The sequence below is a fragment of the Sciurus carolinensis genome, chromosome X, assembly GCF_902686445.1.
Source record: "Sciurus carolinensis chromosome X, mSciCar1.2, whole genome shotgun sequence".
In the NCBI taxonomy this organism is placed as follows: domain Eukaryota; kingdom Metazoa; phylum Chordata; class Mammalia; order Rodentia; family Sciuridae; genus Sciurus; species Sciurus carolinensis.
The window spans coordinates 99104706-99176794 of record NC_062232.1 but is presented as its reverse complement, the minus strand read 5'-3'; the positions used below and the strand labels follow the sequence as shown (position 1 = coordinate 99176794).

The following is a 72089-nucleotide window of genomic DNA, read 5'->3' as shown; positions in this document are numbered from 1 at the left end:
GAAATAGATTTCGGTTAATGCAATTATCTTCTCAGGATAAAAATAAAGAAATATACATGGAATTATGATGTTATGTTACATAGATTCTGGTCAGTGTAACTAGGTTTGGTCTGAGAAGTCTTCTTAAAATTGGATTGGTTAGCTTACTGAATTAAATATTAAAACAGTTGTGTGGTAAAATGTGCAAACTTGGTTCAGTTATTTGCCCTCTCTAAGCCTCTGTCTCCTCATCTATAAGGTGGGAAATATAAAAGTTCCTACCTCTCAGCAGTTTTTGTGGACTAACTATGATGGGTTTAAATGCTTAGTATAATTCCTGGCATATAGACAGTGATCAATAAGTATTACCTATTATTATTTAAGATAAAACAAATGCCTTTACAGTGAAGAGTATCATGCTGTCCTGGAATGAGCATTGAATTGGGTGTCAGGAGTTCTGTATTCTAATTCTTCTTCTACCAGTAAATAAAATAATGACCTTGGATGGTCTGGCATTGTGGTGCATGTCTGTAAACCCAGTGACTCCAGAGACTGAGGCAGGAGAATTGCAAATTCTAAGCCAGCCTCAGCAGCTTAGCAAGGCCCTAAACAACTTAGCAAGGCCCTAAATAACTTAACAATACCCTGTCTCCAAATTAAAACAAAAAGAGGTGGGGATGTGGCTCAATGGTTGAGCTCCCCTGGGTGCAATCCCTGATTAAAATAAATGACGAAAATCTCCCTGGACCTTAGTTTATTTGCTTGCAAAAGATGTAGACATCAGACTAGATTGTTTCTAAGGTCCCTTCCAATTTTAAATATCATTCCACAACAATTCCATAACTCCCTTATTGTAGATGAATCCTCTCTGCCTCCTACTATGGAATAGGTGAGAAAATTGAAATGTTTTCTATTATCAGATTAAAAAAGAAATTACACTCCATTTATGTATGATCTATTAAAATGTATAAATGTATTCTACTGTCATGTACAACTAATTGGAACAAATAGAAAAATTTTTTAAAAAGAAGCCCCTGAGCCCTGAGGTTAGCAGAGGAAACCCAGTGTGTACACCAGTGCTGCAGCCCACTTCTCCCCACCGCTATAGTCTGCTGTGAGGGGTGGAGTACAGCAGGAGCTCTGCAGTCACCTGTAGGAGATGGTGGCACAGACAATGGGTAAGTCATTAGCATGCCCAATGAGGTCGCCCAGTTCACACCTTGTCATCAATGTTTATATGCTTTTACTCTTTGCAATTGCAGCACACAAGGATGCTTCAGAGGTGCCCACCCCTTAAGAGTTCATGGATGAGTGTGTCTGAAACAATTAAAACATCCGCACTGATCTTGCCTTTGACTTTATGTGTATGGACCATTACCAAAGCTTTGTTCTAGAAAAAGCCAGCCTATGGTGCCTGGCAGCCTGGTGATTTCCTATGACTGCAATCTAGGACTGAAAGGTTATGTGATAAATTAGTCCTTGCCGATTTCAAGGGATATTAACAGCACACTCCACCTTGAAATTGACTCTCTGAATCTGTTGTAGAAAAGACTTGTAACACATCATAGAAGCTCCCTTATAGGCATTCTTTTCTCTGAGAGATAAAAATGAATAATTAGACATAAAGAAATAAAGAAACAAATGTGCCGTTCCCAGAGAAAGAAACTAGCAAAGTAGCCTTTAATTTGAGATCTACAAGGTCAAGTGTGTGGGGAACACAGGCGGCACTCAGACAGCCAAAGGATAGGGTCTACTGACTGTGAGAAACAATCTTGTCTTTCCATACCAGTTGGACAAACCGTTCTATTAGTATTGACAGACAGAACCCTGAGATACCTCCAGCCCCCAGCAGAAGCCTAATAAGCAGAAAGTAATTAATTCATTCACCTACTCCTTACCAAGTGCTTCAGAAGCTCAGAGAGAAGCCCCATGCTGTTTCACAAATGGATTTGGGGATATGTGTCCTTCGATATTCACATATGCTTAGGATTGATTCTTTGCTTTCAGAATGCCGAAATTAGACTGAATTATTGCCTCCTCTAATGAGGTAATGAGGTTCTGGGGAAAAGATTCTCACTAATCAAACTCATAATAAAAGAATTTTAAAACTCAAAGGCCAATTTAGTAATTTACAGTGAGGCATAACCTTCTATTGACCTCTATATAGCAATGATTTCCAGATGTTGGGATTTCATCAAGCAATTAAATTTACAGAATAATTTAGGAATGATTCACACTTTTTGAGCTGCTACTATATAACAGAGACTCTGTGATATTCTTTACATGATTTATCTCATTCAAACATCACATCATCCTATTGTATACCATGAAATACTATTTTAACCCCCACCCTGTCACCATTGTCGATGAGGAAATTAAGCCTCAGACAGAAGAAATAACCTAAAGATGGTAAATGACAAATTATATGATTCTAAAGACATAGAATGTCATACTAATAGAAGGTATGGCTCCTTCCTCAATTAATTAAGAAGAATGGGAGGGGAGGGAAGGAGGAAGGAATCCTATAAGCAGAAAACCCAGCCACTTTCCTGTGACTCAGCTGAAGCTGTGACTCAGAGAGGACTGAAGGTCACTCAGCTAGCTGGAAATGACCCTGGACTTTATATTAGATCCAACGCATGAGCGCTGTAGTTCTGGTTGTTATCCCCACCTGACCTTTCACACCACCACTCCCCCAAAGTTATACATTCCTCAGTCCTTCACTCCCAGCTTCTTTCTCACGAATGTGATCAAAGGTGACAAACTGCCTGGGTGTACTGTTTAGGGAATGGGGAGGGCAGGGATGGGTTCTGAGGCACCAGGGAGGTTGCCGAAGAAGTAATTTCCAGGGTCCAGGAATCAGGCAGCATCCTAAACCTATCATTTGGCATCTGCACAGTTGGCGAGGATGGGGATTCTGATCCCTGTGATGGTGCTGGTGTTGATCAGGCAGAAGATGTTCTACCACAGGATGCTGAGAAAACAGACTGCATCTCCTCTTCCTTCTTCTCCTCTCTTTCTTTCTTTCTTTCTTTCTTTCTTTCTTTCTTTCTTTCTTTCTTTCTTTCTTTCCTTCCTTCCTTCCTTCCTTCCTTCCTTCCTCCTCCTCCTCCTCCTCCTCCTCCTCTTCCTCCTCCTCCTTCTCTCCTCTATCTCTATCTCTTTCATGGTATGACCCAGGAAGGATACAGTTTTTTCTAAGTCAAATCCCATTCTTGCAAAATAAAATAGTTGCTTTATGTAATGTTCTGCAATTCTCACATTGGATGAAACTGGGTTGATGAGTCCACTTACATCTGGTTTGCAGAGGTGTCATTGAGATAAAAGAACCTAATGGTGGGTATTTATTTCCTGCAGTCCTTGTATTAATCACCAATTTTCTGCCTGTGGGCATAATGAGAATTTAGGGTTACTGTAATAGTTTGTAGGATGAAGAAGAATGAGACTAGAAGGGATGGGTCTCCTAAGAGTTCAGTCTCTTAACCTGGGTAAACGTTCAGGTACTCGAGCCTAGGATTTTTTGTACCTGCCAGACTTCCCATCCTGGTCTTTCTGATTTTTTTTCTTTCACTTTACTCCCAAATCTCTTCCTTCCTTTCCTCTCCCTGCAAAAGAGGCCTGCCCGCTTTTACCAGGGTAGCAGGACAGCAGGGATCACCTACTCTGGGTAGCACCAGACTTTTCTAACTAGGGCCTTAAGCGTTCTGTTTTCTTCTGTTCTGTCCTTCCACTCCAGGTGCATCTTGCCATCTGCCATCCTAAAAACACAGACACAGCATATACATCTGCACCCTTCACCCCGGGTGACAGCCTCCCTAACAGTAGGGCAATATGACGCAGTCTCAGGCCTTTGTCAATACCTTCCATCTCCTGGATTAGTGGGCTGTGACTTTCATTTATCCCAATTATATAACCCTTGGTCAACCAATTCCCATAAATCATTTCTTTGACCTAGTTACACTTCTCAATTTAATGATTTCATAGGTTACAAGAGGTGTGACTGCCAGATTGCTATAGAAACTTTTGCCATGCTGACCTTTCCCCCCTAATAAAAAGTTAAATAAAAAAAGTAAAAGTAACTATTCAACAAGGAATGGGGTATATTTTATGTATAATATGCTTTTTCACACCCGGGAATGCTTGAAAGCCTTCTACCTCAAATTCAATTTGTTTTCTAGGATTTTTGTTTTGTTTTGTATTTTTACATTTCCAACCAAATGTCCTATGGAGTTCTCTGAAAAAAAAACAGCAACCTAGTAATTATTCCTCAGTTATACATGCAATTGCTAAAGGACGATTGTCCTGCCTGGATTCTAAAGGCTGGAATGGAATGGGCAAGAACTGACAACACACAGCAGAGGAAAATTGGAAGTACTAGAAGTCTGGCAAGCCTGAGGTCACTTTAAAAAAAGATCAGCTAAGAACTATGCTCTAGACCCAAGGATGAGGACACAAAAGCCCTAAATCCTGTGCTTGAGAGAATAGTGAGCAAAGAGTTAGGTCTCTGGGCAACCAAATGTCAAGCTCCAGGCAGATGGCTGAAGAACAGCATAAATCCCTAACAGCAAAAATTGAACTGGAGATTGAACAATTGCCTTCTGAGGTAAGGCTGGGAACCCTAGATGCCCCCTGTCCAGGAGTGGTAGTATCAGAAAATTATATGGGGGAGCTATAGACACTCTTTTATCTCTACCTATCTCCCAAGTTCATCCTCAAATAAATGTAAAAATCATTCCCTGGTGAGGATAATATGGATTTTTAAACCTTAGGTAAAGGGTGAGAAAAAGGGGAATCATAAGAGAAGTTTTTAAATGTCTGCTCCTCAACTACATACTATCTAAACAGAAGGACTATGTAAACTCAGTTTCAAGACAGTCCCCTGGTCACCCTGGTGCCTCCCTCTCCTTGGCCTACCTCCTTATCTCCCACTGGTAATCATTTGTTGCCCATGCCAGGCCGACCCTTCATTTTCAAGTAAGAGAATCACAGTTTAGGCAGAATAATGTGGTGTTCTTATTTTTCAGTCTTCATGGCTGAGTGTAAGAAGAGCCAGGTCAAGAGGGGACCCATTCTAAGGCAAATTTCATTCCCAAAGGAGCTCAGAATGAGTAAGATTCACAGTTTTTTTATTCTCAAGGCCCCCATGTAAGGCTGAACAATGTTTGTGGCACATACTTACCTAGCCAAAAGAAGAGCAAAAGAAGAGGACAAAAAGGAAATAGGGAAGGAAAAAGAAAAAAAGCCACCTCAGACTGGGTCAGGTACCTCCCTAGCCAGCATTTCTAATGACTGGGGCGCTACTCAAATTACTTGACTACTGAGAACCCTGGGGCCATCACCCATCCAATTCTGAATTCCCTGACACCCAGGAATATTGTTACAGGGACTCCCTTGAAGTTGTCCTTTGCTCCCCCTTCCATTTTGCCCTTTCATCCCTCGCTAATCTTTTGGCTGTAGAGAAGTCCCTCACCCCCAGATGTTAGATGCTAAAATTTTCTTTAGGTTCTCAGGGCCCAGATAGGCCTCTCTAACACCTTTCCTTGGTAAGTAGTCTGTAAGAGGTCGGAACCCACTAAGATGTCCTTGAGAAGACACACCCACTCCACACTTGCTGATCAAGACCCTGCCCCACCTGCAGCCTCACTGCCTCCTCCCTCCCCATAAAAATCCTTCACACCCCTGAGCCTGGGAGGAAGAGAGCTAGCCCCTCTATCTTCTTTAGGGCTGACCTTGAATAAACCTGATTCCTTCTTACCAACATTTGTCTCCCTAATATTAGTACTTGAGTCAGGACAGCCCAAACAATTAACTTTGGTAACAATGTTTGCAGTTGAGTTATTTCCAAGTTTTAGATGAAGATGTGCAGTATAACATTCAGGATTTTTTCATCATAAGCCCCAGAAACCATCACTGATGGATTGAGGAGAAAAACGAACTTATTGAGAGCTTCTTGGTAGCTCAGAGTCTCTGGGAGAGCTGGGGAGCCAAGACCAGGCCTATTCAAGAACAATGACCATCACACTGCAGAACTAACCCACTCAGGACACTACTGCCATCTTTGCCAATGGCATTAAACATGGTAACCTGCCCCATTAGCACTCTCAGCATTGAACCAGGAACTCCATCTGAATCCAACCATTGCTGCTGCTAGTGAGGCTCTGCCTCCCACCACCACTTATCAGTGAGGACTTCCCCCAAATACTGGAGGAGGTTTTGGAGTCTGGGAAGTCAAAAGAGGGAATGGATTAGTGTGCCACGTTATCATAATAAAGTACCACATACTGAATAGCTTAAACAACAAAATTTATTTTCTCATAATTCTAGAAGTCCAAGAGGAGATGTTGGTATTTCTGGTTTCTTTTGAGGCTTCTCTGGCTTGTAGAAGGCTGACTTCTTACTGTGCCTTCACATGGCCCTTTCTCTTCTTATAAGGACACAAATCAGGTTGGATTAAGGCCCATTCTGATGACTTCTTTTAACTTGTAACATTTTTAAAGGTTTTATCTCCAAATACAGTCACATTACAAGGTACTGTGGTTAGGGTTTCAACCTATAAATTGGGGGAGGGGCACACAATTCAGCATAGAACTAGAGCAAATATTTACTTCCTTTAGTTTGCCATACTGCCTTGGGCACTGCTGGCCCACTACTCTGTTACCTCCACTCCTTCAAAAGGCAAACCAGGTTATTCCCTCTCCCACAATCTCATCAAATACCAGATACTTTTTATTCTCTATTAATGTCTCAGCATACTTTGTGGTTGCACTTACCTAAATTAAAACATCTGGAGTCCTTAAACCTCCTGATATGATATTCTTCTTGATGATCTATTGGACTTCAAATTGGTCCACCTAATGGCAGCTAGTTCCTGTATAAGTATCAGCTCATGACATGAGGACCAGATGGGTGGAAATACCCAGGAACATTTGACTATCATGTTCCTCAACACAAACTCTGGAGAAAATGATTCAGAATGTGACCTCATTGTCCTTGTATATGTACCACTGTTAATCTAAAAAGGCTAGGTACAGATGTCATGTATTCATTATCAGAAATACATTATTTTCTTTTTTTCAATGTACTTCTAGGTCACTGAGGACATTTGTCTATCTGGTTTTCATTTTGCAAATTTTCATAATCCTGTTTTGTAAATTGATAGTCATTAATTTCCCCCCAATAGATATGGCTGTTAGTAGAAGTGACCTAGCTAAAAAAATCTGTTTGAATAGAGGGAAATGAGGTTGTTTTGTTTATGAGCCCATACATATACATCTTCAGTGCTCAATCTGATGACCCCTTTATTTTAGCCAAATAGAATGTTCTATCCTTTAGCCCAACAACTAAGGGATGGGAGAGGTAGGGAAGGTATAATGCTACTCCTGTCAAGAAGGGCTGTAATTGGTTGGAGCAAATGCAGGATAGCAGAATAATCAGAACTAGACTTCTAAGAAAAAATATGAATGTAGTTTCCTATGTCATAGGGAAATTGCAAATGTATATTGTGAAGCCATATGAAACTCTTGAGAATAAGACACAGCTCACTTGAAGGAGATTCTAGCAGCAATCAGTTGGACCAGGCAAAGGATAAGTGGGTGTGCAGTGCTCAGAGATTACTGTGAGGAAAAGGGAACTGAGACTGAAAGGGCAGACAGTATAATTCAAGTTTCAAGAAAATAAGAGCTGAAGGAATAATGGAGAGAAATCAGGTATAAATATGATTACGATCAATAAATGGGCTAAGGAACTGAACAGACACTTCAGAGAAGAAGAAATAAAATTGATCAACAAACATGAAAAAATGTTCAATGTCTCTAGCAATTAGAGAAATGCAAATCAAAACTACACTGAGATTTCATCTCACTCCAGTCAGAATGGCAATTAACAAGAATACAGGTAACAATAAATATTGGCAAGGATGTGAGGAAAAAGGTAACTTATACATTGATGGTGGGAATGCAAAATGGTGCAACCACTTTGAAAAACAATACAGAGATTCCTCAGAAAACTTGGAATGGAACCACGATTTGACCCAGCTATCCCACTCCTCGGCCTATACTCAAAGGACTTAAAATCAGCATACTACAGAGATACAACCACATAAATGTTCATAGCTGCTCAATTCACAATAGCTGAACTATGGAAACAACCTAGGTGCCCTTCAACAGATGAATGGATAAAGAAAATGTTGCTTATATACATAATAGAATATTACTCAGTCTTAAGGAAGAATGAAATTCTGGCATTTGCCAGTAAATGGGTGGAACTAGAGATTATCATGCTAAGTGAAATAAGCAAATACCAAAGAACCAAAGACTTAATGTTTTCTCTGATATGCAGATGATAATTCACAATAAGGGGGGCCAAGGAAGAATATAGAGGTACTTTGGATTAGGCAGAGGGGAGTGAAGGAAGGGGAGGGGTATGGAGTTAGGAATGATAATAAAATGAATTGAACATTATTACCATATGTGCATATATGATTACATGACCTGTGTAACTCTTGTTTTTTTTTTGTGGGGGGGAACCAGGGATTAAATTCAGGGACACTCGACTACCCTATTTCGTATTTTATCTAGAGACAGGGTCTCACTAAGTTGCTTAGCACCTTGCTTTTACCAAGGTTGGCTTTGAACTCACGATCCTCCTGCCTCAGCCTCCCAAGGCACTGGGATTACAGGCACATGCCAACCTATCAGGCTTCAACCTGTGTAACTACAGCATGTACAACCAGAAGAATGAGAAGTTATACTCATTCTTGAATGATGTGTTAAAATGCATTCTACTGTCATGTATAACTAATTAGAACAAATAAAAATTTTAAAAAGAAATATGATTATGAATCGAAGATGAGAGAGCCAAAATGTGGAGAAGCAAGGACAGAAACAGAAACAGAAGGGGAAAAGATAGGAAATGAATGTCCAATCAACTTCATTCTAGTCTTATGTCTTAGAACCTCTTATTAAGGATCATGGACTTCAGTGTGTAGAAAGTCTTATACAGGGAGTATATATATGGACTTATTATTTCAGAGGAGCTCTGTAATCTGCATGAAAACTTGTGTATGTGTATGTCCCCTTTCTTGGAGAGCAGATGCACATGCTCCACATCTGTGTGATGATATTCACTTAGATACAACAATACAAAGGGTGATGAATGAAGGTTAAACTGTCTGCTCAGATGACCAAAAAGGACTAGAAGGATACTAAAATGATAATGACTGTTTTTGCTTGGAAAGACTTTTTCTAAATTTTTTTTCAGTCCTAGTTGTGGAACCCAGGGCCTCATACATTGCTAGGCAAGTGCTCTACCACTGAGCTACATTCCCAGCCCCCTTTCACTTGTGTAGAAGGACTCTGAAGCTCTTGCTGCCCCTCTGCAAGCTATAGTGACAGAACTGTGAATCTGAGTTGGAGAGACAGTCTTGAGAATCCCTCTACTTTAAGAAACCTTGTGAGGGTGAAACATGAAGGTGATGTCTAGAAAAGTCATTTGGTCCAGGTCTCACATTCATGAAGGGCCTCAATGTTTGAGGTAATTTGTCATACATTCACAAAGATTCATGGATGAAATTAGACAGAAACACATTCATCATACAACTTCAAGCTAGTGTTCCCTTTCCAGAACACAGTGCCCAGATTGCATCAGAAGTTAATTTCATATAAACCCTGGATTTATCTTACAAGTAGCAAAATCATAATGTCTTACACTGTAATTATATGTGCAAATGTGTTACCACAAATTTTATAACCTTATCTTTGGTATTTCCTTTTGTTTTTTCTCCATATACTCAAAATGCAATTTTAAAAATTGTGCTTAAAAACATTACACAAAATTTGCCATCTGAGCCATCCTTAAGTGCACAGTTGAGTTAGCAGTAACTGCATTTAAACTGGTATAGAACAAATCTCCAGAACTTTTTCATCTTGTAAAACTGAAATTGTCCCCATTGAACAACTCCCCACTTAGCTTGTGAATAGAAAAATCAGATTGCATTAAGCTGCTCTGTATTAAATGTGTGAATGTGTTACCACAAATTTTGTGGCCTTTTCTTTGACAGTTCCTTGGTTTTTGTTTATTTCAATATATTAGAAGGATCATAAACTAAAAATGATCTGAAAAAGAATAAAATAAAATAAAAATGATCTGAAACTTCCCTTGCTTTTGCAATTTCCTCACTCACCAGGCAAATTCAACCATTCACATAAGCTGCCAGGTATACTGTCACGCAATGGAAAGGGAGAGGGAATGGACTGGTTAGAGAGAGTAGTGATTTTGCTCAGCTGAGCTATGGGGAGAGCCAGGAGGATGGTTTTGATGGGAGAAAGATCTCTTATCATGGTGAACACTCTGGGAGAGGGCTGCCTATGTCCGGGTCCTTTTCCACTCTTTGATCTGTGACATTGAGCAAATTCCTCAACCTCTCTGAGCCTCATTTTCCTCTTGTATAAACTGGAGATGATAATTGTATTTACCTTAAAGGACTATTGTGTTGAAGAGCACTTCACCTGGTATATAATGACCCTCAATATATATTATATGCTTCTCAGAACCATTATTATTATTATTATTATTATTATTATTATTTATCCCTGTGTAATGGTAACCAAAGAAATCCTCTCTAGCTGGAAGTTCCTGAACTGGGAACCTGCAACTCCATTGTGTTATGTCCTTAATGGGAAGAATGATGAGGGATTCAGCCACTTAATTCCACTGAAATCCTAGGCAGGGAGAATAGTTTCAGTCTTACGGTTGGAAGTGGGAGGGTTGGAGACTGACCTTAAGCAAAAGCATAGGAGAATATTGTCTTTTATGCACATTCCAATAGCCTCTGAAAAGGCTCTTCTTAAAATATCTCTCAATTACCACATCGTGATGTCTCCAAAAAATTCTCTGTTATAATGCAAAAACATTATATCTGAAGATATCGCTCAATTACCCCATGATGATGTCTCCAAAAGATCTCTGTTCAAATGCAAAAACATTATATAAGAACCAAACCCAGAAATCTGGACTTGTAACACCTCACATGTCCATGTGAATTAGTTTTCAGGATTATTTTCTCCTGAAAAATGGTCATTAAAGGCAAGCTAGAGGCAGAAAAAGGAAACAGGCCCAGAGTCAGTGGTGTGCTGGTAAAAGTAAAAAATACGGTTCTCTGTTGGGGGTGCCCTAATTTCTAGTGTGGACTAAATACTCCCACCATGGCTGATTTCAGCTACCAACCTAACCTCACTGAATATGGACCTGGGAAGAGACGCTCCATAAAACACGATGCGTAGTATTCCCATCACAGAGATCCAATGGACCTAAATAACTTCAAGAGAATAGGTAACATTAAAAGTAGTAAAATCATTAGAAAGTGATAAGTTTAGAGTATTTATTACTATTTTGAATGTAATTTACTAGTTATGAGTTTTTTAACTTAATTTTTAAAATAATGGCTCTTTTGAACAGCAGGCTTGCAAAATTTCTGAAATCTTAAAAATTGCCTATCATAAGCCAATATGAGCCAGGTCCAGCACACTGCAGCCAGATCCCTGTTGTGTTTGGTTGATCAAGGTAGGGAGATTCATCTGGGTTTATGGTCCCAAAGCTTTCAGATTGTATAAATCACAACTCTCTACTCCATTTATGGCAACTCCTTTCTTTCCCCACTCCACAACCAGTCTCCCTGTTTCAGAACAATCTTCAGAAAATGTCCATATCCCCAATACTACAAAAAAAATGTCCACATCACCACTCCACCAACCCCATTTCTCTTCCTCTGGTCCAAGTCCTTGGGTCCAGCAACAGGCACCCAGCTGTGCTGAGAGGAATCCCATGGTGGTTACCCAGTGACTTGACCAGCAAGTTCGGTTCTCACAGACTGGCCCTTTTCCCCTCACCCAGAGATCTGCTTCACAAACCTCTCTGGAGCCAAGCTGATTGAGAAACTGGGCCCTGCTTCTCTGTCAGGAACTGCCATGTCTTTAACCCAGTGTTCTACCAGGCTAACTGCTTATAGTGTTCCACATGATTGGTGAGTACTCTTTCTATGGAACAGTAGACTCTTCTCATGTGTTGCTCCTTCTGCCTGGAAAGTTCCTCATACTTTCTCTACTCTTTCATCTGGAAAATGTCTCATTCTTTTGGATTCAGTTCCTGCACTGCTTCATCCTTGGGATCTTCCCTGTACACCTCCCCATGCAGGATTAGGTGCCTTTCTGCTAAGCTTCCACCATGTTCTCTGTGGAAGATGAATCTGTGTTTTCTTCCCTAGGTTGTGATCCTCTCAAGGGCAAGCACAGTGGTGTATTCCTCTCTGTGGCCCAGTGCCTAACTTATGATCTGGGTCCTATGAACACATGTTCTACTAATAAAGGAATGCATGGGAGGCATTAATGCCTTTGTGGAGTCTGGACTAAGACCACTGTGGCTGAGCCTCTATTTTCCTGGCAGTTCCTATAGGTGGAAACACCTCTGGCGAGCATCTTCACATTTATACCTTGAGGTAATCATGAACACTAGAATTCCTCTTTCCCATCTTAAAAAAATGCCTTCAGGGCTGGGGAGATAGCTCAGTTGGTAGAGTGCTTGCCTTGCAAGCACAAGGCCCTGGGTTCAATCCCCAGCACCGCAAAAAAAAAAAAAAATGCCTTCATCTATGGATTCATAGCCTTGTAGATCTTGTGACCCATGAAACTTCTCCCTTTCAGGCATCTGGCATCCTAAAGGGAAGACTGGGTTACCTGCCTTTTCTTTATGATGCTATTTCATTATGGGGCTTTAAACGCATTAAGGAAAGATAGAAACAGAATAGCTCCTTGATAGGTCTATGAACTAGCCTTGACATTTCTTGCTTCTTGGCTTCTATTTAAAAGATTGTGCATGCCTATCTGGGGGAGGGAGATTATAGTTAGCATCCGTATGATCTCGCATTTGAAAATCAAATCCCAAAATGTTTTGATGAAGTGCCAATAAGAGCCAAGTTTGGTAAAATCAAAATGATGAGAAGAAAACTGTGATCTACTAGGTAATTAATGACTATATGTAGGCTAATGTTTGTTGAGTTCTGTGAGCTGGAACTTGATAAGCACCATATCATTTAATCCTTGCAACAACCCTATGAGATAGATGCTATTATTGCCATCGTTTTGTAGATGTGGAAACTGAAACACAGAGATGTTAAGTGACTTAAGATCACACAGGCCAGGTGCAGTGACACATGCCTATAATCCCAGCAGCTCAGGAGGCTAAGGCAGGAAGATCACTAGTTCAAAGTCAGCCTCAGCAAAAGTGATGTGCTAAGCAACTCAGAGAGACCCTGTCTCTAAATAAAATACAAAATAGGGTTGGTGATGTGGCTCAATGGTCAAATGTCCCTGAGTTCAATCCCTAGTACCATACACACACACACACAATGATCACACAGGTAGAAAGCAATGGAGGCAAGATTCTAACCTATATAGTCTAACTCTAGAGTCTGTGTTCTGTACCTCTACACTTTACTTGCTGATATTTGATAAATTTGTGAATGAATTAATGTAGTTGAAAGCATTGTGGGTTGCAGGGCCATCCATGTTGGATCAGGGTCCCCAAATCTAATTTTATTCCTAGCTGGGATGGTGATCCCAACTCCTTCCATGATGACATGACTGGGGGTGATGGTTATCTGAGTTGGCAGAGATGGTGATTAAGGGCTCCTTTGCCCAGCTAAAGCAGCCTGCCACAGATCCATCAACTGAGACTTCTACGTGTAGTGGTACAGGTTTCCCCCAAGCAGCAGGTTTTGGGGAAGAAAAGCTCCCAGAATAGAAAAGTGATCTAAAGGGAAGTGGGTAGGGAGGTGTTAGAAGGAATACTCCCCATTTCAGCCTTTCCAGCTATGCTATAGCTGCTTTAAAACAATTCTGTGGGAGATGGGAACCCCCAGAACTTCAAATCCTTTGTTCTTCCCAATTGCTATGGTTTAGATATCAGGTGGCCCCCAAAGCATATGTGAAACAATGTGAGAAAGTTTAGAGGTGGAATGATTGGGTTATGAGAGCCTTAACCTTATCAGTGCACTAATCCCCTGATAGGGATTAACTGGGTGGTAACTGTAAGCAGGTAGAGTGTAGCAGGAAGTAGTGGGTCTCTGGCAGTGTGCCTTTGGGTTTTATAGTTGGTCTGTGTCAAAGGAAGTCTGTTTTCTGGTGGCATGTTCCCAGCTGTTTTTCTCCACCACACACCTTTGTGATCATGTCTTGCCTTATCTCTGGGCCAGAGGAGTGGGGTCAGTTATCTATAAACTGAGACCTCTTAAACCACAAGCCCCATATAAACTTTTGCTCCTCTAAAATTGTTCTTGTCAGGTCTTGTGGTCACAGTGGCAAAAAAAAGCTGAATAAAACACTAATGAAAAGTTCCATCTCCAAGAAGGCCCATTTGACCTCTGATGGAATGAAAAGAGGTATCTGAGCTCTTCCTGTAGTGTGTTGAGCACCCATCAGATTTGAGGCTCTTGTCTCATTTTGGCTACTAACTCATGGAATGACCTTGAACACTGTGTTATGCAACCACAGTTCTCTTATCCACAAAATGGGCAAAACTACTGGTTGTAAACAGGAAGCCAGGCTAAATAATTTGTTACAACCTCTTCCAGCTCTGGGGTGTATGACTCCAGAAAAAAATTAGGTTGTAGCTTTTGACCTTTTTCCCTTATTTTGCCTTTTTAAAATTTCATTTTATTTTTAAAATTTTTTTTATTTTTACAGACTGCATTTTGATTCATTGTACACAAATGGGGTACATCTTTTCATTTCTATGGTTGTGGCGCTTAATCGTGTCAGGGTACAATGTGATGTTTCAATATATGTATACATTATATAATTCAAATCAGGGTCACTAGCACATCTATTACCTCAAACATTTCTTTTGAATCTCCAAAGCTATATTACATTTTTTTCTATAACAAAGAATCAAAGCAACCATAGAGGTGTGTAGGGAGAAGAGTAAGCTGGGAAAACTGTATTGTCTATCATGGGGCCCTGCATTTGTAGTCATTAGGTAGAGAGGCCCTCATGGAGAAAGGCCCCAATGACACAAGAGGTATCAAGTCTTTGGAGAACTAGAATTAGAAAGAATACGCTAGGAGTCAGTCTGCGTAGTGAGGAGAATGGCAGCCTTCATGGGAGGCAGCCTAACTTGTAGTCAAAATAATGGCTGTGAGGTCATACAGCCTGGATTCCAAGCTAGCCTCCCTGCTTCCTAGCTACAACCTTGAAAAAGTTACTTTATTTTTCTGAGCCACAGTGTCCTTCTGTGTCAAACATGGATAATAGCACCTTCCTCAGGACTAAATAAAATAATGTGTAGCAGAGTGGCCAACACATACTTAGCATTCAGTACATGGTTGCTACTGTTTTTCTGTCATCATGACTTGAAGTTCTCCACAGGTATCTATGAGCTGGTTTGTTCTCCTGGGTCTGTGGCACTGGGATGTATAGCTCTGCTTTTGAATATAAAATGCTTCCATTCCTAGATTGTGGATGTGACTCAGTGTTAGAGCACTTTCCAAGCATGTGCAAGGCACTGGGTTCAATCCCTAGCACCACAAAAAAGAAAGAAAAGTGATGGGTGGGCTCTGGAATCCACGCAGGATTCAGCCCAGGTTTTAATCAGTAGACTGTAGCCAAGTAACATAAGAACCCTGAGCTAGAGTTCACTCACTTATAATATGGGAATAGAGACCTACTCCACACATTATGTCCATTGAGTGTTTACTACATGGGAAGAAGACATGAAGTTTTGCCCAGGAGATGAAGATATAGCCACTTCATTTATCACAATTGGCAGTTTCCATAACCCTTTTCTCTATTTCTCCTTCTTTTCTTCCTTTCCTTCCTCTTTCCCTCCATCCATCCGTCTCCCTCTCCAATGGGAGTTCAACATGATAGACAATTTAAGCAGACATGTGCAACTCCACTTGTGGACACAACACTCTTCCAACCCTAAACACTGACCCTTTATGAAATTGTTCATTTGATCTTATAGAAGGAATACATGGTCCTGAGAAGTGAGTTGTCTGCTGGGAGTAGCAATAGATATCCAGATGGGACAAAAGGATTGTAGACTCCTCTGTTCCCATGGCTGTCTTGAATGTCCCCGTAATGTACTTCTAAAGTCCAAGATAACAAAGGTATTTATAGTGAAAATGGATTTAGGGCAAATGGGCTATTTCAGGACTCAATTATACTGTACTCAAGTGATCCAGAAATTGTTGATGTTGACTTCATGGAAGATAAATAGTGTTGTGGAAGGAGGTATAATTTGTGGAGCTTGAATAAATAAAAGAAAATTGAATAAATAGAAGAAAATGTTTTTCAGGATTTTCTAAAGCACCAATGACATTTGGTAATAGATGTGTACAAGTGGACAGGTAACAATAACGGCCAGTCAATGTGCATGTAGGTTGAAATGCGAACATCAACATCAAAAATTGGAAAGGATGGGGACGGGGAGCTAAGCTATATGGAGGCAGTTGCTTGATTAGGCCATAGTTGTACATTTAGCTGCCCACAGACAATTCTGGCTAAGAAGTTTCAGCATTACCCAGAAGTCAATATGAGGAGTATTGACACTAGTCCCTTCCCATCTTACCTCAGCCCCACCCAGGAGTGAAGAAATCATTTAAGTTAAGAAGGGGAAGTTTTGATTTAGGGCATTTTCCCTCTCCTTCTATTGCTCAAATCTCATTTTGTGACTAAAAGTACCTCCTAGAGAAGCATCTTTGACCCTGGAGAACTCAAAGGAACCAGAGTGGATCCCAGAGGACAGGAAGCAGAAAGCACTAGGTTTGGCTTTCTCAAGGCCTCAGGAATAACGCAAATAGAACCTTCTTAGATGGCCCAATCCAGAAAGAAAGTTATGCAGCCATTCTAGAAGGAAGATTTGTCTTGAATGGAAGCTCGTGCCTTTGGATTGAGTGTATTGTATCTCATGAGAACCAGGAATGGCAGCCCAGGCACAGAAGGGGAAAGTTCAACAGCAAAGCATTCCCCTTGGGGCCTAGTTGGGCTGGAGTTCTGATTTTTCTTGATAACCCCAGAGATCCTGTTGTATAGAACAAGTTCTAGTCCAAGTGAAATTTTGGATCATTTCTTTTTTATTTTTTTGAGATTGTGTTTTGCCATGTTGCCCAGGCTGACCTCCCACTTGCAATCCTCCTGCCTTGGCCTCCTGAATAACTGGGATTATAGGCACGCACCACTGTACCTGGCTTATCACTTAATTTTTATTTGCCTCATTCCCATATCCTTTTTTCTTTAATCATAAAAGAGAACTTGTATAAGCCATCAAAGACATGAGACAAAAATCAGTACTGTAAAGAAGAGCGGATGTCACCGACTCTCTCTTGCTGCGGTCAGCTGGGTCAGTATTTCTCATTGTTCCAGTAAATTTTACCATTTTCCTGTCAAGAGGTTCATGCTGGGTTGGGGATATAGCTCAGTGGCAGGGTGCTTGCCTAGCATGTGAGGCCCTGGATTTATCCCCAGCATATGGTGGGGGGACACTTGACTTTAAAACATTTAATTAAAATAAAAACAGGTAGTTTGCATTCATGAACATTTTATAATGCTAAAGAAAATGGTGGGTGGTATGCTCTGCTTTAAGTGAACGCAATATGTTTGGTTTCACAAATAAACCAAGGGCAAATTATTGAAAAAAATACTTCAACATAATTCTTCAAATAACAAGGTTTTCTAGTGGTTTTTAAATAATTTGGCCAATGTTTCATAATACATATCACATTAATCTGTTCATATCTGATTCGCTGCCATATACGTAAGAGCTTGTTGTCTGAATGCCAGGTCTGTTTCCTTAAAGGCTCTTTTTTTATTGAAGTGCTGGGGCTAGAACCCAGGGGCTCATGCAGGCTAAGCAGTATACCACAAAGCTATACCCACAGTTCTTTAAAGGATTTTCCAATGAAATGTATTACACTCAAGAGGAACAAGAACAAAATGGACATTCCCATAGCTTTCCTCTCTATCAGCCTCCAAGAAAATGATAGTGAAGCTAGTTGGGTAATTCTTTTCCTAAGGTGTGAGCACAATTTTGTTAGATACAAAGTGAGACAATAGGAAACCTTTTTTAATGAATAAACAACTTTCACAGAGACTGTCTATGTCACATTGCTCTTACAACACAAATGAGCTGAAACTTTTTTGTACAGATTTGGAAGAAGGGAACCCCTAAAAAGAAATCAAGCATATAGAGGTAGTTGAATAGCAATAGGGGGGAGCATTATCTTAATTTCCCTTCAATTTATTACAGTGCAAGAGTAAAATGGCTGCTTCACAAACAAATGGAAATCAAACACACATACACATTCGCCACTAAGTGGCTTGCTTGATATTTGAAACTGCGTACAATGATGGAACTAATTGATCTAAGATAAGCCAACTGTGCCACACTGAACTTTTTGCTCTCCTTTTATTTCATTGTGGTTTATTGTCATTGTGACAATAGATGAATGTTAATTGACTTTTAAAACAATTCACAAGCTACAGTGTTGCTTTGTAAACTTCTGTTCATCACATTTGCTGCAAAAAGTTTTTAAAGGGCTACAGAGTCATAAAGCAAAAGCTTTAAAGTGACACCAGGAACAGAGATCACAGGCACTTCTCTCTGGAGGTTAATTTATCATGTTTGGAAAAACCCACTTGTAAGTGAAAATTTCTTCATTTTACCTCTGGATGTGCATAATCCAGATTATTAGCTAGTTAAACAGTGTAATAAATGGAGCTATCATTCTAAAATGAATTGAATATGTGCATTTTACATGGCTCCTTTTCCTTCCTTCCCTTCTGCACTCAGGAAGGGGCACAAAGTGAAGTCCATGCAGCTGGCTGCTTTTCACAACTGTTTTCAATCATGAATCAAAACCTCATTCCTCAGGCCCAAGGATGGGCCAAAAACCTGCCCTTTTTCCAGTACTCAGGCTATCTTTCATGCCTATCTTTGTCACACACCTCTGCTATGATTCTGCCGTGGTGAGTGGAAATGGATGTGAAGTCAAGGTCAACAAGTTTGGAACTCAAGGAAGGAGTCCCTGAATAAAACTCTCACCTTGGAAATGGAGGTGGCACGAGGAACACAGTCCCGGTGGATTGTAGTCCATCAACAGTCTGCAATCTGTTGATGGCAAGAGACCTCTGTGTACTGTGAACCAACCTCAGGAGCTCTACCACTCCAATGGCCAGTCACAGGGGATTATCTGAGCCTAGGCCAGCTCCACTGTTGGAGCTAGAAGCGCCACATACGCAGTGACTTGACTTGACCCTGCTGCTAAAGCAGAACTGGCCTAGAGCAGTCGGCTGTCAGAAAAGGCAAGCTGTTGAAATAGTCAATTCTCCGCCCCCCTAAGTCAGGGGCAAGCACTCTTCTCTAAGTTGTTTACAAAAAATTAGTTTCTTCCTTTTTCATTTTCTACATTTTGCTGGTTATTAGCTAGCAGCAATAGTATGGTACAAAGCAGAAAGGCATGATGTCTGCTTGCTACCTAGTATACATATATGTATGTGTGTAGATGTACACATACAGACAGACAGACATAAAATAACCTACTAGGAAAAGACTAGGTCAGTCATGATAGACAGAAATACTAACCCAACAAGTGGCACTATCTACCAAGGGGGAAGTCTTATCCTTCAGGCCTAGATTTTTCTATATATACTCCTCATTTCCTAGCTGGACAGCAAAACCAATTTACAAGGAATAAAATGGCCAAGTCCAGCTAATTACCTTGTTCAAGTACGTCTCAAAGAAAGCCAAGGATTAGCCTTGTGCAACAGAAGCTTACTGTGGGACAACCTAAATGTATATCTAGGCTACTGAAAGTAAAGTGCAATTCTACCTAGCCAAGATCTTCATTTGCTGGAGCTGGGTATTTCCCTTATCAAGAGGCATTCTAAGATATGGAATTCTATGTTCTGTGATATGGAATTGTATGAAGAAATCTACTTCCTTCTTGACTTAGATTAAGCAGAGATTCTTTGGGTAACTTCATTTAACCTTACTGGCAACTTCCATTGTGAGCTTTTGGGGTGCTTTTGTGATGCATTGCTATGCCTGTCAAATAAAATTGTGTATAACACAAACTATTTAAAATGTTTGTCTGCAAAGCAATGTTGGATGACCATGTTATCTGGGCAAATTATTTAATATTGCTGAGCCTCAGTTTTGTCATCCATAATATAGAGATAATAACTGCTCTCTGAGAAACAAAAGATTTAATGAGCTCAAATAAGTGACATCACCTCAGTTAGTACCTGGAACACAATAGGTTTTCAATGCCTTTTTTATTGAATCTGTTGTTTTGGACGGCATAAATAAATACCATGAACTAAGTCATGGATTGTAAAATCCAATCACCCTGGCATGGGTGAGCTTCTCAATATGTCCTAGAGAACAGGGAATTCTCATGGAGCTAGAACTTAAGGCTTCCATCCCATCAGAAATTCTAGACCTCCAGCAACATTACTCTTTAGCTCTTATGGAAACAAGAAAATGTTTGCTGGCCTGTGTTAGTCCCTACCTCTGACCCTCATTTATTCTCCAGTCTTTTCACTTTCCCAAACAGACTTAACACCAAAAGAAATTAGCTGCACATCATCAAGTTATAGTGCAAAAACCAGTAGTGCAAATTCTACCAGTTTAAAGGTGATGCGAGTGCATGTAAAGGCAAATGTAGGTCTTCAATGTCATTTTGTAACTATCAATGATCTAATAAAAGCTACAATTTGTTGAATGTCTTCCATAATCAAGGCACTACACTATGTGACTTTTGAAGTATCTCATTTAATGTTCATAACAACCCACAGCAGTATTTATCATCACCATCTCATAGATGAGGAAACTGAGGCTCAGTTAAAGGTAAATCACTTGCCAAAGTAACATATCTAGCATGTAGTGAACCATATGACCTTCTTTATTGTGTTCACACTAGATAACAGGAAACTAATGTACTAGGACCATGTTATGACCACCTGGTTGGGCATTAGGTGGGAGGGAGGAGCCTCTAATATGTTGCTGAGACTTACAGAGTCTGTTTGAGCCATTTACTACATGTATACTTCCATTCCATATATATATTCTTCACCAGCCCAGTCTACTCCAAACATCAAACCTGGTAACGTAATGCTCTTGACAATATAGCATCCATTAAACAAGTGCAGAAGAACATTTGGTCTCTGCCTACATGAATCTCTTTTATAATATCTGGATCATTTCATTCTCCCTTTCCCATTTCTGGCCATAGGTGGTGATGGAAGTCATAGTGACTTTACCCTCTCATTACCTGAGAGAGGGTAAGATGAGAGCATTACCCTCTCATCTTAATCCAGTGGGCAGACCGAGTGAATAATGCACCACAGTTGTTCAAAATTACATAGAGGGGACAACTTGCTTGAAGGTATGAATGCGACAACTCACTTCTTTCCAGCCCTAATCTTTCACTCCATCATAATAGTCCCATACTCATGGTATTTTTTTAAGTTCTTCTGACACCAAGGAATCAAACTAGTGTTAAGCAAGCTGAACAATGCTTACTCCTAACCTCCTCATCCCTTTTTCTCCCCCTAGCTTGAAAACTGTGGCCCATTGTAACTAGGAAGAAAGGCAGTGTTTAGATAACAAAGTCATGAATTGCTAGGCTCTTTAAAAAAGTTTTTTAAAGGTTCTACTCTATCTGGTTTCTTTACATTTTAAATAATTAATAGTCCTTCATCAAGTATTTTAGCACATGCTAGCCCAGGTCTTGAACCTCAGAGCCTTAAAAAAGAGGTGGGATATGTAGGCTAGTTGGGAAAGGCTATGATATGCCAAACTGAAAGTCATATCCTCTGACAGGTTAAATATTATCCTGCCTAAAATCCCATTCCTGACTGCACAGGGGAGAAATACACTTCTAATCAGATTGCTGAAATAAATGCCCATAATAGATTATCATAAAAGACAATCCTCTGATTCATCTCTCCAATTCTAGAGCAATAACTCTTTCAGCCCTGTTCTGTGTGACACCCAGAAATTGAATTTTTAACTACACCCTGTCATCTACCATAATCTTTGCTAAATCACTCAACTATTTCATGTTGTTTATTTCAAAGTAAAAGAGGTGGATTCTATGAAGATACATGACCCTAGCATCATTTGGAAATTCTTTTAAACATCCACCAGGATAGATACATAGACAGTCCCAAAATTGGGATTACTGTAGTAAAAACTGATTAAAGCAAAAAATTGTGCATTGCTAGTATTGTTATTCCCCCAAGGTACATGGTAAACCACATCAATAAATAAAGCAATGGACTTTTCAGTAATGTACACTTAAATAGTTACAAACATACATGTAGAAAAAAGGATACAGTAGTGCGAAAAATAAATTATTAAAACAGATAGAAGTATGAACATTATTTTACACAATGCTCTATAAAACCTGAACCATTTGGAATGAGACCTCAAGTCAGTGAGATAATGCAGCAACGTGATTCATTATTAGTATCTTTGCTTCACATTTCAACCACATAGTTATTCGTCTATGAAAGAAAGAAAAATTAAAGCAAACCTTCAGAAAAAAATTTTTGTTAAAATAAATTTTTTCCTGGGTTCTTAAACACCTCTGCTGTTTATGTAGTTGTGCAGCATGTCAAGAAGCATCTTAAGACAGAAAGTTCCAAACGAGTCACATTCTTTTGGTCTTTCTACTTGATTTTTTTCTGTGTAATCAAAAGCAGAGTAATGTCTCTGTTTGATAACCCCTTCTGTTAAGATGTTATTGCAATTAGAAGTATTTACAAGAAGACTCCCCGAGGGCAATAGGGAGGGTGGGAGCTCCTCTTCAACAATCCACTCTTACTAGTTTTGGTTTCGGGATATGAAGGCCAGGACTCGCCGAATACCATTGAGTCTATCCTTTAAAGATCTCATTGCTAGGAACGGGAGTTGAGCGCGACTTTCCAAAGGAAGAACGGCCAATGTCCACCAGCACCAGGCTGGACCATTTGGATTAATCTGTAACAGAGAAACACAATGGGTTCATCTTATTCCCTGTCAGTCATATAGGTCTACAGATTTCCAAATACCCAAAGTAAACAATCCAGGTAGAACTGCTTCTGTGTGTGGTAGACACTGCTAACTGCCTCCATATTTATTTCTCCTTTATTTTAGCTGAGCACATAGCTGCCGAGGGGGTAGTGGAGAGGTATGCCCTTCTAAGCCTCCCTTGCAGCTAGGTGAGGCCATAAGACAAAGTTCTGACTTATGAAGTATAAAGGCAAGTGATATGTATAGTGTCTGGGTCATGCTCTAGGAAAGAGGCATGTGCCTTCTGCTTCCCTCTTTCTCTCCCTTTCTTCTAGCTACTCAGTGAATCTGATGATGATTATCCTTCCTCAATCAAAAAGATAAAGGCAACATCCTAAGGATGGTAGAGCTTTGTGGTGGAGTCTGGACCCTGAATGGTCTCATGGAATAGAGCTGCCCTAGCCCTCCAGGACTTAGACCCTCTATCCCATTGGAGCTACATTTATTTGGAGTACTTGTTAGAGCAGACAAACCAACACCCCCATGCCTTCTAGCCAGTGTGATGTCATGAGCTGAAATATCACTATTCAGGCCCTTCCACTTCTAAGATCCTGTTTAGGTCCTTTGAACTTTGCAGGTCTTTAATTCTCATGACTCCATAGGCTTTGCAGGTTTCTTAACTCCCTTTTCTTGTTCTGGCTGAAGGCAGTAGTCTAGCTATGCCACATCACTATCTTCAGCCATAGCTCTCCTCTCCCCTGAAACCAAGGGCATGATTTACAGTTTCAAAAAATAGCAACTCCACTTTCCAAAAATTCCTAGTAGAAACACATCCACATTCTCTTTAATGAAGAGCTTTCTTGTCCCATCTAAATTCTTCACTGAAATTCTGTTTGTAGTCAGTTTCTCTAGTACATTTTAGACATTGGAAACTTGCTCCTTGTGAAACTCAAAATGAGTTTTCTTCCAAGAACTTACAGGAAATTGGTTTTAGTACTGTGGAGAACCACATTCTAGTCCCCTTACACCTGGGATTATTTGGAACCAAATTGGATCATCTGATGCTTCCCAAATCTCACTGCCCTCTTTGCTTCTCTATGCCTCTAGCTTCATCTGGATTCTTTTTTGTCCCTCACTGCAGTCTGCAACATGATCTCCCTCCTGTGATCAGTTTTGCATATTAGATTGACATTCCCAGGATCATCAACAAAGATATTTAAACTGATGTTAATCCTTGTGGCGGTTTCTAGGAACCCCCCCACCCCCGGGGCTCAGAATACTCATTTGTGGGACTGCTGGGCTGCGGTATTGGCCATAGCAAACCTGATGGCCTTTTGGTTTTTGCTGGTGCTGCCCCTCACATAGCAACATGATAATAAAACTAATAAGAAAGGAAACAAAACCCAAGATTTCAGCTTTTTGTGTCAGTAAGTCCTTATGAACAATACTGTGGCATCTCTGTTTTTTCCTGTGGAAGATGCTGTAAGCACTGCTGATCTCTAGCTTCTGCCTGAGTGGGGGAGAATGCTTCCCAGAAGATGAAGGGGAGCGTCAAGATTGATCACGGAGCTTGCTCAGAGCTCTGCTGTAGTCCTGAGTCACCATGGCCCAGAGCCAGGAACTGGGTCACTGGGAAGCACTTGCTGGCCTTTCTTCCTTTGAAGCTCAAAATGTCTTTGCATGGAGGAAAGGAGCCACGTTTGTGGTCTGGAGAAAGCAAGATATTCCAACCCATAAGGGAACATACAGGTGTCTTAGAGCCTCAGAATGCAAGAGGAAGAGGAGACTTTAGAGACCTCCTCACATGCCTCTCTCACTTCAGAGAAAAGTTGAGAAAGGGGACAGAATTTACCCAAGGTCACACTGCTAGAAAGGTAAACAAGATCAGTCATTTAGCAGAGAGACCTGCATGTAGATAGTCAAAATATTCAGATCTTTCTGTTGTGTCAAGAATGAACCTAAGTTGCAAATCAAAGAAGTTCTTAAGAGTGAAAAGATGGTAGTAAGAAAATATTTGGTGAGGATATCTCCATCCTTGTCCTAGGAAGGAAATATTCCCTGAACTAGAATCCTCTTGATTTATACTAGGCAAGCAAAGAAGCTTTACTTTCTCCACTTTCCTGTAGAGCTTTCAATCTTCAACTTGATCTTGTAAATGAACCTGTCCCTCAAGGTAGAAGACTGATGCAGTAGAACCTAATCTACTATTTTCTGGTAGAACTCAAACAAGGGTAATTTTAAAGATGGGATCAGTTTTCTTAGGACTTGTTTGCTCTGATGAGTTCAACAGTGAGTGTCTAGATTTGCAGGATTAAGTATGGATCAGCCAGGGCATGAAAAGTTCTTGTGACCTTGAAATTAGAACCTTGTAGGGTAGCTGGCCCTATGTCCAAGCTCCTGCCACAATGGAAAAGAGGTTCCCTGGAAGTGGCAGCCTTTGGTTTCAGCTCCCATGATACTTTTCTCTTAAAGTCCTAGCATTTACATATATCTTGTTACCCTAAACTTACCATGGTATAAATCTGGGTTCCATTGAACATTCCTTTGTTGATTATATCTATACCACCATTCTTTCACCTCACTTATCTCTCAATGCCTATCTTAGATTCAAGTTCCAACTCTTTACTTCAGTGACCCCACTTCTAACTTGGCATCCTTTTGGTTTTACCCATGATGCACACTGCCTAGCCAAATAATACCAAATTGTATCCATCTTCCCCTTTATACTTGGAATTTGCTGGATGACCACTATGCATTTATCTAATCACAAGTCTCAGGCACTCCCATCTAGTGGGGCAATCCATTATATGGAGATATTTTTATATACCTGGGGATCAGCATCTTTCTCTGGCATTGGACCAAAGTGACTGAGTATCCGATTCTTCAGTGATGATTTGAGTGAGTGAAACCATGATGCCGCTTGCTCATAGACACAGTTATGTAATCCCATGAGTTCAGCACAATCCTCTCCATGAACCTGAAAGTATCAAGGTGGAAGTCAGACATTCTGTACCTTCTCCATTCCTCCCAGAGTTGCTTTTGACACTGACCCTCTTTGAGCATGCCTCTGCTTTCCTCTGGTGAAGCTTGCCCATCCATCTTTCTCCTTTATGTAATGTGACACACTCCACAGCCAGGTGCTAAACTGTGTAAATATGGCTGGGGGTGGGAAGGAGGAAGGTTCAGCTGGGGAGAGTAGCCAAAAGAGCAAAACACAGAGAAAGCCAAATAGTGGAAAAGGCCTGGGCGGAGACATGTGGTTATAGCAGGTTATGCTAGTCTAGGCCTCTGCCCTTTTTGTTTTTACATCTATTTTCCCACTGCTCTCTGGAAAGGGAGACATAAATGTATCTGTGTCTCAGTGTGTAACTATCTTCAAAATCAAATACATTTATTTGCTGATCAAATATTCATTAATCTACTACATAGTGAATGTAAATATAAATGAACATGGGATAATCGACTTCTTCTTCCACCCCTTTGCTCAGAAAATCAAGGATTAACTGGACAGGTCATCTTTCTGCTTTAGGGGATGATGAATGATTCTGCTTTAGGAGAAGGGCTCTTAGCCAGGTTATACATTAAAAAATACAAACACGTGTGAATTTACAGTGATCACAAAAGAAATAGGTTTAAGACAATGAAAAAAAAAGTGATAGATAAATACATATGTATAGGCCCCACTCCAGATCTATCCTTTGCTTTCCCTGGCAGAGACCTAACTGGTAGGTTGAAAGGGCCCCAGGGTCAGTCTGAGGTAGCATTTCTTATGCATAGCTGCAACTTAGCAGCTCAATGGGGAAAGTCAGGACAATGAGTTCTCCCACTGCAAATCTGCAATTGGACAGCAATCCAGCAGCGTTCAACATTGTTGCAGCAATTTGGTGAGGAATCACAAGGCCCCAAGACAGTTCTGAGAAATCCTTTTGCAATCATATTTGTATGCCAAGTTTCAAGGATTCTTGGCACTGGCCACCCTCACCTTTTGATCTTCAATGTATTCAATGTCAGCTGTGTTGTAGCCATCCCGCTGGCCCTGATGGAGCACCTTGAAGCGCCTCTTGCCTATGCTGTCAACCACTGAGCGACCATCGGCAAAGAATTGAACATTTCTGATCTCTAGGATGCAGCCATATTCTGCAAACCTGTTTATTAAGAATGAAGTCAAGAAGGTAGATCCTTGATGAGTTCTATTTCACTGGCCTGGACCCCAGTCATTTCTGTAACCCTGTGCTATGCCTCAAGGAATATCTGCCTATTTACCTGCCCCTGGGTCTTCAACTGCAATTGTACAACAGTTGGATGGACCTGAAATATGAACCTGGACAGTTTAACTCCAGAGCCCACACTTTTATAAAACAAGTTTTATAATAAATACCACCTGATTAAAAAAAGACTGATTCTGGGGTTCTTTTAAATAGGTAGCCTCTCACACAGTAACAGTGCCTGCATGAAAAAAAAAGCCTTAATGTAGTAGTATAACTACTACCATTTTTTGAGCTCATACTATGTGCCAATGCTATGGTTTGAATGTTTGCCCTCTTTAAAACTCATGTTGAAACTTAAGATGTGGAACCAACTGGGTGTGGTGGCCCATGCCTGTAATCCCAGCAGCTCAGGACGCTGAGGCAGGAGGATCACAAGTTCAGAGCCAGCCTCAGCTATTAAGCAAGGTCCTGAACAACTCAGTGAGACCCTGTCTCTAAATAAAATACAAAATGGGGTTGGGGATGTGGCTCAGTGGTCAAGTGCCCCTGAGCTCAATCCCTGGTACCAAAAAAAAAAAAAAAACAGTGGAACCTTTAAGAGGTGATTAGGCCCATGGGGATTCTGTCCTCATGAAGGGATTAATGGGGTTATTACAGGAACTGATTCATTATAAAAGAATAGCTTAATACTCTCTCTCTCTCTCTCTCTCTCTCTCTCCTCTCCCTCCATAAGCCTCTCTTTGCCCTTCTGCCATGTTATGATGTAGCAAGAAGGCCCTTGCCAGACATTGGCACCTTAATTTTGGATCCCAGCCTCCAGAATCGTGAGAAATAAATTTCTATTATTTATAAATGACTCAGTATATGGTATTATGTCATAGCATCCCAAAATGGACTCACACAGCTGGGAACTGTACTCAGTGCTTTATGTGCATTATTAACTATCAATCCTCCCAACAAACTTAGTGAGGTAGGCACTATCATCTTACCCACTTAACAAACAAGGGAACTGGATATAGAGAGGTTTGAATAACTTGCCCCAAATCAAACTTGCTCCAAGGATGGAGTTAGAATATAAATCTAGGGAGTTTGACTCCTGGGACCACATTTTTCTTTCTTTGCAGTGCTCATGCATGCCAGGCAAGTGCTCTACCACTGAGCCAAACTCCCAGCCCAGGCCCACACTCTTATAAAACAAGTTTTACAATATATACTACCTACTTAACAAAAGACTGACCCTGGAATTCTATTAAATAGGCAGCCTCTCACTCAGTAAACAGGGCAACAGGGGGATCATCATCCTTACAAATGTTCCTGTTCTTGAGCTGGCTAAACCTCATGAGATAGGCCTCCCCACCACTGGGAACACCCCGGAGTAAAACAAAAATCCCTCCCTACCCAACCTCCCTTTACTCCCAGGGCTTCTCACTTACCCTTTGACAGGATCTCCAAGGCACATGCCAAACTGTCTTGTGCCTGTTTCGATACATCTACGAATCATCAGGCGGTAACAAGGCTCAAAGATGTGCAGGGGACAAGGTACGGTGGGATAGGCCATGGTACACACGAAAATAGGCACGTTCTTATTTAAGCTGTCAGGAAGAGCAAATTAGATAGATCTCAAAGCAATGGGGCAGAACACAAAAAGGTTGGACAAATATCACCATGTAATTCCCCAGAGGGAAGGCAAGGAGCCATCAAATGTTGATGGCTGATTGAAAATACTGAAATGCAGCTGATGCTGTGAGCTAAGTCCCACAATGTGATGCAGAGGTTAGCATAAGGTCTAAGAGATTAAAATCAGCATTGCACATGTTCTAATTTGCCTTCAGAAGTTCTCTAGTACCTTAAGATTGTGAGTTATGGCTATGCTGTGTATTTTTTCTTTCTTTCTTTCATCTCTTCACTCAAAATGATCTCTTTAGGTATTTTGCTGGCAGATGCTGAAGGTACAAGTGTACCCAGCTCTCCAGAGATGGGAAATTCTTTGCAAGGTCCTTAAGGCATCTCAGATTTGCAAAGCCCCTCCCCACATCAGAAATGTACATGGAAGGATCAAGTAGGAAGAGGAACAAGCAAGAGACAGGGAAGGGTAATTTAACCCAGTGATGCTCAATACTCTGTACATGAGAGTTACCAAGGATCCTTAAATCCAGATGACTAGGCCACCACACCCCCCAAAATACTGATGGATTAGCTCTGGAACTGGGACCCAGGGGTTTATCTTTCAACAAGTGCCCCCAAAGATTCAGACACATAACCCTCTGTGGAATCCCCAACTGGGCCAGCTCCTCCTGAATTCTTTTTTTAAATTATTTTTTATTTTTTATTTTTTTGCTGTACTGGGGATCGAACTCAGGACCTTGTGATTACGAGGCAAGCACTCTACCAGCTGAGCTATCTCCCCAGCCCTCCTCCTGAATTCTTGTCCTCTTATTTTATTAGCAATTCATTGCAGGAACATTGAATCTAAACTTACAGAGATATAAAACTATCTGCACAAATCCCCAAAGGGTTAGGTTTAGAATTCCTTTAAATAGAAAGCCCCATGGTATGTTCCCATATTTATTAATAAGACCTTAAGTGATATTTGAGAAGAAGGCTCAGAGAGACTCAAGGTTAGCTTTAGAATAAGGGAAAAAAGATGAAGATGTCCTGAGTAGTTCCAGTATATGTCAATATCAAAAAACATTTCTAGTTTCAGAGGAAACATTATTCAAAGTGAGAGGCACATACAGATAAACTGGTGGCAGAGTTTAGAAATAGTCTCTACAGGGTGGACATAAAACCAGAACAGTTTTTCTTGTTCGTTTGTTTTTTGCTTTTTGCTATCAGAAACCTTGCCTCTAGAATACTGTGAAAATTGCACTATAGATGGGGGGCAGTGGTAAAAGGGGTAGAAATTAGTGATGGGCCCTTAATTTTTCTGCTAAATGAGCAGGCAGAGAGCTTGGAGCCTCAGTTAGCAGAAGTTCTCCTGGTTATGCTATTCTAATTTACTACTGCCAGCAACATCCTGTTACAAGTGCCAAGATGCATCCTAGTTAGTGGATTTGGCTTATGCTTCTTTAGTGGTGTGCTGGTAAATGCTTAACGACTGCTTCTGGGGTAGAGGGAATCCTAGTGTAGACCATTTGCTGATTTCCATGGTATGAATATTTTCACCATAGCCAGTTTAAAGTTGCCACCATGAGATCTCTGAATAAAATGCTGGGAAAAATGTGCACATTCAGCTCTCATGAGCTGGTATGAATGAAACTGAAAATAGAAACATGCATATACATACTTGGAAAGTTCTTCCATTTCTTCTTCATAAAGCCTCCTTCGTTCCTTGAGTTCTTCTGGAAGGAATTTAGCTATTAGCTCTTCCATTATTACATTTTTGCTGTATTTTCTTGATGCCAAGCACTATATGGGGAACAAAGCAATTTGATATTATTCAGTCATCAGAAAAACACAAAGGACTTCTGATACAATCAGCAGAATAGCCAAGTGACTCACATATTGGAGGAATTTGGACCCACATTTTAGCAGCTGACACTCTCATAATATATATATATATATTCTCTGGATATCAGAATTTATTTTAAAAATATGCAAATGATTACCTTTATAATTAGAAAAAACAGGAAAAAGCCTGCAATAAAGTTTTAAAAATCTCATAGCTTTCCCAAAACAGGAACACTAGGATTATGCTCTTGCCAAAAAAAAAAAAAGGAAAACTCTTCCTCTTTTGTTTTTCTGATTATTGTGCTTATAACCTCACAGAAATGGTCTCCATCTGGGATGTGCTAAAAGTCAGTAGTCAAAAGCAATGTTCACTGAACCTTTCCTTCCCTTCCCTGACCTGTCCCTATTCCAACCCAATGCTTGGCTTCTGGATATTGACAATTCTGTACATGTTGTTCTAACTTTAGTTAAGAAACACATACACAGATGGCTAATTACTGGTGATTTTATTCATCTATTTGCCTTTTTAATATAAAATCTAGGTATCACTGAAATTATAAGCCATAATTTCAGAACCAAACTCAAGCTCAATTGTCACTATTATTCTCCTTCAAAATAACCCTTACCACATGCATATCTAGGGATCTGAAAGCAGTGGGTATTTAATGCTGTGACCCAAACAATAGATGTTAAAACACCTAAATTGCTTGCTGTGGAAGCTACCCCTACAGACCCAGCAGGGGGAGCTACTTAGTATACAACTGTCCGCTTAAAGGACAGTTTGCTTCTTTCCCTGTATGGGCAGTATCTTTTCTGCATTGAAAATGATTGGGATATTTATCCCTGTGTAAATTGGTATAAGCGTAATTCTGTGTGACTATACAGAGAAAGATGAGAATATCTCATAGCCCTTGAGTCTGAGACTACACAGCATCTGCCTCCTGGGTGCCTTATCAGTCACCAACATTGCACGGCTATAGGAGAACCAACTGTGTTGTCCAGTCCTAGTGTGTGGGGAAAAGCAGAGACTCAGGAGGTAGCCAATCCAAGAAGGAGATAACCGCTCTGCTGCTGCCAAAACAAAAACCCAGGAAGAGCACATCCTAAAATGTTTACAGTGGTTTTATTTAGGTGCTGAGCATATGGGTAGATTTTTCTTCTTTCTGCTTACCTGAATTTTGTAGTGTTATCACAACACAGATGTATTGTTTAAGGACCATGGATTTATCATCGCCTACAATCAGGCCAGCAAATCCCATTCCATTATCTAGGGAACAGCATGACTTTGACCCTCCCCTGACCCCCAATACATGTCCTCGAGGCTGCCCTTGATGATTATTTCACTCTGTTCCTTTAGTGTAAATTTTGGAGTTTGGAAAAAGCACAACATGGACTTACATTAACCTAGAGATAATCTTCCATCTCTAGTTTCAACTCAGGAATGACAGGGGTCAAGGAACATTAATACTGATTATAAAATGTACCCATAATCCCTGATGGAAGGAAAACAAAACAGATTCCTGGATCTTCTTTTGCTAAAGGAAAATTCCATCAGGTCCACTTGAAAAATAAAAGTAGAAGTTTGTGTAGTTAATTTTAGAGAACTTGGAAGCCCAGGACTTTTCAAGGAGCAAGATGTCTGCTAATAAGTATAGTGAGTCCTGAGAGGTTAGATAAGGACCACAATGAAGGTTTAGAGGTTTTTTCCAGTGACCTGGGAGCTGATCTCTTCAAAGAACAGAAGAAAAATTGATGCTAAGAGGACATCAGAGCTATCTGGTGCAAGCCCAGAGAAGACAAAAGATTCACCAAAGATTACAGTGTATCAGGTACCATGATGGGATTAGAACCAGGATCCATGTTCATCATCTATTTAATACTTTTGTTTCCAGTACAAATTAATTTAATTTCCTGAAGAACTTTGTGAAGAGGGGAGGGGTGGCTAGAAGACAGCAGAAACAGATAGATGGTCTGAAAGGGTATTTTGCTCTAGCACAGTGCAGTAGCTGGGGATCCAATGGAACACCAAGTATACCCAATTACAAATAAGCTAATCCACCCAAGAAAGAAATATTGGTTTACCTGTGAAAGACCATCTTTGCACAATGGACACTTTGCGTTGTGATCTAGGCATCTTTCAAGGCATTTTAAACAGAAGGTGTGCCCACAAGGTGTTGTGACTGGCTCATAGAATAATCTGAAATTTAAGAATCAAAATTTAAGAAAATCAACATGTGATAAAAGACAGGGCACTCATGGTTCAGGTTTAATTGGCAAAGTATATGTGAGTAGGATACCTTTTGCTTTTAATCACTGCTATTGTTGCACTTCAGGAAAGCATTTGCTTCTAATTTCTGAGACAGATTTAAAACAATGCATATATTAAAGTTTAGAGTATAGCTAGATTGTTTTGGAACATTGGTTTTAGTCTATCTCTTCAGGATAGACTAGATTGAACTAGATTTTTTTCCTCTGTCTGGTTCAAGAAAAATAGAGATTAGTGCCTAGAGTGTCTGAATAGATTCCATTCTAAAGATGTTAGCCAACTTGTTCATCTGAGTATACGTAAACATACATACAGACACACACACACTTAAAAACTTTACTCCATATTACCATGGAGAAAACTTGATTTGTTTGCTCACACTGATTCCTTTTTTTCACCTAAGCAACCTTTATTGCCTGAAGGATCTTGAAATTGCATCTCTAACAAACATAACAGTCTTTCAGATGGATGGATAATTTTCCAAGGGTTAATACAGTAATACGTAATATTATTGTGCATACTGATATAGATAAATATGGATATACATTGACATATACACACATATATGCATATTTGTAGGTACATAAATTATTCTTCAATTAGATTCATAAATTATACTTCAATTATATTCTATTTCAATTGCTTTGGGAGGGCAAAATATTTTCAAAGCAATCTGGGGATCCTTTATTAAAGCTATCCTGTACCTCCAGAGATTCATGGATTTACTTTGTATAAAGAAAGGCTCACCTGCAGCAGGACCAGTAGGTGGGAGCCGCTGATGATGACGATTAAGAAGTGGGGCTCACACTCATCAAGAGGATGAGCACAGAAAGAAGGGAGAGCCGATTACAGCCTATTTTGACCTCTCAAGAGTGTTCAGTAGAGAGGAGGAGACTGGTGGCTGCACAGCTCCCTCGTGTGGCCAGGAGGTGCATCAGTGTGGCCTGCACTGCCAGGCTGAGCACAAGAATCAAAATATCAGAGGTAAAAAGTACTTGAGAAGAAATGGAACCCACCAACTTGAATGAAACGCAGGTCCAGTGGGGATAGAGTCACTTGTCTAAGTATACACAGTGGACTGCTGACAGATGAAAAGTCTCTCCAACTTCCATTTCCTTCCATGTGCCTTTTCTATTAGACAATGATTCTCAACCACTGATGTGCATCAGAATCACCTGGGGAACTTTTTCTTTAAATAACCTTACTGATGCATAATTAAAATATAATAAACTGAACAGACTTTAAGCATATGATCTGATAAGTTTTGATGTATGCACACATTTATGAATACATCACCACAAACAAGACAATGAATATACCCATTACTTCCAAATGTTTCGTACTGGCCCTTCCCACACCAACACCCCCATCATCTGAGGAGCTTTTAAAGAGTCCAGAAGCCCAGTACTATATCTAAGAAATACAGATTGGTAGGCCCAAAGTCCAGGTCAGGTGTCAGGACTCTTTTAAAGCCCCCTGGGTGGTTTTAATGTGCAACCAAGGTTGAGAATCACTGTACTATACAATCCTACTAAGCTCTGTAGAGGTGAACTTTCTGTATTGGTCTTTGAGCATAATTATCAGAGTCAACTGTGGAGCTTTAAATACATACATGTGGCAAAGCTTCACTGGTAAAGTTCCAGATTCAGCAGCTCAAGGGGAGGGAGCAATTTGATATTTTTAACAAGCCCATGAAGGTCTGAAGTAGGAGAGAGACTTTTCACATATTCACTTTTTGTACATTTTGAATTTTACCATTCTGTTTCAAAAGTAGTTAATTTGTCTAACGGAATTAATATTTTATTAAATTGGCCAAAAAAGTAACATTAAATATCAAAAATGCCTTTATAGTAAGAGTTTCTAACTGGCACACTAAGGTAAGAAGAAAAAGTATGCAAATTAGAGAGGAAGAAAATAAATCTGTCATTACTCACCAATGGTATGATGATGAATAACAAATTTAGAACACATAAAAACATCTACAGAATGATTGTTGGAATGAATAGAATTAGTGATGTTGCTGGGTAAGTATACTTACACCCAGTTGTATTTATATATATTCACAATAAACATTAGAAAATAATTTCTCAGCAAAAGTGAGGCACTAAGCAATTCAGTGAAACCCTGTCTCTAAATAAAACACAAAACAGGGCTGGGGATGTGGCTCAGTGGTTGAGTGCCCCTAAGTTCAATCCCCTGTACCCACCCCCAAAAAAGAAAGAAAATAATTTCTTCAAAGATGACATTTACAACTGCTTTAAAAAAACAAGTACCCAGGAATAAATCTGATAAAAGTTGTGCGTCCTCTATTGGAAAATGCTATAAATACCTCATTGAAAGAAAGGAAAGAAGACCTAAAAAGTTCCAATAAAAATCCCAATGGGTGATTTCATTTGTTTGTTTTGTGGAACTTGATGAGTTGATTTCTAAACTTAATGAGGAAATGCAAAGGGCCAAGAGCCAATACACATCTGAAGAGCAACAATGTGGGAGGACTTGCTCTACCAGACATCAGAAATTATAAAGCCGTGGTGATTAAAACAGTATATGACTAGTACAAGGGGAAACAGACCCATGGAATAGAATAGAAAGCCCAGGAATAGACCCAGACATGGATTCTTGACTTATGACAAATGTGGCACTTCAAAGCAGGGGAAGGAGTAGGAGTGGGGGCAGGATTTTAAATATATAAATAGCATTCTCAATAAATATTCTAAATTGGCTATACACACATGCATATACATGTGAAAATGAAATTGGACCACCTCTCACATCATATGCAAAAATCAATTCCATGTAGGCTGTAAAAATAAATGTGGAAAGCAAAACAATACATCTTTCAGAAGACAAGAGAATATGAACCAAGGTAAACATGTCTTAAGACATGAAGAAACACTAACTATAATGAAAAGATTGATAATTTTGAGTATGTCAAAATTAAGAACTTGGATGTTCATAAAAAGTTGTTGCTAAGAGAGCTAACATGCAAGCAACATACTAGGTGAAAGTATTTGCAACACATATAGATTAACAAGACTTGAATCTAGAATATAGCTAGAGCTCTTGCCAGTCAGTAAGAAAAGGAGAGAGAACCCAATAAAAAATAGGCATACATTGGTACATACAAAAACAGTGTTCATAAGTAATATTGTCAATAATATCTCCAAACTAGAACCAACACCAAGCATTTATCTGTAATACAATTAATAAAGATACTATACAACAATGGACATGACTGCTTCATGTACATGCAACAACATGGATAAATCTTAATAGCAAGTAAAAGAAGCCAGGATGAAAATATATTCTGGATAATTCCGTTTATATAAGTGCTTAAAATTAGGCAAAACTAGATTATACTATTTGAAAATGCATACATGGGTGGTAAACTATAAAGAGAAACAAGATAGAATAAGTCAAAATTGTAGTCTTAGGGCAGGGAATGAGCGTAGTCCTGACTGGAAAGTGGAATATGGATAGCTTCTGGGGTTCTGGCAATGTCTTATTTCTAAAGAGTTACATGAGCACCCTATTTACAATATTTTGTTAAGAAAATACATTTATATTTTATGTACTTTGTATATTTCACAATCCACAATGTGTTTTGAAAGTGTGATGTGCAGGCTGATTTGGGAACCACAGCTGTGATCAAACTACCAGACAGTCAAACCAGAATAGCTCATTTCCTCAGTAACTTGAATTCTGTGCATCTGAATACTTTTATACATTATCTGTTGATGCTAATAATGAAAGTGACTGATGAATCTGTATCTACAACCTTTATAAAAAACTATTTTTCCTGAGAATTTCACAATTGGGCCTGTTGATCATTTAAGAATGCAATCCATATAAATTAATAAAGACATAGCTTGCTAATTAATTGCAATAAATACTGACAATGAGCAGATGAATGAAACATACACCAAAGGACAAAGCAATTTCCTAGTAAGACCCTCAATTAAAATACCCCTCAATGAGAAGTAACAAGCACAACTGTGGCCATGGATGCCCCACAATTATTGCTTTCAAATAAGTCAAGGTTTATATGCTGAGAACATATCACTTTTCTATACTCATTTCACCTTTATAGTCAGTCCTACTCTGCTACTCTGCACAGGCTAAGTGACTGGGAACAAAATTTCTCTTGCTATATTTCTGGGTTTGTACACAACTTTTTTCATATAAAATAACTTTTTATATTAATAGGTGGTAATCATGATTAGTTCCATTTTACTACTGAAGAAACTGAAACTCAGGCAGGTTAAATAATCTGCCCAAGGTCACACAGCAAGCTGGTAAGCAGAAAGACTGGGATGTGAACTCAGATCTGACTCCTCAGACAATCTTCCTTCTCCACTCTATGACAAACAGAACTATATGTATTTTTACATCTCAAAGGGACATCACATACCTACATACACTCATATACACACTTTTCTCCCTCCCTGACTCTCCAGCCTGTCCCTACTCTCTAGAAAGAAAAAGAGAAACAAAGATTCTTATGTCTACAGATAGAGATGTATACTAGAATTGCTCTCCCATTTATCTACCACTGATTTACAAATGCCTTCCTGCATGCTCCCCACTGAGGACTGCAGTTTTAAGAACCCAAGATAGAAAATGATCTCGATTTGGCATTTATAAATCAGGGTAGGGCCAGATTTTCTCACAAGAAAGCACTTTACATTGTCACAGTGATAGAGTAAACAATAGTAATAATAAATACTTTCAGTTAGATATCAGCCCGGATTAAATGTTTGGCTTGTCTGAAAATAGCTATCTTTTCCCACCAGTTACATCCTTGCATTGTGTTCTTTTTCTATCGAATGAGAGCAAAGAGGGAAGGAGAAGGAGGGGGAGGGAGGCAGAGGGAGAGAAAAAGGAGAATGAAGTGACTCCTCAACATCCAGTGACTTGGATAGCTAAAACTAGGTTAAATATAAAGCTTCTTTCGATTGACAAAGAGGTCACTGGGTCATTAGGTAACTGGTTTAAGTATCAAACATTCTTACTTCATATCTCAAAATACACTAATTACCCTAAAGGTGCTGCTTCACAGAAGCCCCAGAGTTGAACCTCAAGGTCTGGGATATTCCTTCCCAGTAATCTCAAAAGAGGCTTTTCAGCCACTAACGGTTGTGGGGCAGAGTTCGGAGGTGTTGGAGTTTTGGGGCAACTGAGTTCAACAGAGCTCTACTAATTCATTAAGGGGAGACTCGGATGTCTCATTAATGTACCCTCCAGTTACTGTCCCATTCTTTCCGCCATTTTCCTATGAAACTTAACCTACTCCTGATTTTCTCTCTAGAATCAAAATACAGGCATTAGTGGTCTAACTTGTCTTTCTACCAATATACAATCATGGAACTGGATGCCATTCTAGAAACTTGCACAGGTGGTATATATGTCTAATTTCATGATCCAGAAGATTGTTTGAGGCTATTTCTAGTATCCTTCTGCAAAAACACATGAAGGTAGTAACAGAACCTAATAGTAATTGAAACAACAGTAAAAAGATGAAAAACACTAAAGAGAGGTGGAAACAGGAACTTTTTCAAGATTGAAAGAATCTTAGCTAACTATGCATATGAAATGTTGGCAGACCTCTGCCAACATTTGAGGTCTAACTTAGAGACAACTCTTGAAAGAGGAACTGCATCCTTCCCATGGAGGGGTGCAGTTTTAAGAACCTCAAGATGGAAAATGACCTCAATTTCACAGGTTTCTTACCACCATAAAACAGTGAGTGTCTGCCTATACCTTAGTAGCTGACACAACAACTACTCAAGGCAAGGGCTTTGGGGTTGAAGTTTCTACTTAGAACAGGAGAACATGATAAGGGAAATAATGGCTTTTAAACTCAGAGTGTGCAATCTCAAAGTGTTTCTCATCCTTTTGGTGTTTATATCTTGGACCAAATTTCTAACCCTCCTTCAAAACTCCCTGTTGAGATCAGGGGCAAACAAGATGAAAGGGAGAAAGCAGAGGAAGAGGAACAAAAGAACTTTAACCTCGGGTTTCTTAGTCCACAGAGAAAACACAAACAGGATGGGTCTGTATATTTAACTTCATGTCGCCTGGATGTTGGAGGGAGTGTTAAGGAGGGCAAGTACAACAAAGACCTGTTCCCTCTGAGTGAGCTAAATCAAGTCTACTCCACAGCTCACACCATGGGTTTGAGACCACAGTGGTGATAGCCACAGGGGCCATTTCTCTGCTTTGGAAGCAGCATTTCTGTATCTCCTACCTTGGCTTTGGCATAATCCACCTGCCACGCTGTTGTGAGGGGGAGGAAGTGGTGAAAGGGAGCTGCCTATGTAGCCCATCCACTCCATCTAAACAAACTCCTGACAATATACACAAAACTTGCTGTGATTACTTCTACATTCCACCTGCTGAACAGTTCATTATGAGGAGAAAATCTCACTACCAAAGTTTTATTTATTTATCCATTCATTCATTCTTTTTTTTTTTTTTTTTTTTGCAATGCCAAGGGTTGAACCCAGGGCCTCGTGCATGCTAGGCAAGCACTCTACCACTGAGCTATACTGTAGCTCCAATTAAAAATTTTCTTAAGAGAAAGAAAGAGACAACATTTCAGGTAATAGATGCCTTATTCACACAAGAAAAGTCGTTCAGAATGCAAATGCATGTGATTGACAGGAGAGGCATATGTACCTATAAAGGGCAGGAAAACACATGAGGAGTCTCTGTCAGTGGGGGCTCTTCTTGATACCTCTTCTCTTGTATCAGTCATCTTTAAAAAAGGTTTTGTGTAAATATCCCCCTTCAATGCTCTTTTGGAAAACAGACATGTCTCAAACCAAAAGCTATGGACCTTTGTCCTGGAAACATGCACACACACATGTGCACAAACATAACTCTTACATACAACTTTAGTGAATTCATAGATCTGTTAGAACCCATAAACAGAACCTCCTCAGGAGTCTGTGGTCCTAACACTAAGAACCTCTGGTCTAGAAGGAAAAAAATAGCTAGCATTTAATGAGTACTTACTATATGCCAGCCACTATTTTATGTATTAAGTAGGTTTTCTCAATTAATCATGACAACTCCATGGGATTGTTACTACTGTTCTCTATTTTACTGATGAAAAAACAGTGACAGAGAATGTCACATGCCAGGGAAAAGTATGTAAGTGGATAAAACCAGGATTCAAACCCTGGCTTTGGAGCCCCTTTTCTTAGCCTCTAAACTACAGCTGTGAAATGAAATAAATGAGAGTAATTTTCAAAAGTCATATGTGATTACATAGACTGAGATCACAGCATCTTTCTATTTTTTCATATGGAGGAGGGGAGCAAGTGGATAATTTACCTCTCCAGGGATCTGAGAAAGTAGAGATGATGTGGTACTAATTGGAGGGGTGCTTGGCCGAGTATTTCGTATCTGCTAACTACTGCTAACTACTGGCACAGCATAAAACACAAGCTAGTTAGGCCCTCTACCTGGCTTCCAAAGAATAGGCATGTGGCATTGACATTAACCCTTGAGTTTTGAGTTCTTGATCTAATAATAATAATTAGTTCCTGGGTCACAAACTTAAATACCACAGGGGCCAGGAAAATAATGCAAATAAGGTAGTGGGGGTAGTGAAGATCATGAAACAACTGGAAAGTGTATATTCTGTCTCAAGATAATCATATTTAACAAAACAATCCCCATGAGATGGGCTGGGGTTGTGGCTCAGTGGTAGAGCGCTTGCCTAGCATGCATGAGGCACTGGATTCAATCCCCAGCATCACATAAAAACACTAAATAAACAAAATAAAGGTATTGTGTCCATTTACAACTAAAAATACTAAAAAGTAACAAACACCTTGAGAGACAAACAAAAGATATATTCAACCTACAGGCCATCAGTTTGTGACCTCTGAGTAGGTTATTCCCTTTCCACTCTTCAGGTATTTCCAAATTAGGAGTCAAGGATGTAGGGAAAGCAATCTATAAACAGGGGACACAAGCTGCCCCATATGACAATGCTATGATTTCCATTTCATTATAATCATGCCCTTATGTGCTAACCAACCAAGCAGTAGGTCACTAGAAGAAAGGTCCAGATATCAGAGAGGAGGAACAATCAGGCAGTAAGTGATAGTATACATCACCTACCTCATACACAGGGAGCATTCAAGGTCAGATGCGTCAAAAGATGCAAGTGGAACATTGACAGCAGTTTTGGCCCCCTGGTCAGTGGAAGGATCTATGAGGTAGAAAGCAATAAGTCAGAACTGGACCAAACTTGTTTTCATGAACAGTACTTTTGAGACCAAAAAAGAAAAAAATCATGTTTATATTTGCCACTGTCACCATCTCCCTGAGAGTTCTTAGTCGCTGCCTGAGCCATTGCAAATGGGATGCCCTGAAACGGGTGCTCAGAAGTCAACATTAGCTCTCATAAAAAGAGAAGTGCAAGTTGGAAGCTACCCAGGAGCCCTGGAGACTTTATTTAAATGCAACAAGCACCTAACTCAACTGCAGCAGCAGCCATGGGATAAGCCAGGCCTTGAAGCTGGGGCTGAATCTTGGCACTGCCAACTTCTTTTGAAAAGATAGCAAGCTGCAGCTGCTGCTTCTCAGATGCTATCTGGGGGAACAAAATTTGATAACGCCTGCTCACACTTCTATCCTACATTCCTGGAACAGGGATGGGGGTGGGGAGAGGTTGACCTGGAAGGAGTTGTGCTGTGGTCAAGGGCCTGGGATGTCACTGCTTGATACTTTGCTTGACTTTATGCCTTGGCTTTCCATGATAATTATCAGTAAGCACTTAGCATGTACTAGGCCCCCTGTGTGATCTCACAGAAACGTCACAAAAAACCTGAGTTCGCACAGCTGGTAAGTGTCAGAGCTGGGCCACCTACCCAGAGCCCAAGGGGCCCCCAAAATGGACGTTAACGTGCATGTATCAGTGAGCCCAAGCATTTCCTCCAATCTACTTTCTCCCTGGGTAGAGTCAGTACCTTGCTTGGAGACTTTATTAGGCACCTCTGAGTCTTCCTGGGGTTCAATTTGGCAATGTTTCCTTTTCTTTTCTTGGCATTTGCCTGTCTTGACAGAAGCAGCATCTGGAGAAGCAGCATCCCACGTTTCCTCCTCTTCCTCATCTTTCATGTTGTCTTGTTGACCATCCTCCTTTATGTTAGCTGTATTCATCACACTACTGGCATCTCCCCTGGCTACTGCTTCCTCTTGACTTGAACAATGTGGGAGCTCTGGATTTTCCTAGATGAACAAAGAGCCAAATATCAGAATCTATTTAGGACCAAAAATGTCCTCCGATATTCTCACCCAGAGAGGACAAAGAGAAAACTACAAAGCCCTGATCCTCACACCTGATCACTTAATGGACACATAGCTCAACTGAGGGACAGTCATAGGCTTCCTCCACTTCCTACCCACACAGCATCTGTGACAAAGACATGTGCAGCTTGAGTGGAGTTAGGAAACTTCCTTAGTGCAGGAGGAAAGGAATGTAGGAGAAGTGGCCCCCTGGGCAGTAGTTAAGGGGGAGGGGATGCACGGGAGCCCCACTTCTTTATCCTACCCAAATCTCTCCCTAGTAACCATTTTAGAAAACCAAGGCATGCAGTAAGAGTATATCTTGTCACTCAGTACTTCCTCTCACCCTCACTGCCATTCATAGCCATCTGCAACCCCCAAAACCAGCTCCAAAAGGACATTTGATAAGGCTTTGGCCCAGTTCTGCTCATGCCATGTTCAAAGTTCCTGAGCTCTTTGTACTAATCAAATGAACAAGGGATACCCGAGTAAAAAGTCTGCAAAAGAGACAAAATCATTTAGCAAAATCGTCAATCTGATCTTTCAATTTTTTTTGGTCCTGGAGAGGTATATCTGAAAATGGATCTAGAAATAAATCATATGACAACATATTTATGCAGATTTACCTGGAGAACCTTTCTGTAATCTAAATCCGTAGTCCACAAGTCAAAATGCCCATCTTCTTGTTCCCCTCCAACCCCTACCAAAAATTGGTAGACACATAAAAAGGGGGAACACACAGATGTGAAGAAATAAGGTGAGGAGAAAAAGGATATGGGCTTCCTTATTGTCTAACCTGGGGAGTTTAGGTTTTCCAGCATTACAGCAATACTACAACCCTGACTTTCCATGAGCCCAAGACAATGTCTACACAGGTGTGTCCTGCCTTGCACAGCAAAGTCTGGGTGGAAATACAATCTGTGTTCCTTAGTCAGCTCGTGTTGGAAAGCTAGGGGTTCTATTTCTCTTCATTTCAGATTGAGCTGCAAGTAGAAGTACCTTTAGGCACACGTGCTTAGTATTAGCATTCCCAATCATGTTCTAATGGTCACTGGGGGCTCTCTGAGTTCAGGAAATACTCCAAGCTCTGCTTTTTTTTTTTTTAAAGTCAGTTACACCTGCATTTTATTCCTTCTCCAGAGCAAGGACAGTGAGTGAGAAAATGGGAGTGACCAGGGTTTAATACAAGTGAAGAATATTGGACACACATGGAGGGAAAACTGATCCCAAATGTGCCCAGGTATTCAGTACTAAACTTTGCCTTTAAGAGTCTTGATGCCTGAGCTCCAGCGCTGCTCAATTTTCTCTTCTAGGAAAGCCAGTGACTGGAGCCCATCTTTCTAGGTTCTGTTCCCTTATTTTTAAAGGAAGGCACAGATACTCATCATCCTCCCAAGAACTTCAACTCAGTCATCTTCCCAAATCTCTTTGTTCTTCTCTGCTACAAATATGTATTGGGAGCCTACTGATATTGTAAGTTATAGTGCAGGAATATGAAATTACCTCCATTTAGGGATCAAATAGAGTTGTCCTTGCACAAGGATCTCAGCTGGTGCTCAAAGGCCAGTAGCTTGAACAAACAAAAAGCAGGCAAGGAGGGGCAGTTAAGCCCTCTTCCCAGACTCTGTCCCAAAGCTGAAGCCAATATGCCCACCCTGATTGTATGGTTCCAGGGGAAGTGGGCCAATCCCTTTGTACTTGTATCAAATCTCTCTCTTGGCTGGATCTGACCAAGAACTAAAAAAATAAATGTGATAAGTAAACAAACTTTGGGACCATGACTGAAATTCACAGCTGTATCTTTAAGAAGCAAAATTCTTAGCAAAGGACACAGCCACTACTGAGTTCATTTCTTCTTTCTCAGGAACCAAAATAGGAGAGGTAGGGCACACTCCCCATGTTTGCCCACAAAACAGCCAAATGAAGCATCACGAACGAGCTGGGCGAGTTGAATTTTACCTGTGACAACTTGGGTAGATTATTTCTGGTGCCTTCAGTAGCCATTGACTCTACGTGTTCCTTTAATCTAGGGTGAGGTGCCAACAGCTTCAGGATATCGGGAGAATGTTCCTGAGAATCCCCCGGGAATGATGGTGAAAAGAAACTAAGGAGAAGCTGTGACATAAAACAGAAGACTTCACTACTTAAGTATCTACAGGTGCTCAGGTGAAGGGGGAGGGAGTGAAGGGGACAGGGAGCACAACCTTCAGGGCAAAACTACAGGGAGGAAGCCCTGGACCAGTATCCCTGGACACACGAGGACAGGAGTCCTCACTTTAGTGTGCATCAGAAGCAACTGAGAAGCTAATGAAAAGGTCAGATTCCTAGTTCGCACTCCTGTCTTCCCCAGGTCTGAAGTGTGGCCCAGGAACCTGAATTTCAAGAAGGCACTACAGATGCCTCTGTTACTTAGCCAAGATTAAGAGCCACTCCTTTGGTGCTATCATTCTGCAGAAATATCTACAGTGTGATTTAAAAAAAAAAAAAAAACATCTGGGAGGAAAGAGAGAGACAGGTCAAGTCAGGGAAGAAATCTCAGTTGGAGAACCTGGAGTCACATCTATAACACCTCCATGGGTAGAAATCTACGACTGTCTCCTAGGTTCCTTGCTGTTTCTTTTCTCTTTCTACCCATCTTTCTTCCCTCTCCCCTCCCTGTCACCCCTGGGTCTTTAATCCCTTCAGAGCTAGGGGCCTGAGCCGTGAAATGTTAGAAAAGCAGAACCCAAATTTCCTCCTTCTTCCTCTAGCTACTCTCTTATTCTGACCTTCACTTTCCAGAAAATGTCAGCTTAAGTTCAAGAATCCAGGGCAGGCATGTTCCAGTCCATTGATGGTTTTCACTGCAATTAGATACACTGGGAGAGTAGAGGGAGAAGAACCAGAAGGGACTGGGAATCAAAGATGTTCATTCACATGCAACCTGCACCATTGGCTGTCCACATTCTTGCTTCTATTCTCTCCTGTGCCAGCAGCTCTTACAAATATGTGCTATGATACATATGTGTGTGTGTGTGTGTGTGTGTGTGTGTGTGTGTGTGTGTATAATTCGTACACACATATTATGGAATATGTAACACAAGGAGAGCAGGTCACTGGTATTCTAAAACAAACTCAAATGTTTACCACCTTGCTGCCCCTGGAGTGTTTAGAGACCCATTAGAGGATGTCTCACACCCTTATTCAGGCTCCATAGGATATTAATAGATAAGTGAATTTGAAGAACACCAAAGTCCAATTTGATTTATTCTCTTGCTGGTCCCCAGCAGTTTCTTCATGATGTTCCTTCAGAGACTAGCACTTACCATGAAGCCAAATCATGCTCGTCCATCAAAGCTCAGCTCAAGTGCTGCCATTACTCCCATCTCTCTGATCTCTCCTGTCCCTTCATGCTCTCTCTTGCACCATGGTATAACATCTTAAACTACAGCATCTTATGTTGCCCTGGAATTGTGTCACAGATAGGAGTCTGTATTTTTTTCAGTCAGAGGTTGGCTTCTGGAGGGCCCAATAAATACTCATCACACTAGATGGAATTTAATTAAGGTAACTATTCATTCCAGTGCCCAAGGAGAATCCTAGCACACAGGCCCAGAGTACTAAGGCAGACCCCTATGTTTCCTTCCAGCTCTGGAAAACCCACTCTCCAGGTGTAAGTTGGCAAAGGAGTGAGATAGAGAGGTTCTCAAAGTACCCAGTGCTATAAATGTCAGCTGTCAGAGGCCTCTCCTCCATAAAAGCCAATGTTGGCCCTCAGAAGCCCTACTGAGTGGTCCAACAAGACCAACCTACTTCTGAGGCAGTCTCCCTGGAATTCTCCCAAAAGAACATGATGTTCTTCAGTGTCAGCCACACAGCATCCCAAGGCACAAGGATAAAAGGGCAGAGGGTGGCAAGAGGGAAAAGGAAGCCAAGGGAGGAGATCAAAGGAAACAAGGCAGAAATGACAGCGGCAGTTCCCTTCCCTTTGCTACCTAAGATCTCTCTCTAGGCCTTCTCAATGGCTTTGGAAAACAAAAGTTGTCAACTCTCAGTGAGAATAGTATTATAATTCCACATAAGTGAAAATCAATTCCACTCAGTTTCAGCCTTAGGAAGGGGGTCAAGAAGGAAAGAAAAAAGAATCTTAGCTAAAAAGAAATGCAGAACTGTGACTTCTAAGGCAGCTTACTAATGTCAAATGAATATGGCCCATTTTTGTCAAACGTTTAGCCTTGAAACTGAGACAATCCAGTAAATAAGCAGAGCTGATGCCTCTCAGTGTTTGTAAATGGCTGCCATAGCCTTGTCACATTCAGTGGACATTCACCTCTAAATTCTCACGCTGGCTTCACAACTGAATAGCACTCACTCAGGCACATGCTCACTTTTATTGTCTGGCATTCATATTAACAAATATAAGATTAAGTTCCTTGAGGACCAATGCTGTGGATTAAACCTCTTTGGGTTTCTAGAGCTTTGCTCAATGCCTTACCTCTCATCCAATTAGACAGGTGTCAAAATGACAGCTGGTCCATAAAAGCAAACTGGAGAGAGAGATCAGTCCAACTGATGGTACTAGAACCTCTCTGGCCAACACCCAGTTAGACAAACAGAGATAAAGAAACTATTCCTCTTGAGTTCAAGACCTGCCTCTTCTGTCTCTGCATACTCCATCCCTAAAGTCAAAGCTCTTCTAATTGCCTTTGTCTATCCCAGAAATGGAGAGTTCCATTGCTACTCTAGACCCAGCCCCACCAGCAAGTGCTAAGACTCTGCACATGTCCTCCTGGGACAGCAAGATGTTGAAGTTGCTAAAAGGGTAGGCTTTGGAAGCAGACCAAGTTGCTTCTGAATGTTTCCCCAACAATTACTAGCTGGGTGACCTCAGGAAAGAAACCAAGCCTCAGATTCCACATCTGTCTCATCACAAGGGGATAAATAACAGTGCCTACCCTCATAGGAAAGCTGTGGGGATTCAATTACATCTTCTAGATAGAGGGCCTAGCAGTGCCTGATGCATAGGAAATGTTCAAGAAATGTTAGTACTCACACTGTGGACTACACTTAATATTTGAGGAAGGTTCCACAACTTGGAGTAATTCGTCCTGACCCATGCTCCTCTCAAGAAAACCTTGTTTACATACCCAAACCAGGTCAAAGCAACAACTCAGATGGGAAATTCTCCTTTAGGGGCAGAAAATCCAGAGCCCAGCTTCCACCAAGTTTAACATTTTTGCTAAAATTGTCTTTCTGGAGACTTCAGACACCAGACCTATCTTTTATTCAGTTTCTTCATCCACTGGTTTGCCAAACCACAAAGGGATAGAAGCACTTGTAGACTTGTGGCGAGTAGTGGGCAGGGCACAGGAGAGCAGAGACTACCACTGACTTAGTGTCAAACCTCCAAGCCAGTTAGACACCAGAAGAGTAAATTGCAGAACAATAAACAACAAAGTCCATGAATCTTCAATCACGCTCTCAGTATTTCATATAATTTTTGGGGGGGATGTGCCAGAGATTGAACCCAGGGACCCTTAAACACTGAGCCACATCCCCAGCCCTTCTTTATATTTTATTTTGGGACAGGGACTCAAGTTGCTCAGGGTCTCTCTAAATTGCTGAGGCTGGCTTTGAACTCACAATCCTCCTGCCTCAGCCTCCTGAGTCTCTGGGATTACAGGCCTGTGCCACTGCACCTGGCTTCATATAAATTTTTATAGGAATCACATTCTTCTAGGACCCAAGAATTGGAATGGCTATTTGGATCATTATAATGGCCTCTGACTTGCGTTTGTGAGATGGTTTGTTTAATTTCTAACAAAGAAGATGACGGTTGGAGTTTTCCTTCCCAGGAGCTGGCTATCCTGTGTGGCTGGTGAAACTGTAATTCAGTCACAGAAAAGTTCCACAAGTGCAGGCAGCTCCACACCTCGGATCTCTCTTCAACAGCCAGAACCTCCTCAGTCAGCCCCCATTCCCAGGTTAGCATATTTGGTTTAATTTGGTTTTATATCCCACCAACAATCCAGATCCTGAGTTAAAGAAACATTTCTCGCAGACTCCTACAAAAATGCAGAAAGTTCCCAATCTGATCATCCACACTAGGAAAATTTTTTCTGGGCAATCAATTGGCACTCGTGTTTCCCTCCTGTCCAATAAACTCAAAGAACCACATCCTCATAACCCCAGGAGTAGAGAGAGCAGCGTGCTCATTCCCCGCCCTAGAGAACACAAGAGTGGTGGGGGTGGACTCCACAGCTGGATCTGATATACTTCCACTTCCAACTCACCCTTTGGGCTTCAGATCTTGCTCTCTTGTTCTTTCCATCTAGGGATACGCAGTAGAGAAACTCTCTCAGTGCTTCCTCCACCTTGCCTAGGGTGGCTAAGGCTTGTGCTTTTCTGAAGTGTGCCTGAAAGAATACATTATCAATCAATACCATCCTTTTGGTTTCGATAGGTATACCTTAGCATTCGTTACCATCCTATGGATATTGGTAGGTATACACTGGCATTCAATAACCCATAGCAGACTGCTACTACTATTCATAACAATTGCTGGATACTTACTGAGCAGTCACTATTGTGTGAAGTTTTTTTTTTTTTTTGTGGTGTTGGGGATTGAACCCACGGCTTTGTACACGCAAGACAGGCACTCTACCAACTGAGCTACATTCCCAGACCTTGTGTGAAGTTTTAAAAGAACTTTTTTTTTTTTTACTTTACCCATATAACTTAGGCAACCTTTCTGAACCCCATTTTAAAAAAGACAAAACTGAGTGCCAGGAAACTGACCTGCCCAAAGTAACACAGATGGAAATTGTGGAATCAAGGTTTGAACCTGGAACTGACTATACCAAAGTCCATATTCTTAACTGGTGTGCCACACTACCTGCTCTCTGTCCCACCACTGTGTAAGGTATCACCATAGTCGGAACCCCCATTTGACCACATATTAGGCCAGTTTTCAGGACCTTTTCTGATAAGCCTTCCTTTTAACAAAACTGTCAGGCAGAAACCTAGTTGACAGTAGGGGCTTGAGTGAGCTCCTAGACTTTATGATCATTTTTCAGAAGAGGTCCAAAAGAAGGGTCATGACCTTTCCAAGACGTCAAAGTTCACTAGTGGCAACACCGGAATCAAAATGGTGGTCTCTGGATTCCCAGAATGCTCTTCCCCACAAAGTGGACTGCCCCCCAGAGGGCTAAACAATGGCTGAGTCCATGTTTTTGCTCCTGGGACTCAGCTGGTTTCTACTTCTTCACAACATCTTTTAAAAATATAAAGAAGTTTTAGGGCTTCTCAGGGTCCAAGTCCAAGTGCTCTGGGAGAGATTCTCTAGAGAAAGCAGAGGAGCAACCTGGGGAAGAAGGAGGAAGAAGAAAAAAGGAGGGGAGAGAGCTGCTTTTTCTTTGTGTCTTGGGAGAGTGAAAGAAATGGTCCTCCCAGCTTGTCTTCTAACCTGCTTCCACTAGTGACAGGAGCTGGCAGGAAGCTACCTTCTTCAGCAGTGGCCCCTACTCCCAAAGAGCTTGGGACATCTCCTCATCACCCCACCTCCTCTGGGCCTAACCATGGCTCATATTGGATGCTGATGTCCTCTCCTGTTGCTCTTCTCTACTATGCTTACCAGAGGCCTTCTGAAGAAAGGGTCGTATGACACTGTAGGGACAGCTAGGGGGTAGGTGTTAAGATATTGGACAGGCCTCATGCTAATCAACCAAGTAGCAACTCATATATTCCACCTGCTCAGGGCAGCCAACTCAACCCACTGCAAGTTGTGCCACCTGCAGGGTGTATTGAATACCACTGGGTCCTGGCTGGCTGGCTGGAATGGACCTAAAAGGTAAGCCCCCTCCCCTGGGGCACTTTACATGGAAATGGTAGGAAATAAGCAAATTAGGATGTGAGGCGGTTTTGAATTATATGCCTCAGTTCTTTCAACCCTCAAGACTATAGAGTTCTCTCATCACTGGCTTCCCCTTTATGCCACAACTATGGGGAAATGAAACTACTGCTTAATACTTGTATCAATGATTCCTTCATTAGGGAAGTCGCTTTTCCCATTTCATCCAAAATGTGCTTCTCTTTTTCCCCTTTGTTTTGGTACCAGGGGAATTTAAGCACATCCCAAGTCCTTTTTATTTTTTTTTTTTTTGAGACAGGGTCTCACTAAGTTGCTAAGGCTGGTCTTGAACTTGTAATCCCCCTGCCTCAGTCTCAAGTCATGGTGATTATAAGTGTGCACCAACATGCTTGACCAAAATGTGCTTCTTGACCCTGCTTTCCACCATGATTATCAAGGCCTTTAACCCTATGTCCTAGGCTTATGGTGGGAGTGGGAAAAGCTGTCAACAGAGTCCTCTTACTCCCAGGCAGCTACCTGACTTCTACCACTAGGAGGACTGAAACCCCCCATGGAAGGTTCTTTCAGTTAATAAACTGCTGACTTGTAGTAAACTGTAAATATGTCCTTGGGAAAGAGAACATACTGACCCATTCATGATAACTTTCTTATGAATGAACATGAGATTCACCCTAAGAACATGAGATTCATTAATAGTAACAGCAGAGTATACAGATTCACAATGTTCCTAGATTCAAAAGACATTCTGATAATCCAACATTTTCATAAGCTTGACACCAAAATTCATTAGGTGACAAAACTAGACCTAAACAGATATAAAGTGCTTTAAAGTATTTGTCCTACTTAAGTTTGAACTTTCATGCAATTTGCTGCAGAGATAGTATGTTTAATTAGTGTGATTGGGACTCTGTCCAGAGCTCACTGAGGATATTACCTAATACCTGATCTTTCCACAATCTGGATTCTGAACACATCTTGTCCCATGAGATTCAGATAAGGCATGACAGCCCCAGACTTGGATAAACTGGTTTCCCAATCCTGGGGTTGTTCAGAGAGAGCACTACACCAAAACACAGCAAGTTTTCTAGCTTGCAGAATGTTCTGTTGGCCATGCTCACCTTTGATCGTTACGCACCCCTATGAGGCAATCCCAGCAGATAACAATAGCTTTCTTTTTACAAATAAGGACATTCAGGGTTCAGAGAGTGAAGTCATTTCCCCATGGTCACTTAGCTTACAGTAGTAGAGCCCAAACTCAAATATAATCTTCTAAACAAAATATTGACATGTGGTAGAGGTTGGTCCTGAGGCCAGGCAGAGATACAGAAAGTGACACTTTGTATCCTGACATTCCAGGAGATTCTTAGCCTGTCTTTCTTTCCACCCCTCCCATGTGGGGAAAATTTTGGGGTGCAAGCAGGTTGATCTACTAGTTAAGAATTCAAAATGGCACAACCAATGTGTGAGTGTGAGAACCTCCTCAAAGAAAACTAAGTTCCTGAGAAGCCTATCAGGAGAAGTTCAGGAGGGCCAGATCAGCAATATTTCTCTCACCCTCCTCTTTCTACTGTCCCTAGAAAATGAGGAAGATGATGATAGTGGTGGGGGTGATAGAAAATTTATATAATGCTACATGCCAGGCATTCTTCTAAGCATCTTCCCTACATCAGCTCACATATAACTCACAACAGTCCTATTTAGTAGGTGCTTTGAATATCTGTGTTTTACGGATGGGGATATGAGGCACAGAGAGGTTAAGTAATTTGCCCAAGGCCACACAGTAATATTAGCAGAGCTGAGACATAAACCCAGGCTGTCTGGCTCCCAATTCTATATTGTGGAGATTCTCAAAGCCCAGACTGCTCTGCAGGTCACCAATTGAAAACAGAATTAGAGAAGAATCCAGTTCCCTTGGAGACTTGAATCACCCTTTGCCAAAGGATGCTCTCTCACCCTCAGATCCTTTGGAAACCTTTCTCCCTATTCTGCTTGAGCTTTAGTGCCCCTACCCCCAGGGAGGTAGTCCTTCCTCATGATTCCTGTCTATAGTTCAACCCCTTTCCATCCTTCCAGTTCCATACTCACCTTAAAACCCATTGGGCGGAGCTTACATGCTATTTCTGCATCATGCAGTGCATCCTCATGAGACTCCAAAGTGAAATAAATTTGAGAACGGTTGCTGTAGAGCAAATGATCATTTGGAGCTGCCAAAATGAGAAAAAAGGCCCTCATTAATGGCTCCAGCACAAACATATTAGAAGTCTTGTATGAGGGTGAATCTTGAACAAATGACAAGTTATCTAGAATTTTTCTACTGGGAATCCAAAGGGTTAAGTTCCATTTTCAGTCCTAATATCTTCCTGCTTTTGACATATCCCCAGTCACTCTGTGTCAGAACTTCCCCAATTGCAAAGAAGTAATTTTCACCCCCCTTTCTCAAGCTGTTCTTTAGAGGCTTTGAGATGTTTATGTTGCATTAGAAACTTTGACCTAGAGGAAACCCTCTTTCATGGCTACACATAATAAGTGCCTGACAACCTGGCTTCTGAATGAGGTATCATCAACAAGGGATCAAGCCAGGGAGAAAAGGGGGATGGGCCAGATGTGACTCCTATCCTGACCTTCAACAAGACTAGTTCATGTCATTCTTCTAAGTGGGATGACTGATGACTGACACTAGCAATATCTCTGACTTCAAAGCCCAGCATATGTGAAGCTTCCATGGAGAAAAATGAAAATGCATTTATAAGATCCTTCCTCTCATTACAAATGGTCAAATGTGAGTGAACCTGGGCAAGGCTTCTGGAAATAAGGTGAAGCTGACTCTTACCAGTGCTCTGAATCACTCGATGCCAGGGCTGAACAGGCCTTTGGAGATCATCTGACTCAAAAAACCCATTCTTCAGATGTGGGAAATCAAGACCAGAGAGGAAGGCAATGCTCAAGGTCACACACTCAGCTGGACAGAGTCATGGCTAACTGACTGTACTTTAAAACTTCAAAGCTGGGGTGGGGGCAGGGTTCCTTTTTCTGTAGGCAAGTTCAGTATTTAGAATAATGAGACACTGGACATCTCCAGAACAAAGATAATCTCTGTAGAGGAGGCCTGTTTTCCTCTTAGAAGGGTGAAGGGGGCCTTGAAATTTTTGCCCTGACTGCTCTGAGGGAATTAGCAAAGGTATAGGGAAGGACCTCCAAGGGAAAGTGGTAGCAACAGTGGAGAAGAGCGGGGAAAGGGGCTTTCCTTCTGGCCCCTGAGGGAGAAGCTGAAAGGAATGGCATCTCCCTGGGAGATATGTATTTGACTCATCTCCGCCTGTTTCATTCGTTTTGCCCAGTTCTTCCCCAGCTCTGGACTCCAACTTCTGCTACTGGCAACAGACTTTATGGGTTTTCTCAGAGGTGTGCTGAGGGTTTGCCTGGATGCCCATTACATGCCCTTATTGCATTAGCAAAGAGTTTACAGTCTTTTCTGTTCCTTGTCTTGGGAAGCATATGCCAGCCTAGCGGCGGCACACAACCCCTTACATGGACACAGACTTGCATTGTGTGTTGGGGGCAGGGATTTCCCTCTCTCTGGACCACCAGCTTTCCACGCTCAGTCCTTGTTCCTTTCCCTGCCCCAATTACCTGTTGCTTGCTTTAGTGGAGATTCAACACGTGGAGACTCCAGTCCACTGCCTCCTCCACCCATCGGAGTCGTGCCCAGGGCATCCTCGGATCCTAGAGCCCTGTCTACCTTGCCTCCTCCCCGACATGCTTCGCCAGGCACCGCGCCCCGCCGGCAGAACTGCTGGCAGCCTGCCCGAGCTAGGCAATACCGGCCAGCGGCTCGGCGGTCACTTCCTGGGTCCACACGCGGGGAATCGGCATCAGGGGAGCAAAGCACGTCCCTGAGAGAACTCGGGTGCCCTAGTCCAGCCAGAGGTGTGGGACTGCCACGTTGTCCTGGAAGCTCCAAAGCCCACCCAACCTCCTCAGGCAGCAACAGAAAGCGGGACGGAGGCGTGCCTCTTCGTAGCCTGCCCCTGTTTCCCTGGGGATCCCCAAGCAGTAGCCTGGACCCGCCGCCCTCTGCGCTGGTGCGGTTAAGGGGTTCGAGGTGCGGGCTCAGGCTGCTGGCTGGCGGCGACCGCGGCCGCGGAGCGGGGGGGGGGGGTGTGCGCGTCTATTTCAGCCAAGGATCGTGTGATAGGAAGCGGTGACAATGAGTCACAGGGCAGCGGGGCGCGAGCGCTCCCCCTCCCCCCGCACACGCTCGCGGGATGGTTTCCGAGGCGAGCGTGGCCCACTTCGGTTACCTCAGCCGTTACACAATCCCGCCCGCCCGCGCGGAGGAGGGGCCGCCCGGCCCGGGCCGCTCGCGGCCCTTATGCAACCAGTGCTCTCCTGACCTAATTCCAGGCCAGACCCACCCCACAGGGAGCCGCGGCCCCGGAAGGGACAACTCCCAGAGGCGGGAGCCGCAGACGCAGGCGCCGACCCGACTTCTCCGGCTGACAGGAGCAGGGAGGACCTGGCGCGAGTGTGGGAAGGGTGCGAAGTTCCCCTCCTGGCAGGGAAGGTGCGGCAGGTGTAAGAAGGAGCCCAGGAGTGCAGAGGGAGAGGGAGAAGGCGAGAGAGAAATAGAGACGGTGACACTGAGCAAGACAGAAACCGATTGACAAAGATCCAAAGAGACGAGAGACACAGAAATACAAAAGCTAACAGGAGACACACACACACACAAAGGCAAAAAGCAACAGACAGAAGCACAGCTAAAGAAAGCTAAAAGAATTTTTAAAAGTCCAGAAATCTCCATTCTCCACCCCGGCAGCCGTCCATCCCATTGTCCCCGGCACGCTCCTCTGCCCTGGTCCTTCCCCCATCTCCCTGCTGGGTTCGTTCTCCCGCCCCCTCGCGTCGTGACCAAGCCCTCGCCCTCGCCCTCGCCCGGGCCCCGGCGGCGCGGTGGACTCACCCAGCCTAACTGCCTCATTGTACTTCAGCAGAGCCGCCTCCACCTGGCGCTCGCGGTACAGCCGGTTGCCCTCGTGCCGGAGTTTCGATGCCCGTGCTGGGCCCGGGAACAACTTGCCCAGGAGGCCGCTCAGCACCACGTTGACCCGTAGCGGCGACGGCGCCTGCTGCCCGGCCCGCCGGGCCCCGCGCGCCCGTCCAGAGGCCACCATCAACGTGGAGAGCTTGACCCCGCACAGTGCACAGCGCCGATCGGCTGCCCGCCCACGTTCCAGACACAGTTTACAAAAGGTGTGGCCGCACGACAAGGACACGGGGTCCGACAGAAATCCATGACACTTCCGGCACTTAAAGCCATCCCACACTTCGGTGGCCGTGGCCGCCCCTGCCTCTTCCGCTGCCACAGGGCAGCTTGTCGCGCTACTCGCCGAGGGCGCAGGTAACAGTACCTCGTCTTGCGGGATGCTCTTGGCCAGGCAGCGCGCCAGCTGCTCCAGCTGCTCCGCCACCAGCAGCTGCCGCTCGGAGAGCTGTCTGTACACCTCGAGAGCTTCCCGGAGGCGCCCCCCTGACGCCAAGGCATCCGCCTGTGTGAGCAGGACTTTGCACTCCGGGAGCGTCGAGTTCCTTGGGGGCTGCTCTTGCTCTGGCTCCTGCGTCGGTAGAGGTTCAGGGCACTCTGTAGCCTCCTCCGGGTGGGGACCGGTGTCTACTCCGGCAGCTGATGCTGCCCGCTCCACCGGCTCCGCCAGCTCTAAGTTGCTGCTGCCCAGCTCGGCGGGCAAGCTCAACATCTGTTCACTCTGAAATGAATCCATACGGAGAAGGACCGCGCTGGGAAGAGGCGTCTAGGGACCGGGAACACGGAGCAAGGAGTGACGCCTGGAAAGAACTGGGACTGCCACCGCCGCGGTGCCACCACGCACCGGCCCCTGCCGCTCCTCTGTGAGCTCCATGCCGGCCGCCCCGCGCCGCCTAATAACTGTCTTGTCTCAGCAAAGTGTTATATAAAACGGCACCACGTGACTCACCACCACGCTGCTCATTGGCCGGCAGCGGGGAAATTGTTACAAAACCAGACAGTTTTGTAACAGTGTTGCGCTTGCTTCTTTTGGCTTCGCTTTTCTTGGCTTCTTTTTGAGGTTGTTTGTGTTTACACTCTGCCTAATTTCCCACTTGCAACTTGGCTTCTTTTTGGAAGGGGGAGAGGAACCAAACTTCTTCTCTCAAGCTTCTCCATCTTCAAACCCCACCCTATCCCACCTCCAAACTGGCCAGCAAACAGGTCCCCTCTGCCAGGTGCTCACTACCGCCCGCCCCCGCCCGGTCCCTTCGTAGAAAGCAGGTACCTCCAGGCGCGGTCCTCGGGGTCTTCTAGGACTGGAAAATTCTCCCTCCTGGGGCAACGGCTGCTGTCTCTGAAGTTACGTGGGTGGGGAGGCGAATCAGCGAAGCCCCTCTCGTCCCCAGGTCCTCCGCTGGAGAGCCCTAGAAGACCCACTTCAGTTCCTTGCCTTCCTCAGCGAGCCCCTCAAGGTGGTGAGTGCGGTTTCCCGAGGGCACTTGGTGTCCCGTGCCGAGAGCGACTTGGAGCAGCGTGTCTGGCGGATACAGAAGTTGGGCAGCGCTCACTGGGCAGTGAGGGACGCACGGAGATGTGCTTGCTGGCTTGAACCCGAGAGAAGGCGCGTCGCCTGCCCTCCTCACCTCTTTCTCCCCCAACGCCCGAATCAGCGCTGGGGACGGGGATCCGGTGCCCCGCTGCAGAAGCCGTGGGTCCCGGAGTTACCGACTGGATGGGCGGGGCCGCGAGAACTGGGCCTGCAGAGTTCGGTGGGTACTCTGGGGTCGTGGGAGAATGGCAGGCGCAAGTCGCAAGCCAAGAGCGGTACTCCTGAGAGAGTCCGCGAATCCTGGCACAGCCCAGAGGCCAAGCGGCCCCTAGGTTTGCGGCTCCTGAGCGCTCCTGAGCACGTCACAGTGTGGGTCTGCACAGGACGGGTACAGCTGTGCACAAGACAGGGTGCCTGCCTCACAATGGCTAGGTGGCCCCCAGGGTCCCACGCACACCACCAAAAGTACAGAGCGGTAGCCAACCGCACACGCTTTGTCTCCAGTCCCACCCCCGCATTTCAGACCGGAGCCACATGCACGAATGAGCAGACAGGCTTGGAGACCTAAAAGAATAGTGCATTGCCAAAAGTCAGTCGCGCTACTCCAAGCAGGGAGGAAGATCTGGACTTGCTTGTGGCTCAGTTGGCCTTCAGAACCTGCTGGTCCTGGGCAACGCCAGGAGCAGGAGTTGGAGCGAAGCTCCGACTCAGGGGTCTGGAGACTTAGAGTTGGTTCCTACGGTGGCCATTTCCTATCTGGCTGACCTTGGGCATATCACCTAAACTGTCATTTTCACTTCTGAACAACTGTTAGGAATGATTTAGTCGGGATTAAACCATGTTTCAGAGCTGGGGACGGCAGACTCCGTGGGGCTCTGCACCTCTTTATGTGATTAATCCCACTATGAGTCAACACTAAGGTTCCAGAGAACAGATACCGTGCAGCGAACCCTAGAGCCTCTCTCTGGTAAAACAAGAAGTGAGGGACAGAGGGGAGAAGGGAAGTAGTACATAGACAAAAGAAGAGATCAAAGAAAACAGAGGGACTCAGAATATAGCCAGGAAGACATGAGGAACACAGGAAATTTTGTCTTGAATCTCTGGTTTTTTCATGACTTGTTGTGAGACCTTTGAAAAATCCTCTCATTCTTAGTTTTTCCTAATGTCCAAGGTACCCTCCAGCCCCAACCTTGAATGATTTTGATCCCCAAACCAGATTTCAGGATGCAAGTACAAATGACTAGACCAGAAGCTGTGGGTGGTGCTGGGTTAAAGTTAGTAGTGGAAGGGCAGCAGTGACTGGAAGGCTGTCCTCTTAGTCAGAGTTAAGCCTCAGCTAGATTTTGAAGATAGGGCATTCAGTCAGGGGCCAAGCTAGAGGTGGAGAAGGTGGCTATGCCAGGCAGTCAGGGAGAAGATGGAGCTTCTGGTGACTTGCTGTCTGACTGAGGAACTCCTTTCTGTCCTCAGTTTTCCATTCTGTCAAATGGGATCCCCAACACCCTGGCACCTGTGAGGAGGGACAGTCTGTGGGGCAGGTAATGAGATTTAAATTGAAGTGCCACAAGATAGATAATGATTAAAATCATTAAAACCTCGTGAGACCTTTATCCTTCTCATATGTCTTTAAAAACCAATGTCACCTAAAACTGTCCTCCAGATACAGATCTGTGGTATACCTTGCTTCCTGTACCATCTTGACAAGTGAACACCACTTGTATTAATCACCCCCCTTGCCCTATTGGTGAATGGGGAAGCAAAAAGTACAGGTTAAGCAGAAGGTCACAGTCCTGCAGTCATGGAGAAGAGATGCCCTCTCCAGGCAGCCTCTCTTGGCAACTGTATGTGCAAGAGACTGACCCTGAACTTGGTCAGGAATGTTAATAACTGTCGGGGAGATGAAGGGTATGCTGGTGCCAAAGGTAGCACCAGCTACTCACTGACCAAATTGCACAAGGATTTTGATGTTGTATTGTAATCAGGACCATCTGTAGGGTGGCACCAACTGGATTTCTATTGAATGCTGGAAAACTTTACCACAGGGGTTTTCTTTCCTTCTTTATTTAAGTTAAACAAGCATTACCTTGATAAACATTTGTGGACCAACTCTGAAGTCTTACTCAAAGTTTCCTCCTCTCTGCTAATTGGAGCTCCTGGAGGAAGGACAGAAGAGAGATTGACATCTTTTTTTTTTTTTTGGATGCAAATATTACCTTGGAGGCCCAGATTCCTTAAACTTTCTTTCTTTTTTTTTTTTTTTTTTTTTTTTTTTGTTAAGATCATGGGTGGCTAAGGTGAACCTGGAAGAAGGAGTAAGAATTGAATTACCCTTTATTTCCACTGACTACATAGCAATAGTTTTCCAGCGAGGAACCTCGCTGGGGCCCAGAGGAGAGAGCAGGAAGGACTCAACCCTAACTCTCCTCAACTAGGGCAGTATTGCATCTATTTCATGTAGTAAGCTTCCAGATACGATTTTGTTAAAGAAGAGATTTCCCTTTGAAATAAAAACGTTTGAAAGTCATGACAATTTTCACCTATTTTCTTATATTCATTGAGCATCATCTATGGACTAGACACTATTCTTAGTCCTGGAGCACTTAGCTCCCAGGTCCTCCCTCACAGATGGTAGCACATCTTTTCCCCACACATTCTTCTACTGGTTTCCCCAGTAGACTAGATGCTCCATGAGGGCAAGGACTGTCCTTCATCTCCTCCTCAGAGGACAGTGTTTGAACAGATCTTACTATACATGGCAGTGGACATTCTGGCCCTGGATGGTGGTATGCAGAGAGACAAGAGGAAATTCAGCTAGAATATACCTTTTCCCTGGCTCATTCATAGTGGAGATAGTGGGTGTGCAGATAATAAATGACTGACAGTCCCATACACTAAACAGTTCTGGGATGGAAAAGTCCAGTTAAAACCAGAGACTTCAGGGTGAGGAGTGAGCAACACCACACACACACACACACACACACACACACACACACACACATATTCTCTCTGCATGGAAATTTTCCCAAAGCATGCACTTGTTGTCTATTTGCGTTTCTCATTTCATAAACTGGCATCAAATTGTAGTCCTTACAGGGAAAAACGGTATCATAGGCATTAAAAGAATTCACATGGGAAAAAAGACTGCCCCTTGCCATAGAGTGTAGTCAAAACCCAGCACTAACAGAAAGTTTATTCAGCAGTCTAGGTTTCACAAATGAGGAAACTCTGTGCCAGAGAAGGCCAGTGACTTGCTACATGCTGCAATGGGAGTTTGTGACATGAACAGGATTGGAAGCTAGGGCTTTTAGTTTTCCCCCCATGTAATCAGAAAGCTTCCAAAGCACACAGAACATCCCTTCAAATAAGTAAGAAATTATTTTAGATATTGTACCTACAAGATTTCCATCAATACAACAAATGTTGATTGAACAGACACTGTGTGTTAATGAAGCTGGCATTTGTGGAGCAATAATAGAAAGATATGACACAGTCCTTATCCTCCAGTAATCACTGAGAAAAGAAGAGGCAAAGATTTGAAGCACTTAGATAAAAATAACAGGCATTATGTGATAAATGACAAAATTGAAGGAATAGCGTGTCCATGCAAGTGCTCAAAGGAGACAGTCTGCTATGCTTCCCAGCTTATAGAGAAGGTGCCTTTAAATTACTTGAGAGGGGATTTATGTAGCTGCTGCTCAATTCAAGGGGGGTTTTCCCAACACATTGGGTTCTAGGTGGCTTGGAGAAAGGAGGAGAATTTCAAGAAAGTAGGCTAGTTCTTAGCCCTAGAATTCTTTCTCAGTGTTTGCAATCAAACCCAGGGCCTTGCACATGATAGGCAAGTACTGTACCAGTGAGCTACAACTCAGTCCCAGAATTTGTACTGTTAAAGGCTCCTCACATGATTGTGGTGCTCAGTTAGGCTTGGTGTTCACCTGTATAAAGAATGATGCAGGGTAGATTAGAGTACTCCACACTGATCCATCTCTTCCTATCTCATCCTCAGTTTCTCTGGGGGAGGGACATCAGTAATTCTTCTCAAAATTTTGCTGAAAAGAACACTGAGAGTTCAGAGACTTTCAAAAATGTGCCCAAGGTCACTCAACAAGTAGAGGACACTCTGGCCTCCTACCAACCAGTAGAAACAGAAAGATCACAAAATATCCTCCCAAAGAATATTTGCTTCATTTCTCTGCAAGACAAGTCTGACCCGCTTGGTTAGCCAGGGAGTCTGTTGCCCAAAGTACAAAAGGAGCAAGTCTGTGGAACTGCCAGGTGTGTAGGACAGAGCCCAAGGCGAGGTTAGTCCCTTGGAGCTTGGAGTTCTAACTTTGTGGTGTGATTTAGTCCAAGTCACTTCTCTCAATGTCTGTTCTTCACCTATTTTTATTTTTTTGGGTGCTGAGGATCGAACCCAGGGCCTTGTGCTTACAAGGCAAGCACTCTACTGACTGAGTTATCTCCCCAGCCCCTCACCTATTAATAACAAAGCCCAGCATCATTTTTAGGATTAGCTACCAGTAATGGAAAATGCATAGTGCAGTTAGTCCCAATGTGATTCCTAGGAACAGAAGGGATCCACAGCCATCTGCCAATGGTTATGAGTAAAATTTGTGCTAGCTGCCCTCAGAATATGCATTTTTGTGTCAGGAAGAGACTGAGCTAGAGGCCTGAGGCAGGGCTCTGCCCTCTTCAGAAACACTGACCAATGTGGAAGCTCTAGAGACCCTGGCAGAGAGCATTATGGTCTCAAGAGGAAAAAGAAATGAAATGCACAAACATTTATCAGGAGTGAATTTTCTGAAGACTTAGGACTGAGAGATGGTTAGAATCAGGGCTTAGTGTTTAAAATTGTGTCAAAATATACATAACACAAAATTTCCCATTGTAAACACTCAAATACAAGGTTCAAAGGCATTAAGTACATCCACATCGTGCAACGATCCATCTCCAGCACTTTTTTAATTTTGCGAAGTCAAAATTCTATACATACACATTCAACACTGTGCTCCATTGGCCCTTTCCCCAAGTTCCTGTCAACTACCACTCTACTTTCTGTGTGTATCACTTGAACTGTTCTAGGTAGCTCAAATAAGTGGATTCACATGATATTTGTCTTTTTGAGAATGGCTTATTTCATTTAGCATAATGCCCTCAAGGTTCATCCATGAATTTTCATACCTTTAATGGTCAAACAAGATTCCATTTTATGTAATGCAACCTTTGTTTATCCATTTATCCACTAAAGGACACTTAAGTTGCAGTGACTTTTGAATTATGAATAGTACTTCCATAAACATGGAGATACAAATGTCTCTTGGAAACCCTGCTTTCAATTCTTAGAGGGTCTATACCCAGAAATAGAATTGCTGAATCATGTGGTACTTCTACTTTCTTAAGGAACCTCCATACTGCTTTCCACAGCAACTGTACCATTTTATATTCCTACCGGCAATATGCGAAGATTCCATTTTCTCCAAATCCTTGCCAACCCTTGTTATTTCTGTCTTTTGAAAAAATATTAGCCGTGTTAGCTTTTTGTCACCATAATCAAACAAAATACCTGACAAGAACATCTAGAAAAGGAAAGATTTATTTTGGCTCACAGTTTTAGAGGATTTAGTGCATGATCAGTCTGTTCCATTACTCTGGGCCCAAGTTGAGGCAGGAAGCCAGGGAGAACAGGGAGCAGGTACAAGAAATACCCTTCTAGTACTCACCCCAGTGACCTACTTCCTCCATGTAGGTCTCACCTCCCAGTAGTCCATTCAGTCATCAGTGGAGGCCCCATGATCTAATCACTTCCCAAGGGACCCACCTCGGAATACATGAGACTTTGGGAGACCTTCCAGATCCAGACCATATCAGTAGCCATCCTAATCAGTGTGAAGCGGTATTTTATTCTGGTTTTGATTTGCATTTTCCTAATGATCAGTGATGTTGAACATGTTTTCATATACTTTTTGATCATGTGTACATCTTCTTTTGAGATATACCTATTCAAATCCTGTGCTCATTTATGAAATGTGTTTTCTTTGAAAGAAAATTGTTGATTTTTAGGAGTTCTTTATATATTCTATTTATCAATTACCTATCAGGTATGTAATTGGCAAATATTTTCTCCCATTCTGTGGGTTGCCTTTTACTCTGTTGAAATTTTCCTTGTCTGGAGACTTTAGCAGGGTTTAGGTTTTGAACTCAAAATACCTGCTTTCAAAATCTGGCTATGTGACAGTGGGCAAGTCACTTAACCTTCTTTTTTAAATTTTTAAATTTTATTTGTTCTAATTAGTTGTGCATGACAGTAGAATGCATTTCTACATTTTTATAGATCATGCATAGAGTGTAATTTCTCATTTTTCTGATTATACATATTGTAGGATCACATCGGTCATGCAGTCATACATGTACATGAAGTAATAATGTCTGTTTCACTCTACTATCCTTCCTTTCCCCATACCCCTTCCCTCCCTTCACCATTTAACCTTGAGCCTGCCTTAGTCTTTTTGTCTGAAAAATTGAGATGATTGTTTATGCTAGGACCTAGCTTATAAGATTGCAATGATGAATAATGAGATCATCATGTAAAATCTTATCTCAGAGCCTAGCCCAATTAAGTGCTCAATAAGTGGTAGCCTTTATTTAGTATCAGCTTAAGAAGGAACCAGAATGACGTAACTGAAATGTGATATTAGCTATTATCAAATGGGTGAGTAGGCCAACCATACTAAGAAACCAATCTGAGCACAATAATATTACATAACCCTTAACACTTGTGTAGCAAGTTGCAGTTTACAAAGCATTTAAACATTCGTCATTCATTCAACAGGCTCCTCTGGGGACATAAAGATGAGTAAGACACAGTCCTGCAGAACTGAGTGGGAGAAATCAACAAGGAAAAGGACAGTTTTAATCAGGCTGGTAAGTGCTAAAAGGACAGGAGTATGGGATTCTGTGGGAGGAGAGTGGCACAGAGGAAGAGCAGTTCAGATTGGAGTAGTCCCTCCTGGGTAGGTAGTAAAGACATAGGATTCCACAGGATTACTGGGTTAATGGAAGGAAAGGGGAAGCTGGAAGGGTCTGAGTGTTTTAGGTAAAGCCAGAAGCTCGTTCAAAGGCCAGAGGCAAGAGAGGCTGGCTTGTTGGGGAACAGCTATTAGTTTACTACGACTGGAAGCTAAAATTCAAGAGGGAGGAGTGGCATGGGCTGAGCCTGGAGAGGCCTGCAGTGTGGGACCATAAACAGTCTTTAAGCCCAGGGTAAAGGAGTTGAAATTTTTATCCTGAGAACAATAGGGAACTATTGAAGGGTTTGGAGCAGATGAGTGATGTGACTGAGTTTGCCTTTTAGAAGGACCTCTTTGACTGCAGTGTGCAGGGAAGAACAAAGGGGATGCAGCTAAGAAAAGAACCATGAGGATAGGGGAATCACAGGATTCAAGAGACATTTAGGATAAAGTGGAGCAGATATGGAGACTGAATGAATGACCTGAGTTTGCGAATAACTCAGGTATTGCCATCATTTCACTCAAGCTGAGCAATTGAAGTTGAGGAAGGCTAAGTGATTTATATATGGTCCCATGGCTGGAAAGGATCCAATCCGAACTCTGGCTTTCCACTTTGGCATCCCCTGATCACTACATGAGAACATGCTGTTAGACAAGTTTCTAGATCTGTATGTGTAAATCCCCTTTAAGTTGTTTCCCTAGTGACTGCTACGCAGCAGATAAGCATTCCAGAGGTACTTTATCTGAGTTTTTCATTGGTCATCCATATACTGTGGCTTCTAATCCTTGACCTTCAAGTAATTCTTTTACTTTCCATTCTGCTTAAGAGTTTAATGAGATAAGCAAACCCTTCCGTCCCAATGAGGCTCAAATAAACAGCTTGAGGCACAAAAACAGGAAGCCCAAATCCTAGCCTTGACCAAAAAGTATCTGTCATATACAAATAGTCACTTTATTTTTTATAAATTCTTGTCTGAAAACCCAGGGGAACAGAACAGATGCAAATTCAATAACGTTATGAGTGTCTTCTAAAATAAGTGTAACTTCAAACTAAATGACCACTCTCTCATTAGTCTGTTCAGTAAATTGGGTTTCTGGTCCCACAATACCCTTGTAGTTGTAGGGATCTTCCCTGAAACCCTACTGTCTGCTCACCAGGGAGTATGTCTCTGCCCTGTAATTACTAAGCATGGTGTTATTAAACTCAAAATTGTCAACCAAGATACATGGTTCTTTTTACCTGAGACATTTGTACTGCTAAGATATATGCAATATACATATATATATATGTAAAATTCACTGTTATAAAGCCAGCAGAAAGAGAAAAAATAAACAAGGCTATGAAACCACAGTCTATAAAATGTTCTACTGTGCCTATCCTGAAGCATCAAGGAGAGGGGGCATTGTCTGTGGATGGTTAGGCCCTGCACAGGCACAGGGTGATAATGGCAGTGTGATTCTTTCACAGCATGGCAAGTCTGAGAGTAAAAAGGGGCCTTTGATGATGTAAACTTACCTAGGACCAGGTCCCGGTAGGGCTGCAGTTCCTGCTCAACAGGAAGGATGGAGCTCTGACATGCAACTCTACTCCCAGGGCCTAGACTGTAGGTCACATAGCCCATGTGGTGACCTCCTTAAGACATGGGAGCCAAGGTCAACTTCCAAGAGAGACCAGTACTTCTGATGGTGACCTCCTATTGCTTCCACGAGCAACAGGAGGTGCTGGGCTTAAGGGCCATGATTTCTTTACCCCTCCTGTAGTGCAATGGCACTCCTGCACAGGTGCTTCTCTTTGGTGAGTACGCATAGCACACTCTGGCTGTAGCATGGTGACTAGGAGGCCAGTAATGGGCCATGTCACTCTCTGACTTATATGTGGGCAGAGTCTCACTTGAGAGGTAAAATCTCTCATTGTCCCCAGCATCAGAGCAGAATAACACCTGGTGATAATGGCAGAAACCTCATAGAAGACTATTGCAAGAATCCAAATGAAGAAAGGAAGGGTGATCCAAGGCCCTTGGAAGACAGGCACTGGACAGGTAGAAAAGAAATGGCACTAATTGTGACAGTGACTCTAGAGTCCCTTGATTCATTCCATGAACATTTTTCAAACACCTTCCTTATTCAGAACTCCAGGATAGGAGCTATGAGTGTTCCAAACTAAAGGAAGTCTGGACTTTCCCCCTAAAAGGGCTGTGCTTTCTTTCTTTTTTCTTTTCTTTTGGGTGGTAGGTATTGAACCCGGGGACACTTAACCACTGAGCTACATCCCCAATGCTTTTTATTTTTTATTTTCAGACAGGGTCTTGCAGAGTTGCTCAGGGCCTTGTGACCCTTTGTGACCCTTCTGCCTCAGCCCCCAGAGCTGCTGGGCTTATAGGCATACACCACCACTCCTGGCTTGGGCTGTACTTTTCTAAAGAAGTTAAACCATGGCCATACATATTACGAATTCAGGTTAGCCTGGGGGAGGGGAGCAGATGCAGAAAAGAAAGTTGCCCAGAGGCCTCGAGTTTTGAGCCAGACTGTGAAGGAGAGTGCCTTCAGGTTGTGTAACCTTGGGCCCTTTCTCCGTCCCATGCTGACCCTGATGATGGCTCTGCAAAGGAAATATACTTGGCCACTTGTGTTGATTGACAGGAGTGGGGTAGGAAACGAGAGCACCTTTCCCTAAGGAAATCTGTCATCATCATTCAAGTGTCTGTCCTCTCACTGAGACTGTGAATAAGGGCAAGTTAAGAGTCTTAAGCACCCATGAGTCTGCTTCTTTTAGCAAAATTCCAGGAATATAGTAGGTGCTCAATGTATACTCACTGAATGACTAAGGTTTGAAGTGTTTGTCCTGCACCTTCAAGTGGACAACCCAGCACTTATTGACCAGTGAACACCCTTATTTTCCTATGCAACTGTCTACCTGGGAGGTTTTGATTTTGCAGTAGGCAAAGGAGGTGCTCTATTAGTCATTTTCTTTGCCACAGGACTTCCATCAAATTCTCTAGCTATGCTTTCTGGCCAGGATAAGATCCCTTTCCTTCCCCTACAGCTAAGGGCTTTATGAGGACTTGTATGCATTGCAACACAGGCCTGTGGAGACCATGTCCTGCCTTTACTGTCCTACCCAGTCCAGGGATGCTGCTTATATTTCAAAGCCTCACTACCTCCTCCTCTGGGAAACCTTTCCTGAGAAAACCTCCTGGATCTCTTGGCTACATGGCTGAGTGAGTCATAGAAGGTAAACATGCTTGAGCTGTTTGAGTCAGGGAGATATTTCACCTGTAGTGTTTCCTCCCCAATACATGGTGAGCCCCTTATTGCAAGAAATGGTAGCACCTTCTCTATTCCCAGAAATGACTCCCCAAAAGGCATGGCATATGGGTGCACAGAAAATTCTTGCTGGTTGAGAGGAAGGCATTTCAGGGATTCTCAAGTCAAAGACACTTATTTTGTTTAAACCCACTTAATTATCCTTCTGCTATCAAGTTGCCCCAGAAGCTGAACAGAAAAGAAGCCATCATGTTTTGATGTCAGATTAGAAATCAAGAAATTTTGGTGACAGTACTGACTCTGCCACTGACTAGTGAGAACTTTGGCAAGCTGGTCATTTGCTTCTGGCCTTAGTTTCCCCACTTCTGGCTAAGATAGAGGAACAAGGCTTGTATCTATTCTTCTGCCTGAAAAAAATAAATATAATAAAGACAATGTGAAGCAAGAGTCTTCAGGACACTTGACAACATGCAAAAAAGACAGTGACACCAGAGAGATGAGGCTCAAATAAGGTGAGCCCTATAAAAGATCCAGCTTATTTTTAAATAGTTTTATTCGGCTATAATTCACATGCCATACAATTCACCCATTTAAGTGTACAATTAAATGATTTTAGATATGGAAAATCACAAATTTTAGAACATTTTTATCACCTCAAAAGGAAATCCCCTGCTCTTTAGCTATCACCTCTCTATTTCCCATTTCACCACCTGTCAGCATCTATTTGTCTTCTTTCTGTCCCTGCAGATTTGCTTGTTCTGGGCATTTCAAATAAATGGAATAATAGAAAATGTGGTCTTTGTAACTGACTTCTTTCACTCAATATAATGTTTTTGAGGTTCAGCTATATTGCAATGTTTATCAGTACTCGTTTTCTTTTTCTTTTTTCTTTTTCTTTTTTGTGGTGCTGGGGATTGAATCCAGGGCCTTGTGTTTGCAAGGCAAGCACTCTACTAACTGAGCTATCTCCCCAGCCCTTTTTTTAACCAAATAATATGGGCAGCGCCTTTTCTGCATGAATATACCACATTTTGTTTATACATTCATCAGTTGATGGACATTTGGTTGCTTCCACCTTGTGGTTATTATTAATAACCAAAATGCTGCTGTAAACACTCATCTGTAATTTTTGTGTGGACATATATTTTCCTTACTCTTGGTATATACCTAGGAGGGGAATTTCTAGGTTGCTGGGTCATGTGAGAACTTTATGTTTTACCTTTTCAGAAATTGCCAGACTGTTTTCAAAATTAGTTGCATCATTTGACATTTCCACCAGCAGTGTACAGAGTTCCAATTTCTTCACATCCTTGCCCATACTCGTTATCTGACTTTTTAATTATAGTCATGACCTATGTGATTCTACAGTATGTACAATCAGAAAAAAGAGAAATTATACTCCATTTATGTATGATCTATCAAAATGTATAAGTGCATTCTACTGTCATGTACAACTAATTAGAAAAAAATAAAAAATTAATAATAAGTGAATAATTATAGTCATAGTGGGTATGAAGGTATATCTCATTGCAGTTTTGAGTTGCACCCCCTTGTGATGTTGAGCAACTTTTCACATGCTTATTTTCCATTTGCATATTTTCCCTAAGGAATGTCTATTCAGATCCTTTCCCCATTTTAAATTGGATTATATGTCTTTTTATTATTGAGTTTTAAACATTCTTTACATAGTGTAGGTAATACTCCCTTATATTAATGATATGCAAATATTTTCTTCCATTCTGTGAGTTCTTTTCACTTTCATGATAGCATCCTTTGAAACACAAGTTTTTGAAAATTTTGAGGAGATTCAATTTATTTGCTTTTCTTATGTTTTTATCCTTTTTGTGGCATTCATAATGATCATTTTCCAAATCTGAGGGCATGAACATTATCCCAGGTTTTTTCCCCAGTACTGGAGATGGAACCCAGGGGCGCACTACCACTGAGCTGCATCTCCAATCTTTTTATTTATTTATTTTTTAATTTTCAGACAGGATCTCACTAAATTACCAAGGCTGGCCTCAAATTTAAATCCTCCTGACTCAGTCTCCCAAGTCACTAGGATTGCAGGCATGTGCCACTGCACCCAGCACCCTTACCTTTTTGTAAGAATTTCATAGTTTGAGCTATTGTGTTTAGGTTTTTGATCCATTTGACTTAATTGTTGCATATTGTGTGAGGCATGATCCAACTTCATTCTTTTACATGTGGCTATAATGTTATCCCAGCACTATTTGTTTTTTTCCTCATTGAATGGTCCTAGTAGCCTTGTCAAAAATCAGTTGACCCAGTTGACCATAGGCATATGGTTTTATTTCTGGATTGCCAATTCTATTTCATTGATGTATATGCCTATCTTTATGCCAGCACCAATTCTTGTTAGTAAAATTTGAAATCAGGAAGTGTGAGGCCTCCTGATTTTGTTCTTTTTTAAGATTGTTTAAACTATTCTGTGTCATTTGCAATTCCATAGGAATTTTAGAATCACCTTGTCATTTCTAAAGGAAACCTAGCTAGAATTTTTAAAGGCATTGTATTGAATCCATAGATCACTTTGGATCTCTGTGGAGTCTTCCCACCCATGAGCACAGGGTACAACATACATTTTCATTTATTTGGACCTTTTAATTTTCTTCCAATAGTTTCTAGCAGTTTTCAAAATATTAATTTTTCACACACTTTCCTAAATTTATTCCTAAATATTTTGGTCTTTTTGATGATATTGTATATGGAATTGTTTTTTAATCTCATTTTGGATTATTCAATGTAAGTTTATAGATATACAATTGATTTTTGTAAATCAGTCTTATATCCTTGCAATCTTGATGAACTTGTTTATTAGCTATGATTTTTTGTGGATTCCTTAGGGTTTTCTATATACAAATTCATATCATCTGCAAATGGAGATGGTTTCACTTTTTCCCTATCCAATTCAGGTGGCTTTGATTTCTTTTTATTGCCTAACTGCCCTGTATAGAACTACAGTACAATGTTGAGATACTGACATCCTTGTTCTTAATCTTAAAGGAAAAGCAGCTCTTCTTTCATCCGTAAGTGTGAGGTTAGCTATGAGTTTTTCATAGATACCCTTCATGAACGTAAGGAAGTTCCCTTCTATTCCTAGTGTGTTGAGTATTTTTATCATGAAAGGGTTTGGGGTTTTGTCAAATGCTTTATGTGCATCTATTAAGATGATCATGTGATTTGGTTTTTTAATTCACTTGCTATGGTTTATTATATTCATTGATTTGACTATGTTAATCCAACCTATATTCCTGGGATAAAAATTCTGCTTTTTAAAATGCATAGTTCTTTCTTTGTGTTGTTGGATTCATTTTCTAGTGTTTTGTTTTAGATTTTGCACCTATATTCATAAGAAATATTAGTAGTTTTCTTGTGATATCTTTATTTGGTTTGGGTATCAGGGTAATACTGTCCTCCTAGAATGGATTGGGAAATGTTCTATCCTTTTCTAATTTAGAGAACGTTTGTAAAAAATTAGTGTTAGTTCTTTAAATGTTTGTTATGACTCAGTGGTGAAACATCAGGGCCTAGGAGTTTGTTGGTGGGCAATTTTTAGCAAATTACATGTTGGGGCTGGGGTTGTGGCTCAGTGGTTGAGTGTTTGCCTAGCATGTGTGAAGCACTGGGTTTAATCCTCAGCACCACATAAAAAATAAACAAAATAAAGTTATAAAAAATTACACATTGAACATCATTTATCAGAAATGTTTGGGACCAGAAGTGTTTTGAATTTCGATTCTTTTTGGACTTTGAAATATTTGCATATACTGTTATGGTTTGGATATGAGGTATCTTCCCAAAGCTCTGTTCAATGTAGAAATGTTCACAGGTTAAGTGATTAGATTATGAAAACTATAACCTAATTAGTAGATTAATCCATTTATGGACTAATAATAATTTGAATGGACTAACTGGGTGGGAACTAGGCAGGTGGAATGTGACTGGAGGAAGTAGATTACTGTGGGCATGCCCTTGGGAAATTATATCTTGTCCCCCTGGCTCCTCTTTCTTGCTCTGCCTCTCAGCTGCCACGAGTTGAGCAGCTTTCCTCTAGAACACCCTCTGCCATGATGTTCTTGCTCATCTCAGACCCAGAGCAATGGAGTCAGTCATCCAAATACTGTGACCTCTGAAACAACGGACCAAAATAAACTTTTCTTCCTTTAAGTTGTTCTTTTTAGGTATTACAGTCACAGTGATTAAAGGCTGACTAACACATACACCTAATGATGGATCTTGGGGATGGGACACAAGTCTAAACCTGAATAAATTTATGTTCCATATATTCTTTATATACATAGCCTGAAAGAAATTTATAATATTTTTAATAACGTTGTACATGAAATAAAGCTTAACGATGTAGAATTTTCCACTTGTTGCATCATGTCAGTGACAAAACATTTTGAATTTTAGAGCATTTTTGATTTCAGATTTTTGGATTAAGTATATTCAACCTTTACTAGTTCAATCTTTTCAATTGTTAGAGATCTATTCATATTTGTCTTCTTCTAGAATCAGTTTTAGTAGTTTGCATCTTTCTAGGAATTTGTCCATTTTATCTATTATTGGCATACAATAGTTCACAGTATTCCTTGATAATTCATTTCTGTAAGGTCAGTAGTAATATTCTCTCTTTCAGTTCTGATTATAGTAATCTGAGTCTTTTTTCCTGGTCTATCTAGCTAAAGGTTTGACAATTTTGTCGATTTTTTCAAAGAACCAGCTTTTGGTTTCATTGTATTTCTCTATTGTTTTTCTATTATCTAGTCCATTAATTTCTACTCTAATATATTATTTTCTTCCTTTGGCTTAGTTTAGATTTAAAAACACTGAATAAAATATTTTCTTATATTATTTGTGTTTGAGTTTGTTGTTTTGCTATGTTTTGGGGCCTACATTACCTTCTGGGAAAGTTATCATATTCCATCATTGGGTTAGCATATTTTAAGTTCCTGTATTGCTGTCCAATATATATTGCCAAGTTAAACCAAGTTTTGTAAAGAGATAGATGGATGTCTAGCTTCTAAAACCTTGTTACTCAACATATAGCCCACATATCCACAGCATCTTTCACTCTCGAGATGTGCTACATTCTCCCTTCAATGTGTATTCATTGCTTTA

The 72089-nt window shown here is 41.8% G+C and overlaps 1 protein-coding gene across 2 annotated transcripts; it reads right to left on the bottom strand.

The window, feature by feature from the left end:
* Positions 1 to 18072: 18072 nt before the first annotated feature.
* Positions 18073 to 56139, bottom strand: Lonrf3 (LON peptidase N-terminal domain and ring finger 3). Of its 2 annotated transcripts, XM_047535733.1 has the most exons (12): positions 55062 to 56139; positions 52187 to 52305; positions 48525 to 48647; positions 44212 to 44367; positions 41934 to 42195; positions 41083 to 41173; positions 32766 to 32880; positions 30520 to 30641; positions 28667 to 28825; positions 27008 to 27170; positions 25853 to 26002; positions 18073 to 23013 (listed from the first exon to the last, which is right to left on the bottom strand). In XM_047535733.1, the coding sequence occupies exons 1-12, from the start codon at positions 55876 to 55878 to the stop codon at positions 22858 to 22860; spliced, it is 2433 nt and encodes an 810-aa protein (XP_047391689.1). In that variant the 5' UTR covers positions 55879 to 56139; the 3' UTR covers positions 18073 to 22857. The 2 variants fall into 2 exon arrangements, with proteins under 2 accessions (XP_047391689.1, XP_047391688.1); XM_047535732.1 differs by lacking the exon at positions 44212 to 44367 and having other exon boundaries at positions 55062 to 56132.
* Between the last annotated feature and the right edge of the window lie 15950 nt (positions 56140 to 72089).

Excerpts from the sequence above, each read along its gene's own strand:
- Lonrf3 (XM_047535733.1), bottom strand. The coding sequence starts at position 55,878 with ATGGATTCATTTCAGAGTGAACAGATGTTGAGCTTGCCCGCCGAGCTG. Across the intron at positions 28,826-30,519 it reads GAAATGGAAGAACTTTCCAA|CTTAAATAAGAACGTGCCTA; the intron begins GTATGTATATGC and ends TCTTCCTGACAG. Across the intron at positions 27,171-28,666 it reads CTTGGAGATCCTGTCAAAGG|GTTTGCAGAATATGGCTGCA; the intron begins GTAAGTGAGAAG and ends CTTAATAAACAG.